Source organism: Lynx rufus, unplaced genomic scaffold (assembly GCF_022079265.1).
Source record: "Lynx rufus isolate CCGP_SWC_20201006 ecotype Redwood Valley unplaced genomic scaffold, mLynRuf1.p SCAF_7, whole genome shotgun sequence".
NCBI lineage: Eukaryota > Metazoa > Chordata > Mammalia > Carnivora > Felidae > Lynx > Lynx rufus.
This window is the reverse complement of record NW_025814889.1, coordinates 131,270,661-131,338,348: the sequence shown is the minus strand read 5'-3', so window position 1 is coordinate 131,338,348 and position 67,688 is coordinate 131,270,661. Positions and strand designations below refer to the sequence as shown.

At 57.8% G+C, this 67,688-nt stretch overlaps 2 protein-coding genes across 8 annotated transcripts in view; both read left to right on the top strand.

The window, feature by feature from the left end:
* Nucleotides 1-17,447, top strand: part of CARD10 (caspase recruitment domain family member 10) — a 24,917-nt gene extending 7,470 nt beyond the window's left edge. Inside the window, exons 4-20 of the mRNA XM_047066498.1 lie at nucleotides 1-54; nucleotides 966-1,121; nucleotides 1,992-2,117; nucleotides 3,185-3,376; nucleotides 4,819-4,953; nucleotides 5,297-5,412; nucleotides 5,982-6,010; nucleotides 6,475-6,598; nucleotides 11,227-11,386; nucleotides 11,826-11,937; nucleotides 12,373-12,616; nucleotides 12,814-12,883; nucleotides 13,901-14,003; nucleotides 15,405-15,563; nucleotides 15,659-15,774; nucleotides 16,242-16,354; nucleotides 16,472-17,447. The exon at nucleotides 1-54 is cut by the window's left edge and continues 144 nt beyond it. Coding sequence (XP_046922454.1) covers nucleotides 1-54; nucleotides 966-1,121; nucleotides 1,992-2,117; nucleotides 3,185-3,376; nucleotides 4,819-4,953; nucleotides 5,297-5,412; nucleotides 5,982-6,010; nucleotides 6,475-6,598; nucleotides 11,227-11,386; nucleotides 11,826-11,937; nucleotides 12,373-12,616; nucleotides 12,814-12,883; nucleotides 13,901-14,003; nucleotides 15,405-15,563; nucleotides 15,659-15,774; nucleotides 16,242-16,354; nucleotides 16,472-16,706 — 2,244 coding nt within the window. The 3' untranslated portion in view covers nucleotides 16,707-17,447. The remainder of the gene's footprint in view (nucleotides 55-965; nucleotides 1,122-1,991; nucleotides 2,118-3,184; nucleotides 3,377-4,818; nucleotides 4,954-5,296; nucleotides 5,413-5,981; nucleotides 6,011-6,474; nucleotides 6,599-11,226; nucleotides 11,387-11,825; nucleotides 11,938-12,372; nucleotides 12,617-12,813; nucleotides 12,884-13,900; nucleotides 14,004-15,404; nucleotides 15,564-15,658; nucleotides 15,775-16,241; nucleotides 16,355-16,471) is intronic.
* Nucleotides 17,448-21,267: 3,820 nt separating this feature from the next.
* MFNG (MFNG O-fucosylpeptide 3-beta-N-acetylglucosaminyltransferase) lies at nucleotides 21,268-57,261 on the top strand. Of its 7 annotated transcripts, none has more exons than XM_047067214.1 (9): nucleotides 21,268-21,733; nucleotides 26,788-26,836; nucleotides 27,156-27,258; nucleotides 27,685-27,838; nucleotides 30,027-30,112; nucleotides 31,812-31,977; nucleotides 32,385-32,486; nucleotides 33,553-33,638; nucleotides 47,358-47,628. In XM_047067214.1, exons 1-9 carry the CDS (start codon nucleotides 21,479-21,481, stop codon nucleotides 47,515-47,517), a joined length of 1,161 nt encoding a protein of 386 aa, XP_046923170.1. In that variant the 5' UTR covers nucleotides 21,268-21,478; the 3' UTR covers nucleotides 47,518-47,628. The 7 variants fall into 7 exon arrangements, with proteins under 7 accessions (XP_046923170.1, XP_046923173.1, XP_046923172.1 ...); XM_047067217.1 differs by lacking the exon at nucleotides 47,358-47,628 and adding an exon at nucleotides 37,743-38,594 and having other exon boundaries at nucleotides 21,270-21,733; XM_047067215.1 differs by lacking the exon at nucleotides 47,358-47,628 and adding an exon at nucleotides 35,265-35,430 and having other exon boundaries at nucleotides 21,272-21,733.
* Nucleotides 57,262-67,688: the final 10,427 nt, after the last annotated feature.

Sequence of the window (67,688 nt, the reverse complement as noted above, 5' to 3'; positions counted from 1 at the left end):
GAGAACCAGCGACTGACGGCGTCGCTCCAGGAGCTCCAGGAGGGTCTGCCGCAGGTGTGAGGGGTGGCGAGGGGGAGTGGAGGGGGGGGGGGTCAGACCGCCTGCCGCTCACCCATCCTCCTGAGACCTGGAGAACGAGGATTCTAGAACCAGAGGCGGAACCCCGGCTAGCCTCTTGTCTCCAGCTCTGAGCGGAGGGCTCTCAGCGCTGGGCCCTCCCCGGGTGTTTGGTCTGGGGCCCGTGGGTGACCCCAGGAGGTCTCCGAACTCCCCGAAACGGTGCACCTGATTTTGCGTGTGAACGTTTTTCTGGGGAGAGGCCCCCAGCTTTCCTCAGACTTGTAGAGGAGCCTGTGACCCTGGAAAGATTCAGACCCCTGAGGTCTGGATGGCCCTGGGGCTGGCTTGGGTGGCCCCTGGCCAGTCAGCGGGCCTATTGCCTGGCCGGTGCTCCACACCGGAAGTGGGGGATGGGAGCCAGGACTCCCACAGGGTCGGGGTGCCCAGCTGGGGTGTGGCTCTGTGGGCTGGATCTCGGGCCCGTGGGCCACCTGCCTGGGCCAGGCTCAGCCCCCGTGAGGAACCAGTGTCAGAGGGGTGGGGCTAGGCTTTGGAAAAGGCACCCATCTGCTGCCCTGGGCGGTCTGGCCGGGGGCCGGAGCGAGAGCGAGCGGGCCTGGTTCTTGTTTAGGAATAAGATCCGGGCCAGCTTGTGCAGGCACGTCCTCATTCACTTCATTTCCACCCCAGATGTTCCCTCGAGGGTGCGGGGCTGTGGGCCACACCTCCTCCACAGACTGGGAAAGGGAGGTCCAGAGAGGTCAAGGCCCGTGGCCACGGTGGCAGAGCTAGTGAGGCGGGCCTGAGGGGGCGGGGGCGAGGGCTGTGTGTCCCCCTCCCTCCTGCCACAGTCAAGGTGGGCCCTGGGCCGGAGCTTGAGGCGGCCTCTGAACTATGACCCTCAGGAGGCCAGCAGGCTGGGGGCCCCGGGCTCAGAGCGCATCCTCCTAGACATCCTGGAGCATGACTGGCGGGAGGCACAGGACAGCAGGCAGGAGCTGTGTCAGAAGCTGCACGCCGTACAGGGGGAGCTGCAGTGGGCCGAGGAGCTGCGGGACAAGGTAGCGTCTACCTCACGCCCTACCCTACCCCTGCCCGGTCCCTGCCCGGTTCCCGCTTCCTCCTTGCTCACAGACCGGCTCCTGGGGAGAGCAGGGGGGAGGGTGGGCATCACCTTCTCTGACATCTACTGTGCGCCAGGTGCCTACCGGGCTAAGAAAGGAGCACTCGTCTGTTCTCAAATATTGAGGTCATTAGCGAACAGAACAAAGGCTTCTGCTCCCGCGGAGGCTAAATCCTAGCAGGGGAGACCAACAGCAGTCTGCTCACACGATCCCGGGTCCGTTACTTCACGTAGCGGAGGGTGATAAGTGCTGTGCAGGAAGGAGAGCAGCAGGGGGAGGGGGCAGATTGCAGTTTAAATGGGGAGGCCGAGGGGCGCCTCGGTGGCTCAGTCGGTTGAGCGTCCGACTTCGGCGCAGGTCACGATCTCACAGTTTGAGGGTTCGAGCCCCGCGTCAGGCTCTGTGCTGATGGCTCAGAGCCTGGAGCCTGCTTCGGATTCCCTCTCTCTCTCTCTCTCTCTCTCTCTCTCTCTCTGCTCCTCCCCGATTCACGCTCTATCTCAAAAATAAATAAACGTTAAAAAAAAAAAAGATAAATGGGGAGGCCGAGGTTGGCTGGGAAGGTACCATTGTTATGGTCGCCCCCGTTTTACATGTTGGGCAACTGAGGCCCGGGGTGGTGAAGTCGGTCGGTGGCCCAGGCCACTCAGCCAAGGGAGGTGGGGCGCTTGTTATTGAGGCTCAGGCCTCTCTCCCTGGACCCGCCGGGCACCTGCTGGTGAGCTTGCCCGGGGGGGGGGGGGGGGGGGGCCCAGGCCTGTGGTCTGAGCCGGGCACGCCCCGCCCTGCCCCCTCCCGGCCCCGCAGTACTTGCAGGAGATGGAGGACCTGAGGCTGAAGCACCGCGCGCTGCAGAAGGACTGTGATCTGTACAAGCACCGCATGGCCACTGTCCTGGCCCAGCTGGAGGAGGTGGAGAAGGAGCGCGACCAGGTGAGGGCGGCCACCGCTTCTCCCACCCGGGAGACAGGGGGAGTGGGCGGGGCCAGAACCGTAGCCGGAGACTTCCGCCCGGCCCGGAGCGCTGATTGGGTTTAGGCGGGGCGAGTGGGCCAAGGTACCGGAAGCACTCAGGCCAACCTTCCCCACCCCCCCCCACCTCGCACCCCCCAACACACCTGCCTCACCCCAGCTCCTGGTCGAGGAGAGGGGGTCCCGGCACCCATCGCCTCCGGAGCCCTTGTTCCCTTCACGTCGAGGGCAAGGCCTACACAGGGCGGTGCTTGCAAATATTTGCCGGTGAAGGAAATTCACCGAAGTTGTGGCTCGCGGGCCCTGGGTGCCATGGCCTTCGCCTCCTGAGGCCACAGGGTGAGCTATTTCCTCCAGGTCACCGGCCCTCCTTGTACGGGGCTCCCCGCGCGGGGGGGGAAGGGCGGGAGGTGCTGTCCTTGCACCAAGTTCGAATCCTACTAGAGGAGTGGAAGTCTACATGTTAGAATGGGCCTCGGGGCCCCCTGCTGGGTCGGGTGAAGGTGCAGGTGACCCAGGTGGTCCGGAGGGGGGGGGGGACCCCGGAATCTGCCCATCTCTGGCTCCCGCTCCTTTTGAGACATTGGGTGGCAGGTCCCGGCCACGGCCCAGCTCCCAGGGACCCTGGTCTTCCTGGTGGGGAAAAGCGCTTTGGGTGGAGTGGGCTGGGTTTGAACCCTGGTTCCCCCGGAGGCTGGCATGCTGTGAGTAAAGGCCGAGGCACACAGGACGTTTCCCAGAAGAGGCTTCCGTTGCTCTTGGGAGACAGTAAGAGCCTGGACCTGACTCTGGATCCCAGCTCTGTGCCCGCTGGCCGGGCTGTCTGTCAAATGAGGACAAAGAGAACCTCCACGGTGGAAAGCTGGTGCCAAGATTGAGTGGGCGGCCTGACATTCAGCACAGGGCCCGGCGCCCAGGAAGCGCTTGATAAACGTTAGCGGCTGGTCTTGTGCCGCCCCTGTCCGAGAGGGCAGGACGGTTGGGTCAGGGCGGCCCCTGCACCCTCCCTCTCTGGCCGCTTTCCCCAGGCCATCCAGAGCCGTGACCGGATCCAGCTGCAGTACTCACAGAGCCTCATCGAGAAGGACCAGTACCGCAAGCAGGTGCGGGGCCTGGAGGCCGAGCGCGACGAGCTGCTGACCGCGCTCACCAGCCTGGAGGGTGCCAAGGCCCTGCTGGAGGCGCAGCTGCAGCGGGTCCAGGGGGGCTCCTGCCTCAAGGTGAGCAGGGGGCAGGAGCACGAGAGTGCCGGTGGGAATGCTGGGATCCTGGCAGGAGCTCTTGGCCGGGGCTGGGAACAAGCAGGACCTGGTGGGAGACCTCAGTCTGGGGGGTGGGACCCCCTGGGATCCCTCAGCTGGGCTTGGGAAGATGCAGGTTCCAGGAGGCAATGTGTGCGTCCTGGCTGGAGCCCTCGCCCTGGGTCAAGAGCATGCTGGTCTTGGAGGGAGCTCCCGGGGCAGGACGGAGAATATGCAGGCCTGGTGGAACTTTCACCTGGGGTGGGTGTGGGTCGGTGCGTCAGGGGACAGGAAAGGGTCTCCGAGTTTCTGGGGTTGCTCCTGGGGCACTAGGAATAGTTTGAAGTTAAAAAAAGAAAAGGGGCGCCTGGGTGGCGCAGTCGGTTAAGCGTCCGACTTCAGCCAGGTCACGATCTCGCGGTCCGTTAGTTCCAGCCCCGCATCAGGCTCTGGGCTGATGGCTCAGAGCCTGGAGCCTGCTTATGATTCTGTGTCTCCCTCTCTCTCTGACCCTCCCCCGTTCATGCTCTGTCTCTCTCTATCTCAAAAATAAAAAAAAAAAAAAAAACGTTAAAAAAAAAAAAAGATTTATAAAAAAAGAAAAGAAAAAAGAATGGTTTCAAGTTTGCTTTTGGACATTCTTGGAGAAGCCCGGCTGCATGAGGCCTGAAGGCCGCTCAGAGACCAGCTAGTTCAGTTCCCTCACTGTATAGTCAGAGAGGGTCAGGGGCTTGCCCAAGTTCATACAGCCAGCCAGCACCCCTTGTCAACCAGATAGGAGTCCTTGGACCTCTGTTAGGAGCTCTGCCTTTTCCTCTCTTGGGTTTGCTTGAAGATGATCCCTAGGCCAAGCATTTGATGCGTGGAGCCTGGAGGAATAGAACAAAGGAAGCATGAATCTGTCATTTGTCACTTTTTAAGATCCTCAGTGGCTTTTTTGCTGTTAGGTAAAGACCAGACCCCTTATCAGGCCCTGGAGGCCTGAAGGCTGGGCCCCTTCCTACCTCTAGCCTTGTTCTCTGGGTCACAGTCTTTTAATTCCTGGACTGTGTCACAGTCCTGCCTCGGGGCCTTTGCACATACCATTCCAGCTGCCTAGACCATCCTCCCCAACTTTATCTGCTTAACACCTACTTATCGTTGAGTCCTCAGCTCAAACCACACTTTCTCCGGAGAGCGCTCTGATGCCCCCAGGCTGGGAGGGCCCTTGGGAGTGCCTCCCCCGCACTAGGCACCTTCCTTCCCTGGTCTCTTGGCAGTTTGGGGTTGTTTCCTTAATCCGCCTGTGTGTTTGTGGTCGGTCTCTGCTGGGCTGTGAGCTCCATGAGAGCAGGCATCCAGCCGTCTCATTCTCTACCGGGTCCCCGGTGCTGGCCCTCGCCCTGCACCGCTCACCTCCTCCCTCCCCCTTCTGTTGCCAGGCTTGCACCTCTTCCCACTCCCTGTGCTCCAACCTGAGCAGTACCTGGAGCCTCAGCGAGTTCCCCCCGCTGCTGGGAGGCCCGGAAGCAGCTGGGGAAGCAGCCGTCATGGGGGGATCTGAGCCCCACACCTCGGTAAGACACCTGCCCTCCCTGAGCGTGTCGGGGGTGGGGTGCGGATGCTGACAGCATCCGTGTAATGTCATTACCGACCTGTGGGTGCTTTCCAGTTCGCCGACAGGCCCACTTCTCGGGACACCGAGGCCCATGAAGGCCAAGTCCCCTACTTAAGCTCGCCCAGAGCCAGCTCCGCGCTAGGCCTGGGTGCCAGGAGCCATGGGATCCCCACTGTACTCGTGCAGAGCCCACGCCTCCACCCCGGGCCCTACTTGTCATCTGGGGAATGGGCACAAAGTAGGTGCGGTGAGGTGGGGGAGGCGGATCGGAGGTGACCCAGGCTCTGTCGTGGCGTTGGCAGGAGGAGGCCACAGATAGCGAGAAGGAGATCAATCGGCTCTCCATCCTGCCCTTCCCCCCGAGTGCCGGTTCCATCCTCCGCCGGCAGCGTGAGGAGGACCCCGCACCCCCTAAGAGGTAAGCAGGATGGGGAGACAGCAATAGAGGCTCAGGGAGATGCTGTTGCCGTTTCTGAAAGCAGCCAAATCCCAGAATCCCTAGCGCCAGCACCGGCATCGGAGCTAGGTGGGCACCTCCCCTTACCGCCTTTAAATGGCCGGGGCTCCGGGGACCCGGGTCCGCAGAGTCATGGCCATGACCCAGGTCGGGGGCGGGGGGGGGGGTGATGAAGTCACAGTCTGGTATGGGAGCAGACGTGGGAGCCACGAATGACAGAGGCAGAAAGCAGGGGTGAGATGAGGGGTGAGAAGTCCAGGGAGGCTTCCAGGAGGGGGGTGGCGTTCAGGGCCAGGGCACTCTAGGGGGAGGGGCGTGGGGCAGAGGTCGGACCGTTAGCTTCTCGCCCTGTGAGTTTAGGGGAGCTGGTTGGCCCAAGTGCCCGGTGCCTGGGACCCCTGCCTTGGCTGTAGCCTACCTGTGCTTGGGGGCGGCAGGACCTCTTGGTGGCCAGGCGGCAGGGGAGGAGGGACGGGGGCAGAATGCCCCCTGTGCCTCAGCTCCTGCCTCCCCTGCCCTCCTCCCCCCAGGTCCTTCAGCAGTATGTCGGACATCACAGGTAATGGCCCTCAGGGACTCCGTGGGGAGGGCTCATTGCCGGGGTGGCTTTTTAGCCCACCTGAGGTCTGTGCTGCCTGCTCTGCCCTTGCCTGCACCCCCCTTCCTGAGGCCCCCCACCCCGTGCCCTGACCGGGCAGGGCGGCTGTGCCCCGGAGGCCCCTGGGGAGTTGGGCCACACCGCTCACCCGTTGCCCCGGCCTGCTCCTCTCTCCTGGGCCTGGCTTCACTGTACCGGCTCCTCAGTCCCGGCCCTCCCTCCAACCCCTCCCAGGGAACCGAAGGGTCACCTTGGCCCCGGCCCAGCCCCGAGCCCAGTGGGTGCAGTGTGTTCCTGGGGTGTCAAACCTGCCAAGGTCCTGGGAAGGCCCTGGGCTCGAGCACCTCGCCCCCTTCTCACGGGCCCCGGCTTGGCCTGGTTGCTTGGTCTGGAGCCCCGGAACCTCCTTCTTTCTCCCCACCCAGGGAGTGTGACGCTTAAGCCCTGGTCTCCTGGTCTCTCCTCGTCCTCGTCCTCTGATAGCGTGTGGCCTTTTGGGAAGTCGGATGGCCTCCTGGCCAGAGGCTGCGGTCTGGATCTCCTCAACAGGTACTGCGGCTGCCTGGGGTGGTAGAGCTGGGCCAGGCGGGGCTGGGTGGGGGTGGTGTCAGACCCCTGGAGCAGGGCGAGGGGGTGGGAGGGAGCAGTAGCTCAGCTTTAGCCTCAGGCAACCGTAGAATGTTCGGGCTTTTAGACACCTGGCATTCAAATCCCGTCACTGCTGCTTATCGTCTGGGTGACGGGCTGGTCACTTCCCCTCTCGGCGCCTCCGTATTTCCTCATCTGCTGAAGGTGGTCAGTGATCTCTTCTGCGTGGGGGTGTTTGGGGGTTCAGGACTCGTGTCAGTAAAGCACTCTGCTTTGCCAGCTGTTAAGTAGGTGCTCAGTAAATGGTAGTTGTTACTCGTACCCCCCCCCTGCTTGTTGTCCTCCCGGCGCTGAGCCCCCAGCAGGACCGAGCCTCCCTGCAAGGCTTCGCGCTGTGGGTGGGGTGGGAGCCCCGCCGCCAGGCTGGCCACAAGCCCGTGACAGGAGTCGTGAAGCAGACGGGCCCAGCATGCGTTGAGGTTCTGTCAGTGTTCGGTGACGAGCGACCTCCCCGGTCAGGCTCGCGGGTGGGTCCCAGGAGGGCGGGCGATAGATGAGTTGAGAATGTGCACTTCGAACTCCAGATAGGGAGGGCAGCTGGGTGAGTGGGGAAGAGCAGAGGGCAGAGGCTGTCCAGGGATGGCCCGGAGCTTGGCGGTGACTGGAGCCGGAGGGGGAGGGGGCCAGGGCGGGCTTCATGAGTCAGGCTGGCCGTGTGAGTCAGGCGGGAGAGTGTGGACTTCGGCTTGTGCCCGCTGGGAAACATAGCAAGATGTGGCTATGGCTAAACGCGAGGCCGGCTGCTGGCTGCCTCACGGCGTTCTCTCCGTCCTGGGAGGTGGGTGTTATGATTATATTCCTGTTTTATAGAGGAGAAAGCTGAGGCTCAGAGAGGTTGAGCGACTTGCCTGAGGTCACACAGCTGGAAAGTGCCAGGCCTAAGACCCACAGTGACCTCAGCAGGTTTGCGTTTCGGGAAGGGGCCTGGGGAGCACTGAATGTCGACAGCCGCAACGCGGGGGTGCTGGATACAGAGGGCAGGTCACCCGAGAAATAGGGGCAGAGCAGGACCAGGGGCCTGAAGCAGCTTGACCAGGCCCAGGTCCAGGCCCCTGCCCCCACTCTAGCCCTCCGGCAGCGGGGCCAGCACGACATTGTTTCTCCCTGTGCAGGACGTGCTTCTAGGGGAAGGGGTGGAGGCGCCTCCCTTCCTGCCTGCCTCGGCCCTTCCTCCAGCTCGGTTCAGCCTGCAGCAGGGGTCCTGGCTGCTGTCCAGGGGGCACCGGAGCAGGAGGTTCTGGCCCAGTCTCTGCCCCCCCCTCCGTGTGATCATGGGGCCACCTCTGCTGTTCCTGGGCAGGAGGGAGCTGGAGGGAGGACACACACTGGGGCGGGGGCAGGGACGGGGGACTGAGACAGCAAGATGTGGACAGATGCGGGGGTGGGGGGGTAGGGAGAGCCTGGCTGGTGCGTGGGGTGGTGCCTGCGTGCGTCCTGGGGCGGTGTCCCCGCACAGAGCACAGTGGGAAAGAACATGACACCGGAGCCCTGTCACTTGCTACAGAGGGGCTTGGGGCAGGTCACTAAATTCCCCAGGGCCTCGGTTTCCTGCTCTGTAAAATGGGGTTGTCACGGGCTTCGGGTGTTCCCCTTAGGGTGTTTTGAACAGTGCCCGGCTCAGAGTGAGTGGCAGTGTTAGCCCTTTGCTGTTTTTATCGCTGCTGTTGCTTAGGTTCCCCGAGTAGCCCGGCAAGGCTGGTGTTTTTAGCCTCATGATGCAGATGACCAGAAGGAGGCCCAGGGAGAGTCGGGAATTTGTCCCAAGGCCACTGGGCGGTGGAGTTGGGGATTCCGATGGACCTTCCTTCTGGCTAAGCTGCTTTCAGCTCCCGCTCGTGGTGCGACCTCACCGTGCGCTGGGCCTTTGCAGCGGTCTGGCCTCCCCTGCCCTTCTGGGCTCCTAGGGCCTTGGGGCAGGGCAGGGGTTGCTGGGGCGGGCTGAGGGCTGGACGGACAGACGGACAGGTGGGAGAGATAGTGAGGAAGGGCCAGAGAATGCAAGTGGGGCGCTGAGGGGCGAGTGCTGGGTGAGGGTCACTAGGGGAGGGTCAGTGTGAGTCTCCCTGGCAGGGCCTGCCCCCCGGTCACTCAGACTGTGTTGCTAGAGACCCAGGAGTCCAGAGATTGGACTGCCCCCTCCCCCCCCCCGGCCTTGTGTTCCTCTCTTTTCCCTCATCCACTTGTCTGCTGAGGCCTGGTGCTGAGAGGGACCCAACTGGACCTGGCCCCAACTGGACCTGGGAGCTGCCAGGCAGGCTCTCCCCCCTTCCCCAGGGGGACTCTGGAGGCCCAGAGAAGCCACTGGGTTCCTCAGGAAGGTGGGCAAGGGTGTCCTGAAGGAGGCGGTGCCTGAGCCAGGTTGGCAGGGAGAGCCTGAAAACTTGGGGTGAATGGCGGGGCTGGGGGTGGGGCTGGTGTGCCAGGGCAGGGGGTAGGGGGCAGGGGGCCGATCAGCTGGTACCAGGAAGGGCTGAGTGCAGGCTGCCTGGTGGGCTGCCTCCTGGGGGAGCCCTGATGCTCGGTTGTCTGTGGCTTCGAAACAGGTGGGGGAACTGCCGGCCACGGAGAGGTGACTTTTCTGAGTCACCCCTGGTAACAGTAGCTGTGTAACCTCTCTTGGGCACCTAGTTAACGTGGCACGGTTCTAAGAGCGTCCCACGCTTAATTCCCTGAGTCGTACGTACGATGAGGGAGGCGGAGGCCGATGGGGCTCTTGAGGACCACAGGCTACGCAGCCAGGCCGTCTGGCCCCGGAGTCCCTGCAAGTGCCACTTTTCTCAGAGACCCCTGACCGTACCCCACCTGACAGAAACTCAGGACACGCGCCCGGAACAAAAGGATCACGAGACGATAGTTGGGTTTACTTGAGGGGAGGCTGGTGTGCGTTTTCTATTCTGTTCCGATAAAACACTGCGCTGGCCGTGACCTTGTGAATTTCACAACCCTCTTAGGGGCCAGGCCTGCAGTTGGAGGTTTCCTGGAGGCCTCTGGTCTCCACCTCCACCTGCATCATCTTTACGTTGGTCCGACCCTCACACCCACGGTGGGAGACAGTGTCCTCATTGTCCTGGCTTTATGGATGTGGTGACAGAATCAAGCGGCCAGCTCGCTCGTCCACATCTAGGGCACAGTTAAGGCTGGGGTCTGGAGTGGGACTGTGTTTCTCCAGCCAGGGGGCAGCATGGCCAGGCCCAGCTTCGGGCCTCCCATCTCTGCCCTGGCCCATCAACGCAACCTGGACCTTCCCCGGGCCGGGGGAGCCTACGAAGGTAGGCTGGCACCTGTGTCCTGTCACAGCCCCGTGGGCGTGGCTGTTTGTTTTGACTGAGAGGGTGGAAGCCGAGAGAGGCTCCTGGGGCCAAAGATTCCCCCCCTCCACATGCGCGCAGACGGTGTTGAAGTCCTTATAGCCTTGCCCACCCTGGGCGGACAGCAGGGGGCAGTGTGGCTGCGTGGGCAGCAGTTGCCAGGGTGGGTGGGGAGGCGGGCGATGGTGGGGGACGCTTGGGCTTCTCCCCTGCGGACTCTGGCCTCCTCTCTTCCCTAATCCTCCGGCCAGGGGGGCTCACAGAAGGGAATTTCAGGCGGCTGTGTCTGCGCCGGCCGCAGGGCCTCACAGGTTCTCATCCAGGGACAGGAAGAACCCCGCCACGATGGGGATCTGGGTGACTCTTTGTCTTAACTGTCAGTGGTTTCCACTGCCCACAAGAGGAAGGCCAGACGCCTTCCTTGTGTGCCCTCCACAGGCTGGCTCCAGCTTGCCTTTTCTGGGAGCTGTTTCCCATGATGTTCAATTAGCTAATTAGGGCAAAGCGCTTAGCATGGTTTCTGGCACACGGGGAGCACTCGGTAAGCATTTGCTGCCGCTGTTATTACTGTTGTTATTAAATCCTTCCGCACATCCTGTATTCTGTCCTCCACACCTCTGCCCCTGCCAGCCCTTCAGCCTGGAGCACCACCTTCCTCTCTGTCTATTCCTGAAGCGCCTCTATTCGTCACCGCCGGGTAGCCCCGCTGCCTCTTCCTCTGGGAAGCCGCACCCCTCGGTGCTCCCACGGCCGCCTGTAGCCATCTCTGGTCTGTGTTGTGTCCTAACGGTGACCTCCCCCGCTAAACTGTGAGCATAACGAGCTTTTATTTGTCATCTGCCATGTGCCGGACGCTGTGTTTGGGGCTGGGGACCCAGAGCTGAGCACGACGGTGGGCTGGTCCTGAGGGTGTTCTTTCTGGGCAAGCGCAGAGGGTGCGATCCTGCAGGAAGCTTCGCCTCAACCTCGTGCAGGGGTCGGGGAGGGAGAGGTTGCTTTGGAACTGAGCTTTGAAGGATGAGCAGAATCTGCCAGGCAGAAGAGAGGGGGAAGGGCATTCCAGGCAGCAGGCACAGCGGGTGCAATGGCCCTGGGGTGAGTTGGGGGGGGTTGGTGAGAGTCATGGCTCGGTTGGGGAATTGCTGTCGTTCTCCTGGGAATGTCGCACTGAGTCGAAATACTGATTGAACTCTAATTCCTGGTTCCCTTCTCTCTTCCCAGGTCTCTGGCCATCCGAGTGTCTTGCCGGAGCCCCCCGGGGGGGCCTGAGCCCCAGGACAAGGGCCCAGATGGCCTGTCATTCCTTGGGGACAGCTGGTCTGGGGCCGTGGTGCGGAGGGTGCTCTCTGGGCCAGGGTCTGCCAGGGGGGAGCCGAGAGAGGTGAGACCCCCCCCGACCCCCCCCCCCCCCCCCCCCGTCCCTCTGAGTTGGGGGTGGAGCCAATGTATTAGCTGGGGCTGGATGCCCTCTGATTGGCGGGTCTAGATCACTGGGCGGAGTTTCTGGGGGTTGACCCAAAGCAGAGGCAGGCTCAGAGATGTCACCCAGGCTGGCCTGCCTCAGCCAGCAGTAAATTAAATCTGACTGGGCAGGGGCTGGACGGATCCCCACCCTTAAGCATGGAAAAGAACAGATACCCTGGGTGAGGACGATGCCTGTTGATGGGGGAAGGATCTGATTGGCTAGGTGCCCTGTGAGGTGGGGTATCTGAATTACCGATATATGTCACCACCACCCCAGTCTCCCTTCAGCCCCAGGGCTGCGGTGGCCTGGGAAGCTCACTTCCTTCCTTCCCTGCCTGCCTGGGTTTCTTTCCCAGCCAAGGGCAGAGGCTGCTGGCCTGGAGGGGGCAGGCCTGGAAGGTGAGGCCCAGCAGAGAACCTTGCTCTGGAGCCAGGCGTCCACACTCCCCTTCCTGATGGACTTCAAGGGTAAGTCTGGCCGAGGGCCGAGGAACTGGGGACTCCCGGGTCCCAGAAGGTCAGAGCTGAGAGCCCACAAGAGCGCTTGTCCAGCCCGTGGTGCAGGTGGGGCAACCGAGGCCTGGCTGCGGCCTGGCTGTCAGCAGTGCCCTTCCCTCGCCCACTGTTCGCCCTTGCTGGCTGTCCTTTGTTTCCTCCGTAAGGAGCTTACCATGACAGGAGTCCAGAGACCCGGGTTCAAGGCCTGGTTCTGTTCCTAGTGGGCTTGGTAGCCTCGGGCAGGTCCCTGTCCTCTCTGGGCCTCAGACTCTCACTTTAAGAGGGGGGAGGTAGGGTTCTGGCAGCTCAGGCCTTGAAAGGGGCGTGATGGAGCCCGAGGCCGATCCCTGACTTACTTAATCCTCCTCTTGCCCTCCCTCCTGCCCCCGCCCTGCCCACGTCCAGCCTGTCAGTCCTTCCACGAGGCCCTAGATGCCTGGACAAAGGGGCTGAGCACTGAGCCCTTCTATATTCGAGCCAACCTCACCCTGCCCGAGCGTGCAGACCCTCATGCCCTGTGTGTGAAAGCCCAGGAGATCCTGCGGCTGGTGGACCCGGCATACAAGCGGCGGCAGGAGTGGTTCTGCACACGGGTCGACCCCCTTACGCTGCGGGACCTGGACCGGGGCACTGTGCCCAATTACCAGAGGTGACGCGGAACCGGGAGTCTGGGGGCGGGTCCCGCAGGGAGCCAGGACCAGGATAGGAGGCTTTTCCCCTCCCCCTGCAGTCCCTCACTATCCTCCGGGACAGGATAAGGGGGCTGGAGGAGAGGAGGTGAGGGGCTCCCTTTCTCCCTACAAATGCACCATGTGATCCCACCCCACCCCCATCCCTACCCCGCAGAGCCCAGCAGCTCCTAGAAGTTCAGGAGAAAGGGCTGCTCTCCAGCCGGCACCGAGGGCCCCGAAGTAATGTAAGCAATGCTGGGCGGGCTGGCAAGGGTCCGGGGAGAGGGCCTGCCAAGGGTGGGGTCCAAAGGGGGAGAGGCCAGGTTCCGTTGTCTGACAGCCCTGGGGGAGGAGAGGAGGGAGGCTCCCACCCCGCTCCTTCACCCGGACACGGTTGATCATCTCCTACGTGCCCAGCAGACAGGACAACGGCAGGGCTCACTGTCCAGGGTAGTTGAGAGGGTTAAACGAGGCAGCTCAGGAGCAGGCCTGGCCACGGCCAGCACTTGACAGAATGGCAGTCACACCCCCTCTTCCGATCCCTGGGTAGGGGCTGGGCCGGGTGAGCCTCCCCCGGCCGCCCTACACACGGGCAAAGTGAGGCTCAGAGAAGTGAAATCACTCAGAAGGCCAGAGGGGCTGAGAACTTGGGCTCTGAATCCCAGCTCTGCCACGAGCCAGCCCGCCTGCCGCGCCACCTTGGACAAGCACCTGACCCTCCCTTGAGGCTCTGTTTCCTCATCTGTAAAACTGGGGAAGTTACGTTGCCTGCCTCGTGGGTAGAAGGCTTCAGTGAGTTCGTGACATCTGGGGCTCAGTGTCTGTCACGTTCCCTGCTGGCCGCTGGTGTCATCGGTGCTGTCATTTGTCGGTGCTGGTTTTTTTTTTTTTTCGTACCCAGGGTCACGTTGCTAATTCATTGGAAGAGGTTCCAAAGGTTACCTCTCAGGCGACATTAGGTCGCTCTGGTCTCTGGGCCTCAGGTTCCCCATCTGTAGACCTAAGGCCCCTCTAGCTCTAACTGGCTCCCACAGGCTTGCTTCCCTGGGCCCATAGGGATGGTTACCCTCAGCTGCCTGGGCTGGGCCGGGTGGGGGCAGGAGAAAGCCTGGCGGGGAGGGGGCCTCTCGGGCCGACCCAGGGGGCAGCCGGGCCCCCTCTGCCGGGGTGGGGGGGTCCCATTCATCTCCTCCCCGCTGAGGGTGGGATGCAGGCTGGGCCCTCAGGTGCTCCTCTCTCCGTGCCCCCCTCTCCCCCCCCAGCTGAAGAAGCGAGCCCTGGACCAACTCCGGCTGGTGAAGCCCAAGCACGTGGGAGGTTCTGCCGGAGATTGTCCGGAGCAGCTGCTGATGGAACCCTGCTCAGGTGAGCACACAGCTGCAGAGGCACGTCCCGTGCTGGTGTCTGGGAGGGTGCACGTCTGGGTGTCCTTTGGCCCTGGCGGTCCACTCTGCCTGCAAGAGCCCGTTGAGGGGCTTCCGGTGGGGAGCAGGGCATCCGGGGCCTGAGACACGGGCTCCCCCTGGTGGGAGATGGGCCACCGGGGTTGAGGGAGCCAGTTGGGGGGAGGCACCGGTGTGCGAGTGTGACCGTGGGGGTGTAGGACCCCGGGGCTCACGCGGGCCCGGGTCTGTTCTTGTCTGGCGGAGCAGTTGTAGTGGTGTTTCTCACGTGTGTGTGCCGGCCGGTGCCAGCGAGATCCCCGAGCGGGTGTCTGGAAGGCAGTAGGGGGGAGGCCTTGGGTCAGATCGGGGAGGAGGGGTTGGCGGAGCCCGGAGGAGGGAGTCGCAGGTCCGAGGGGCAAGAAGACGGTGGTGAGGGAAGACTTCCCGGAAGGGAAGTTGCCTGAGGTGGGGTTTTCGGGGATGAAGAGGAGTTCGTTCCCGGCACAAGGCACAGCTGTGCAAAGGCACAGAGGTATGGCTGTGTGTGACGCGCGTGCAGAACACCGAGTACAGCAAGTGTGAGCCAGACGCCAGGTCTGTCACAGAGTGTGCTTGGTCCAGGGGACACAGTGGTACCTCCCCTTGGAGCATATGGCCCCGGGGGGGGGTGTCAGGGGGAGGCAGCTGCCCGCCAGTCAGATCATCGTACCCGTAAACATAATTTTGAAGCGTGACACGTGTAATAGAGGAGAGCTGGGTGCCTTGGAGCGCACGCCAGAGGCCCTGCACGTCTGGGGACCAGGGAAGGTGTAACCTGGGCTCTGAGGGGAGCGTGGGGTCTAACTGGGCCATAGCTGCCGGGGTGGGGCTCTGGCCTCCCCGAGTCACGCAGAGGCCCTGTGGTTGGAGGCAGTCGGTCCGTGTGCTGGGGCACGTGACTCGCTGCCCCTCTAGGCTCTGGCAGGGCTGGGTCACCCACGTGGGGGATGCACCCTCTTTCCTGAGGGTCGTGGGAGGTCACTGGCATGTTGAAAGCAGGGGACTTCCGGGATCTGACTGTAGGTTTAAAGCCTCTGTCTGGCTGTTGAGAGGAGAAGGACCTGGAGTTGGGGTTGGGCAAAGGTGAGGCGGGCGGGGGATTGGGGCCAAGGCTCCTGCAGGGGGCTGCTGTGTGTGTGTGTGTGTGTGTGTGTGTGTGTGTGTGTGTGTGTACATGCGTGCATGTGCACAAAGGAACAGCAGCAGGTCTTAGGGGGAAAAAAAGGGGGGGACTTGAGAAGAGCGGATGGGGTTTTGAGGCTCGAGGGGCTGGCCACCCTAGGACGGAGGAGCTGGGGCCCTGCCTGCACCCTCACCTCCTCTGCCCCCCGCCCTGCCGTAGAGCCAGAGCGGAGCCTCAAACCCTACAGCCTGGTGCGGCCGCTGCTGGTGTCCGCCCTGCGGCCTGTGGTGCTCTTGCCTGAGTGCCTGGCGCCCCGGCTCATCCGCAACCTGCTAGACCTGCCCAGCTCCCGGCTGGACTTCCAAGTGTGCCCGGCGGGTGAGCCTGGGTGCCCGGGGAGGGGAGGGCCGGGCGGCACCCACGGGCGGCCGGGCCCACGGGGCCCTTCACCCCTGCCTCTCGCCGCTCTGCAGAAAGCCTCTCTGGGGAGGAACAGTGCTCGTCCTCAGCACCGGGAGCCCCCAAGGCCCAGCCTGCCGCCCCGGGGCTGGGCAGCAGGATCCGCACCATCCAGGAGTCTGTCGGGAAGGTAGGTGCTTCTTCTGGGGGAGAGAGCTGGTCTGAGTGTGGGCCTGAGCCGCTCTCTCGCAGAGCCGCTGGGCGAGTCCCGTCCCTTCCACGGGCCTGTCTCCTCCCCTGTGGATGGGGGGCTGGGGCGGTGGAACGCGGGTCCCCTTTGAGGTGTTGGGCTGGTACACCTCACCTGTCCGTCCCGCCCCAGACTCGCTGCTACCTTGGGGGCCGGCTGGGGGCTGTCAGACACGGGAGCGCCGGTGGGGTCCGCTCCGTCCCGTCGATGGCGAGGCTGAGGTCCAGAGCGGGCACGTGACTTGTGTCCCCAGGTCTCCCACCTTCCCCTGGGGTACCTTCCTCGTTGCCAGGGCCCTTCTGGTGGGGGACACGGGAGCCCGTAGGGGGCTGTGCTGGAGGGCCTAGTGGGGGCAGGGAGGTCAGCGTCTCTGGGCTGAGAGTGAAACGTCGCCTCCGTGTCCTGAGAAGCACTGCCTGTTGGAGCTGGGCGCACGGGGCGTGCGGGAGCTGGTCCAGAACGAGATCTACCCCATTGTCATCCACGTGGAGGTGACGGAGAAGAACGTCCGGGACGTCAGGTGAGGGAGGGTGGGGCCAGCGTTTCCTCCTCCTTGAGGAGGTCCCTGTCTCTCCGCCTCCGTCCGCCTCGGTGTCTGTCCCCTCCTCTGACCGCCGCCTGTCCCCTCTGCCGGCAGGGGTCTGCTGGGCCGGCCGGGCACCCGGGACTCGGAGCTGCTTCGGCAGTGCCGCAGCTCGGAGCAGGCGCTCTGGGAGCTGCCCTGCTCCTGGGTGCGGGTGCCGGCCCACGCGTGGGGCCACTCGGAGGAGCTAGCCAAGGTCGTGCGCGGCCGCATCCTGCAGGAGCAGGCCCGCCTCGTGTGGGTGGAGCAGGGCAGCGGCAGCAGCATCGGCGGGAGCAGCGAGGCCTGAGGGGCCCCTCCGGATGCCCGCTGCCTCCTGGCCCGCTTCAGAAGCCGTCGGCGGCGGGGACCCCGGTGTCCGCGGTGGAGCTGGGGCCCCGGCCCATCCCGAGCCCTCCTAGACCCTCGGACCCTCGCACGCGGGCTCTCACCCGAGTGGATCTGTGGGAGCCCTCAAGGCGGAGCCCCCCCCCCCCGCCCCCGTACTCGCTGCTCTGGGCCTCCCGAGTGCCCCCGTGTCCCCGCGATTCCGCCCGCGTCCGCGTCCTCAGCCTCTCCCTCACCCGGAGCTTCTGAGCTCTCACTCCGCACAGGTTTACACGCCCAGGTTCTCAACGGCAGGCACCTGAGGACTCCTGGGTTCTCAGCCAGTTCTGCTCAAGGAGCCCCGAGCTCGTCCCGCGTGCCCCTGCCCGCCGCCAGCCCCCCCCCCCTCCGCCCCTCTCGCGTTTCTGCTGTGTACTTCCACGTGTGGGCGCCGCGGCGTCCCCGGCCCTCCGTGCCCCTCGCGTCTTCCCGTCACACGTGTGTCTGTGGTTCTCTCCCGTGTAAATGCCCCACCCCACCCCGTGACACTTGGGCACTGACACTCCTGTGCTCCTGGGGAGCACACCGAGGACCGTGTTCTCACAGCGCCAGCTCCCTGCGGTGACTCACCTCTCAGAGGCACACGGGTCGGGAGAAGGGCCGCTGCTCTGTCACCAGAATGTATGGCCCGTTGAGTTCTGAACGGGCCTTTTTCACTCAGAAGCTGCACATGACGTAACATTAAACGGTTTGTCATAGAAGCTGGTGGCCTTTTGCTTGCTTGCCTCCCTGGCCCTGGGGCCCCCTCTCCACGCTCCCGACTTGTCCCCACCCCCCGATCAGGCTGATAACCACCTCTCAGGCCCCTGCTTGCCCACGGGGAGGGTCAGATTTCGTTCCTGACTCATCCCAGAGCCGCCCGCCATCTGTGCTGGCATCACCTTACCTGCCCCCGAATGACCGGAGAAGGGCCCCACAGACGGGCCATCTCCATGCTCAGCCCTGCCCGTGTCTGATCATCAAAGGAGGGTCCCCTGGAGAGGGGACACCAAGCCTAGCAGGGTCCGGTCTTGGCTTAAGGGGCCCAGCTGCTGAGTGCAGGGGGCCAAGTGCAAACCCCCCCCCCACCCACCGTGCACAGTCAGGTCCCTGAGACAGTTGGACCAGAGAGGATGGTCTAAGCAGGATGGCCACGGGGGCTGCCGCTTACGCCTAGGGTCTGGGATTCCTTTCTTCAAGAAGTATTTACTGGACCTGTGTGCCAAAGTGCTGTCCTTGGTCATCCTATGACCGTCCTCTGTCACAGTGATGAACTTGGGTCGGCCCCTGGCGATTTCAGGGGGAATGTTTACTAGGTGGAAGGAGCCTTCAGAGCAGAGTCTTAGAGGCCGAAAATGCATTGAGTGTGGCCCCCTGGGGAGTGGTAGGAAACGAGGCTGGGAAGTCCAAGTTCAGAGGTAGGGGCTGCCTAAATCGTAGTGTCCTTTGAGGCCTGGCTCAGACACCGTCTCCATGAAGGCTGCTTGATCCTCCCAGGCATTGGGACTTCTCTGTCATGCCGTGTTCTCTGCCTTGTGGCAGGACGGTGGGTGCCTGTGGCTCCCTGGGTGTGGAGACTGGGTAATGATGCTCATTTGGGTCAAGGAACCTCCCCACTTCCTTGCTGTGTGTCTGGCCCAGTGCTTGGTCTATGGACGTAGGAATCTGGGTGACGTTGCAGGACCTCAGTAAGGCAGCTGCCTTTGCCTGGTCTCACGTTAGGTGTCCTTCCACTGGGGCGGAGAAGCCCACTAACCCCTTAATCCTCACCGGGTCTTATTTTTGTCCCCACTTTATAAATGATGAAATTAAAGTTCAGAGAGGTGAAGCAACTTGACCGAAGTCACATGGCTAGTAAATAGCCCCGTCAGGATTTGAACCTTGGTCTGTGTGGCCCAAAGCCTGGGATCATCCCCCGGAGATGCTGTCCTCGGAAGATGGGCCACGAAAGGGGCTTGGCATGGGGCCAGCCCACAGGAGGGTGATTCCAAAGGGTTGATTTTCTTTTCCTCTCCCTCAACAGCCACAGTGCAGGTGTGGGTCACAGCAGGCCCAGGCTAATTCACCAACCATCTGGTACTTTCTTGTGTTTAATGAATATTTCTTGAGCTCCTACTATGTGCCAGGCACTATTCTAGGCAGTGAGGATTCAGTGAAGAAAAAAGAACTCCCTGTATATACTCATGAGAAAGACAATAGAGAAGTAGTATGCACAGGGTGTTGGGAGATGAAAAGTGCTGTGGAGAGAACATAGCAAAACAGGATAGGTCTGGGGGGCTATAAACGAGGGGAGAGAAAATATTGCAATTAAAAAAATTTTTTTTAACATTCATTTTTTTTTTTTTGAGAGAGAGCGTGAGCAGGGGGAGGGGCAGAGAGAGAGGCAGACACAGATTCCGAAGCAGGCTCCAGGCTCTGAGCTGTCAGCACAGAGCCAGACACAGGGCTTGAACCCATGAACTGTGAAACCATGACCTAAGCCGAAGGCGGACACTTAACTGACTGAGCCACCCAGGTGCCCCAAACATTGCAATATTTTTTTTTAGTTTTTTTTTTTTTAAACGTTTATTTATTTTTGAGACAGAGAGAGACAGAGCATGAACGGGGGAAGGTCAGAGAGAGAGGGAGACACAGAATCGGAAGCAGGCTCCAGGCTCTGAGCCATCAGCCCAGAGCCCGACGCGGGGCTCAAACTCACGGACCGGGAGATCGTGACCTGAGCTGAAGTCAGACGCTTAACCGACTGAGACACCCAGGCACCCCATTGCAATATTTTTTAATGTTTATTTATTTTTGAGAGAAAAAGAGCATGACTAGGAGGGGGGCAGAGAGAAAGGGAGACACAAAATCCGAAGCAGGCTCCAGGCTCCGAGCTGTCAGCCCAGAGCCTGATGTGGGGCTTGAACTCACAAGCCGTGAGATCATGACCCAAGCTGAAGTTGGACGCTTAACCAACTGAGCCACCCAGATGCCCCCTCAAACATTGCAATTTTTAAAAAAATGTTTATTATTTTGAGAGAGAAAACACATATGTGTGCAAACAGAGGAGGGGCAGAGACAGAAAGAGGGAGAGAGAATCCCAAGCAGGCTCCACACTCTCAGCACAGAGCCCGACGCAGGGCTTGAACTCACGAACCGTGAGATCATGAGGTCATGATCTGAAATCAAGGGACGCTTAAGTGACTGAGACACTCAGGTGCCCTGACATCGCAGTTTTTAAAAAGTGGCCTGGGAATGCCTCATAGAGAACATGACATTTGTGTCAAGAAATGAAGGAGGTGTGGGGCGCCTGGGTGGCGCAGTCGGTTAAGCGTCCGACTTCAGCCAGGTCACGATCTCGCGGTCCGTGAGTTCGAGCCCCGCGTCAGGCTCTGGGCTGATGGCTCAGAGCCTGGAGCCTGCTTCCGATTCTGTGTCTCCCTCTCTCTCTGCCCCTCCCCCGTTCATGCTCTGTCTCTCTCTGTCCCAAAAAATAAATAAACGTTGAAAAAAAATTTTTTAAAAAAGAAATGAAGGAGGTGAGGGAGCGAGACATGCAGACCTCTAGGGAAAGGTCCAGGCAGGAACAGCACGTGCAAAGGTCCTGAGGTAGGTGTGCACCTGGACTGGCCAGAAGCCCAGTGGGTCTGGAGCGGAGGGAACAAGGGGAGAGTAGTAGGAGGTGGGGTTGGGGCCTGCAGGCTGCTGTATGTATGATCTTTGGCTTGTGTTTTGAGGGACATGGGGACTCCGTCAGAGGAAGGATGAGACGTGAGTGGCCTTGTGTCCAGCATGATGGAAGCGTTGGCTGGAGAAGGCCCTCTGTCCACAGCTGGCCGGGAGAAGGGCGGCAATACAGACCGCTGAGTGAGATGGGGTGCGGTGGGCTACAGCAGGAGAGATACGCTTCGAGGCCTCCTGTGGCCCAGACGAGGCCCAGAGACCTGGGTTCCACTGGCTCTGTGGCTGAGCCGCTAGATCCTTCCATGCCTTTTGTGCTCAGCGATCAACTGGGAATAACTATCCTAGCGCCGGCGTGAGGAGCAAAGGAACTGAGCCACCCACCGTAGGTGCCCCGGAGACCGGGAGGGGGGCAGCAGGGAAGGCTTTGTGGCGGAGGGGACCCTTCCTCGAGCCGAGCCTTAACGTCCAAAGGGCATGAAGCTTGGCCAGAGGAACCTGGGTGACGACGGGGAGGATGGGGGAGAGCACGCAGGAGGAGGTGCATACAGCGAGAGGACACGCCGGGAGGCTGGCGAGCGGGAGCCCCGAAAATAACGGGTGTTGAAGGGGCTCAGCCGACAGTCTCCGGGGAGTGGGGAGGCTGGGACGGCCCCTCCCTTCCACGGGGCGTGGAGGGTTTGTTGTCGCCCCCACCCCCGCTAGAGCAGCTGGCCGGGCCGGGGGCTGTCCCTTCCGCGGTGCCTGTGTCGTTTCCAGCCGCCTCGGGGGCTCCCCAGGGCCGGCCCCGCCCCTCGGGCTGCGCTGGAGGCAGGGGCGGGGCCTGGCCCGAGCGCCGGGGCGGGAGCGCGGCGGGAGCAGGTGGAGCGGCCGCGGCGGCGGCGGCGCTGCCATGGCTCCGCGTCCCGGCCCAGAGCACCAGCCCCCACCTCGGCCCTCCTCGCCTGCCCCTGGGGCCCACCAGACTTTGGCCTTTGCCGGCGCCCCAGCCTAACCAGCCTCCCCTCGCTGTCCGGTTGGGATTTGGGGGCTGAGCCGTCTGGGGTCCCGGGGCCAATGCAGTGCCGCCTCCTCCGGGGCCTGGCGGGAGCCTTCCTCACCCTTCTGTGCACGGGGCTCCTCTCCCTGCGGTACCACTCGAGCCTGTCCCCCGACGGCGCGCGGGAGGCCCCCGCGCTGGGCCCGCCAAGCCCTCTGTCCCCTGAGCTGCAGTTGCGCGATGTCTTCATCACGGTCAAGACGACCCGAGCCTTCCACCACTCGCGCCTGGAGCTGCTGCTGGACACGTGGGTCTCCAGGACCAGGGAACAGGTGACAAGTGGGCAACTGTAGGCCCCCAGAGTGGCCCCTGACCTGAGGGACTCGTGGAAGCCTTTCCATTGGGCTGGGGTCCCCGGCAGCCTCCAGGGAGAAGCTGCCTGCCCACCTGCCCTGTCTGGACTCCACTCCCGGCTCCTCCTTCCTCCCAGGGTCAAGGGCTCCTGCGGCCCCTGCCTGTGCCCCTCACTGGCTCCGGAACCAGGTGGTCCTCATGCCCACTCCTCAGTCCCTCCTGGGGCGGGGGGGGGGTGTCCCTCTGTTCCCTGGCTGTTCTCGCACAGGCTTTCCTCCTTGGCCCAGACCCGCGACGGGGACAATGCGGGGGCGGGGTGGGGGTGGGGTGTTGGGCAGCTGGGGTAGAGGCCTCTGAGAGTCCTGACTTCTGACATGTGCCCAGGCCAGGCTGCACCCAGTCCAGGCCCCGGGTGCTGTCCTACCGCCCTGGCTGGGAGAGTGGAGGACAGGGGCTGAGCTGCCGAGGACACGGGAAGGTCTAGGTGGGGCCTGTTTGGGAGGGAGAGGGGCGGGGGGCATCCTTTCAGAATTGCCGACGACCCCTGTCCCCTTGCCTCTGCTGCCCAGGGTGTGTCCAGGGCAGCGGGCCCTCATCTCCTGTGCTCCTTTCCTGTGGGGCAGTTTCGGAGGGAGGGAGGGAGGGAGGGAGGCATGCTGTGGGGGAGAGGTCAGAGTGGGGGCCAGCTGTGGGATCGTGTGTGTGTGTGTGTGTGTGTGTGTGACGGGGGCATGTGGCTTATGTCTTTCCGGGCACAAGCTGAGTCCCTTCTGGCTCTTGCCCTCCCCAGACCCGGTGCCCTCCCCAAGCAAGGTCAGTGATTTGGGGTTGTTGGGGAACCATCTCTGGGAGAGGTGGAGGGGCACGTTTACACACACACACACACACACACACACACACACACACACACACTGTCCCTACGGCAGGCGGCTGGCTCAGTGGGAGGAAGTGACTGAGCCTTGGGAGGGGGTTGGGGGCTCCCGGGACACTGAAGAGCCGGGAAGGTGATGTCTGCTAGAGCCCAGGGCCTTCTGGGGAGAGGGCACCCCCACGCCTGACTTCCTGGCCGTGATGTCCTGGCACCCTATTTAAGCCTTTCTCCGCTGGGACCCCAGCACCCAGGTTCTTCCCTGGGGCGCCCCCCCACACAGCTTCTCCTCTTGGGGAGAGTCTGGTTCCTCCTGCGGAAGCCGCTGAGCCTGGCCCTCCCCGCAGACCTTCCTGTTTATGGTGCTGTGTCTGTGTGTACCCGGGAGCGTGCCTCACGTGGTCTGAGGCCCTTTCCTGCCTTGTCTTGATCGCCATGGTGGTGCCCTTGCCCCGGATGAGGAAACTGAGGCCAGAGGGAGGAAGTGCTTGTCCGCAGCACCCTGAAGGCCTGGGGGCGCAGAGCCCTGGTCCCACCTCCCGGTTGGGACCCTTCCTTCTCTGTTGAGACCCGGGATCTCAGAGCTGCCTGGTCACTGGGCCCCAGGAGAGGGTCCTTGGGTGCCCAGCCTGGGTGGCTGGCCCTGGCAGGACCAGGTCTGCAAAGAGAGGAAGCAGCTGCCCACTCCCTGCCTCGAGCTCAATCCCAGATGCCAACTAGGCAGCCAGAGGGAGTACCTGCCGGGTAGCTCGGCAGCCAAGGGGCCGCACATGCTTCACTCCGTTTAACCCTCACAACAGCCCCCGAGGGGCAGACACTGAGGGTCCTGTTTTATAGGCCAGGAAGCTGAGCACAGTTAAACAGAGGTAGGAGATGAGTTCACTCAGTTGCACACTCCCACCTTCCGCCCCCAGCACGAGGGGCAGAGGCTAGAAACCTCGCCCTTTGAGGCAGAGTTGAGAAAAGGCAGGATGCTCAAATTGAGGAAGAGGAAGGGAGACCGGGGGACACCCTGCCATCCCACTGCCTCTGGGTCCTCTTTGTCTCCCCCCGTTGAGCCCTTTGGCTTACCCGTCTCTGTGATCTTGGCCAAGGCTCTCTCCCTCTCAGGCCTCAGTTTCCCCGTCTGCACAGGACAGGAGGGTCTCGGAGCCTCTCTCAGCTCTGCCAGCAGGAGCAGGCCTGAGCTGGTTAACTCTCCAGGGCTGGGCGCCCGCCCCAGCTGGTTAAGGGCGGCCGGGTGGCAGGGGCCTTTGTGGTTAAGGGCCTTTGTGGCAGCTCGCGTGCGGCCTTTGTCCCGGGGAGAGGGGGTGGGCTGGGGGAGGCCCTTTTTTGTGATCCATGGGGAGCCTTTCCCTTCCCCACAGTCCCCTCGAGGGCGGTGGGTGGGGGTGGGGGGAGCGCTGTGGGCCCCACATCTCCCCTCCCCTGCAGCAGATGGCCCCCAGCCGCCCCCTCCCCTGACCCCAGCAGGCTGACTGTCCTTTTGTTTTCCTGTGAGGTTTTAACCATTGTCAGAGTCTCCTCCTTAAACAAATTAAATGCAACCCTTGGCCCAGAGGAAACTCTGCCCACTGCTCTGTGCCAATCTCCGGGTTCCCAGGGACGGGAACACGGGCCTCATGCGCCCCGCCCAGCCCCCCGGCCCTGCTGCGGGACCCTCTCCTTCCCTCCCCCCCCCCCCACACCGATTCCGGCTTATTCATCCATCGGCAAACATCCCTGACCCATTTGGCCCATGCTCCCAACTCGAGAGAGTTCCACTATCTGGTGGAAAGTTTGCCAAGGAGCAGGGCAAGAAAAGCCTGATTTATTTTACTGGCTCTCTGGGGGCTGTGTGGAAAACAGGCTCCCGGTGGGGGCAGGACCGAGCCGTGGAGGCTGGTGAGGAGAGGTCGCATCCTGGGTAATTTGTAGGTTGGGTGAGCAGAATTTGCTGACACGACTGGATGTGGGGTGTGAAGGAAAGAGAGGAGGCATGGTGACCCCAAGGTGCTGGGTCCCAGCCAGATGGGGAGGGCCCAGAGGAACACAGGTGGGCGGGGGGGGGCCTCCGGCACTGAGTGTGAGGCACCTGCTAGCCCCCCCCACCCCCCGGAGAGGTCTTGGATGAGGTGGGATTTCATGGTTTCTTGATGGCGTTTAAAGCCAAGAGGCTCGATAGCATCCCCGAGGCAGCGGATGGGATAGAGAAGGGGACCAGCACCGACACTTTCTGCGAGGATATCCAGGGACCTACAGTGTCAGCTAAATCTGAAAAGGTGGGGGACAGACCCGAGGGAGAGGGGCTCAGAAGGTGGATGCCACCCAGGCCTCCCGGAGGTGAGCCAGTGCCGGGACAGGGGGGCGTAAATCAGACCAGGCCCGTGCCCTTCAGCGTGTCACTGTCTGGAGGGAGAGACCAAAGGGTAGATTTCCATAACCGAGGGGCTGCTGTTACCATAAGGAGGGACAGGAGGCTGAGGGGCACATGGGAGGGGTGTCGGGCAAGAAGAGGGCACAGTATATGCAAAGGCTCAGAAGGGTGTGCGTGTATGTGGCACATTTGGGGAACTGAAAGGCCTTTGAATTTAAGAGAAGAGGTGGGGCAGGAAGTGATGAGATAGGCTGCATGAGGCACAGGGACTGGGTGGCCCCTCATGGCCGCACTTAGGACGCTGGCCTTTGTCCCAGGGGCAGTAGGGAGCCACAGAAGATACTAGGTAGGGTGGTGGGTAGGGGGTATTATCTGGTTTTGGTCCTGACAGGAAAAGAGATCTGAAGGTCTTGCAATAATCCATTGAAAGATAATAGTGGCTCAGAACAAGGGCCATGGGTCTTGGGGAGATAGGACTCGTTCCCTCCTGCCCCTTCCTGTGCCCAACCCCTGGCTTCTGGCCTCCTGTGCCTCAGTTCCCCCCTGAGATAAGAAGCTGAGACTGACTTCACTGCCAACTCTTTCTCGTTCTTTCTCACGCTATTTCACTTTGCCCTCACAGCTACCACTACTCCCCATTTTCCGGCTGGGTAAACTGAGGCTCAAAGCAGGCGCTGATCTGATCTGAAGGGCTGGTTCCTGGAAAGCAGGGAGGTGTTTGTGGCTGAGCGGGGAGGGGCGTTGCGGTCAGAGGCCCTAAGTCTGGAGGGAGGGCAGGGCTCGCGTGGCCAGAGTGACAGATGGGGGAGTCGAGGCCCTTTAAACGGGTGAGATGCTTTCTCCTTGGTCCTCACTTGGAAAGAGTTCAAAGTTGTCGGGACCCTGGGCAGGGCCACCTAAGCGTCAGAGGAGGCCCTCGCTGTGCTGGGCGGGTGAGGGGACCTGCTGGAGCAGGGAGAGGCGCTCGTGCTCTGCTCGGTGTGGAATGGGGGTCAGACCAGTCCCCGGCCGCCGGTCTCTGTCTTGCCATCAGCTGCCCGTGGAGGGTTTGTCTCTGCAGCTCATTCGGTTTGTGTTCAGTTTCTTTGGGGGTTGAGCGGCTTCTACCTGCCTGGGAGGTGGGGAGGAGAGGTCCAAGGCCTGTGGGCTCGAATCCCAGCTCAGCAGTCGCCGACTGTCCGACCTTAGTCTGTCACTTAGCCTCAGTTTCGCCATCTGCGAGGGAGACAGATCACGACACCTGTCTTGAGGTTAAGTGAGGTCCTCAGGGACCAGGAGCGTGCAAGCTGCTGGTGGGGCGCCTCTCCAGTCTGGGAGAGAGCTGGACTGGATCACGATGTAAGATTTCCGAGCTGCGCAAGGGCCCTGTGCCCGCCCAGAGAGCTTCCGTGGCTCTGAAAGCCGTGACTGTCTCCCCAAGCAGTGCGGTGTCCCCGTGCGTGGGTCTGTCTCCTGTCAAAGCGTCTAGGGTTGTGTAAGTGTGGTTAGGGAGGGGCCACGTGGGACTGCAGTGTGTGCATGTGTGTGAGATAGAAGACGGTGTGACTCCGGTAGGGTCCCCGTGGGTGCTGGTGTGCACCATGAAGTCGTGTGGCTTTGACAGCTGGGTTGTGTGTGTTGAGGGGGGGGGGCGTAGCCGAGAAAGTCATGTTGTCTTAAAGGCGCGTGTGACGGTGGGAGGGGGTGTGTCTGTCACTGATGGAGGACAGAAGTGTGGACAGGTGTTTTAGCAGGGGCTTGGCTGTGAGCGACCCCCGGGGCCTGCCCTTGGCTGACTCTAGTCCTGACTCCCCCTTTCTCCTTCTTAGACCTTTGTCTTCACCGACAGCCCAGATGAAGGCCTCCAGGAGAGACTGGGTAATTCTGGGTGGGGTGGGGGCCCCTCAGCTGTTACCAGGGAAAGGTGGGGTGGCTGTCCCCTGGCCCGGGGCCCTCAGGAGACAGGGCTGCCCACCCTTAGCATGTGGGGATCCCCCTTTGCCCAGGATGAGGGGCAGGCTTCTTTGCTGGAGACGGGTATGGGTTTGGGGAGGGTCAGCTCTCCCGGGCCTCAGTTTCCCCGTGTGTAGAATGAGAATGCTCCAGGCTGTCTGAGGTCTTGCTCTGTATTCTCACAGTGTGCGGGGCTGTGGGAAGGACCTGGGCAGGGTCCTCTGACTCGTCCCCACTTCTCCAGGGTCCCACCTCGTGGTCACCAACTGCTCCGCTGAGCACAGCCACCCCGCCCTGTCCTGCAAGATGGCTGCTGAGTTCGACACCTTCTTGGCCAGCGGGCTGAGGTGAGTGTGCCTGGGTCTCTGGGGACAGGTGTGGCCTGTGCCTCAGGCTGGTTCCTGAATAGGGTTTTGTGTCAAGAAAGTGAAGTTTGGCTGGGTCTTGTGAATTTCATCACATAAGGGCCTCCTGGGGTCTGTCTCTGGGCAGACTGTCTGGGTTCAAGTCGTGCCATTTACCGGCTGTGGGATCTTGAGCAAGTGTCTTAACCTTGCTGAGTCTTGGTCCCCGCGCGTTAAGTGGGCACACTTTTCTCGGGAGCTCACACGAGATGCTGTCTGGCTCAGACCGTGTGCCTTAAATGTCAGCTACTCTCCCTGATTTTGTTGACTTATTATGGGCGGGGGGGGGGGCTCAAGGGGAGCCTGGTTGGCCAGCAGCCCTTGGGAACCCTCCTCCAAGCTTAGCATCCCCCCCTTGGATCCCCACAGGTGGTTCTGCCACGTGGATGACGACAACTATGTGAACCCAAGGGCACTGCTGAAGCTGCTAAAAACCTTCCCACAGACCCGCGACGTCTACCTAGGCCGGCCCAGCCTGAACCGGCCTATCCGCGCTTCGGAGCCCAGGCCGCACAACCGCACGGTGGGTCCCTCCCTTCCTCCTTGTGCAGCGGAGGCCACGGGTGTGGGCTGTGGCCAGGCCGGGGGGCGGGGGGATGGGGCAGGCAGGGGCAGGGCTCGGAGCCCCTGGTATCGTCATGTAGTTGTATATCAGCCGTTCAAGTGCCCAGCGCTGCTGGGCCAGCTGGCCGATCGAGCTGCCTGCAGCCCCTGAGGCCCTCCCCAGCGCACCCCTCCTGTCTACAGACTAAAGAGGTGACACCTGGCCCAACGGGGTCCCCAGCTTCAGCTCCAGACCTAGATGGGCACTAACGAGGACTGTCAGATTTAGGGAAAAAAACCAAGCCCCGAACCAGGATGAAAGTTGCATTTGACTTTCAGATAAATAGGGACGCGTTTTTTTAGTAGAAGTGCGTGGCATGGTTCTCTCCGGGTCCCCAGGCCCCGCCAGGCCCCTAGGGGGCTCCCTTGGCCCCAGGGAAAAGGCTAGTGAGGGGGTCCCCCTCCCTGGAGGCAGCGGGCTCTCTGCCTCCCCGGCTCACCATCTGCTTCATCAGGGAAACCAAGAGCAGGAAACACAAAACCTTAATTATCAGCGGCTAATGGGGCCTCTGAGCCCTAATTAAATCCTCCCGGGCCCTGGGGGTGTGTGTGTGTGTGAGAGTCGGCTCCAGGTGAGCCGAGGGGTGCCCCAGGAGGCCCCCGCACCACCACACGCTTGGATGGAGGGGTTGAGAACTCTGCTCTGGAGCCCGACTCCCTGGGTTCACGGGCCACCTGTGCCGCCTCCTGGTTTCGTGACCTTCGCTGAAGTCATCCCGCCTTTCTGTGCCTCAGTTTCCTCACCGGTGAAATGGGCGATCAGCGTCCCCACCTGACAGGGCGGTTGTGAGCAGGATAAGAAACAATTTAGCGAGGTCACCTATCCAAGTGCTTGGGATGGGACCCGACATGTGATGACACTAGTAAGTGTTAGCGATCGGTACCCAAGCCAGCTCGGCCTTCCTCTCTGAGCCTCATGCTTCCTGAGCAGGTTCAGTACTGCTCGGCCCGCCCAGGCCCCGACTCCAGGACGTGCACGAATATTCTTCTTGCACAGACTCCTAGGCGGGATTCCCTAGACTCCGCCCCAAAGTGTCCCAGCCTGTTCGGATTCTGGGGTACCCTCCGGGTTGTGGGGGGGGAGGGCAGCAGAATCGGGCAAGAGCTCCGGCTTGGGCTCAGTCCCAGCTCTGGGACCTCGGTTCTCTGCACCTCACTCCTCTGTACCTCGTCAGCTCATCTGCAGCACAGGACCCCATATATCCGTGCGCAGGGTTAAGGCACGTATACTTTACTTTAATTGTTGTTGTTACTTTAATTATCTGGGAGCAGAAGCCCTGAGCCCACAGTTCACTAAACAAGCATCAATTGGACACCTACTGTGTGCCAGGTCCTTAAGAACCTGTTTACCCTGCTTTATCTAAGAGGGCGGCATTTCCAGAAGTAGCTCATTGAGGTGGTCAGGAGGAGGACACAGGGCCAGGAGAACCCTTGGGTTTCGCAACCGGTGCAGATGCGCTCACAGGTGACAAATCTGCGATCCAGAGGGCAGCAGTGACCTTCTCAAGGTTACACGGCTGTGGCTGTGCGGTGGAGGAGGCCGAGGCCCCAGACGCAGGCTTCCCGACTTCCTGCCCAGGGTTCTCACTGCTGCATCAGGAGGGATAACCCCCACCCAATGCCGCATGCATCAATTAAGCACCAACTGTGTACTCGGGAGAGGGTAACCTCAGGGAACTTGTTAGTCACGAGCGGGTGTAGCCGAGAGGGTATGGTGTTTGCCGAAAGCCTTAGAGAAGCTCAGGAGTTCCGGATTCACAAATCCCCACGGAGGAGGGGGGGCAGAGAGTGGTTTACACCCCAAAGGTACACTCATGATTCCTGAGATGGCGATGTCAAGGGGTTTGCTGGCCTCCGGGGCTCGCGGGCCCGTCTGTCCTTCTCTCTTTCCTCCACGGGAGGCCCCCTTCTCTCCTCGTGCAGAAAAGCTTTCTCCCTCCCAGGAGCTGTAAGTGGCGAGGCCAGTGCCCCTGGCCGGTGATCTTGGTGTCGGGACTATCGCTCCCAAGCCTGGAGCCATGCTGGTTGGGGGTGAGGGGTGGTCTGGCCGTTGCCCCCACCCCCCAGGCTCACCCTGAACCTTGGCCCTCCCCTACCTCTCCCCCCAGAGGCTGGTACAGTTCTGGTTTGCCACTGGGGGCGCTGGCTTTTGCATCAACCGCAAACTGGCTTTGAAGATGGCCCCGTGGGCCAGGTAAGCAAAGCCCCAAGGTGGGGTGGGGGGTGAGGGGGCAGGGGGAGGGGAGGGCCTGGTGCGGGCGGCCTTCGCAGCAGGAAGGGCTCGGGAGTGAGCCCCTGAGGAACTGTCTGGCATTTGTGCTGTGTCACAGAGTTACACAGTTAGTGGTGAGCAAGCCACCTGCCTTCCTGCCCTCAGGGATACACTGCCTAGGGCACTGTGCCACTCACAGGCGAGTTGTGTCATCTCTGGGAGCCTCCGTGCCCCCCTCTGTTAAAACCTAATAATACAATAGCTAAGGGCTATTGTGGGGGCTAAATGGGGAAATGTTTGGGTCGGCACCTGGTCTGAGCCAGGCAAGTATTAAGTCCCACGTGCAGCCCTCTTCTTCCGGGTAAACGTCACAGGGGAGGTGAAGGCCAAGTTTAGGGGCATTCAGAGGAAGGAAGATGTAGGGCCTTCTGCCTGGAGACGGGAGGAGGGCTTCCTGGAAGAGGTGGTGTTTGGACTGGGATAGCCCTAGAGGCCCCCAGAGTGGGGTGGGAGTACTGGTTTCCTGGAGAGCAAGAGGCAAAGGCCTGGGCTCTCGAGGTCTGCTTGGAGAGGCTGCTGAGAGAGGCTCTGAGCCAGGCCTGTGCTTCCCCAAGAGTAATCACAGCCCCTGGGAGGAAGGTGTGTTGGCCTCCTTTCCACAGCTGAGGAGACTGAGGCTGTGAGAGGCCGAATAAGTGACTAGTCCAAGGTCACTCAGCTGCTGGCTCTGGCTCCAAGGTCTGCACAACCCTGGCCTGCTCTGATCTGGATGGGCGGGGTCAGAGCGGTCCTCCAAGTGCGGGGGGGTGGGGGGAACTCAGGTCCCGGTTAGAGGTGGTAATGCTGTCCTCGGGCATGCCGACGGCAGATATGTACTCGTGACCAGGGGTCATCCCTGTGCCTGGTGCCCCCATCTGGTCTTCTGCCCACCTTTACGGGGTATTTGTGTGAATTGGGAAAGGTACCCCCTCCGGGCAGGTGCAACCCTCGGGCACGGGCTGGGATGGGGAGGGAAGGCTGGCCTTCTGCACCCACTGGGCCCCCTGTGCAGTGGGGCAGGCTGGCCCCCGGGGGAGCTCGTGGGGTATGCAGTCAGGTGGTGCCCTTAACCTGGGACACTGCTCCTCCCCTCCTCGACATCTGGCTTGCGACTCCGTTTAAAGACTGCCACTGTCAGAGTGAGATAAACTGCCACCTCCTCTGGGAAGCCCACCTTACCCTCCCGGTGTCTCCCAGGCCTCATGCTTCCCTCTTAGTGCCAGTCTTAGTCTGAAACGACCTGTCCCCCCGTCTCCCTTCAGAAGAGGGCAGCAAGCATTTCTTTCTCATCTCTGTATCCGCAGCCCTAGCATGGCACCTGGCACCAGCTAGATCCTTAAGCTCAACAAAGAATGAATGAATGAGTGAATGCATATAAAGAAAAGACGGGATACATTTAGAAGGGGCTGCTTCTTACCACTCTTCCTCTTAATCTACACAATGGCCCAGTGAGGGCAGGGCCGTTATCACGCCCATTTCACAGAAGAGGACACTGAGGCTCCCCAGGTTGGTGGCTTGCCCAAGGTCACCCAGTGCACAGGAGGCAGATGGTCCTGGTGGAGGGAGGGCCTTCTGGGAGGCAGGGAGAGCTCTGGGTGCCGATGGCCTGGGCCGGTGGCCACAGCACGGCTCTGTCTCTCAGTGGCTCCCGCTTCGTGGAAACAGCCGCGCTCATCCGGTTGCCCGACGACTGCACCGTGGGCTACATTGTCGAGTGCAAGCTGGGTGGCCGCCTGCAGCCCAGCCCCCTCTTCCACTCCCACCTGGAGACCCTGCAGCTGCTGGGGGCCGCCCAGCTCCCAGAGCAGGTGAGCCGGCCTCGGGGCAGTGGGGGAAGGGTGCGGGTGGGGCTGTCCCCTGCTGATGGGGAAACCGAGGCCCACGGTGGCAAAGGACCCTCAGAAGGGCACACAGCGACTCAGCCCTGCCCACCTCCAACCCTCAAGGGTTAACGTTTGTGATGCTCCAAGTTCTTTGATCTGGTCCTTGAATGCCAGCTGGAAGGACCTGCACGGAGCAGAAGCAGCTTGCCTTCAGCCTCAGACCGCTCCCCTCGCTGCCCGCTCCCCCTTGTCCCTCTGCCCCTTCTTCAAACTTCCATCCTCCCGCGTCCCTCCGAAGGGGCCAGGCCTGCCCTCTGCAACGTTGCCTGTTGGTCGTCCCCCCTTCATCAGAGGTTGCCTGCCCGCAGCCCCCTGCTTTCTTTCTCACCCAGACGTGGCCGGGAAAGCCCCTGGGGTCCTCCGCCCAACAGCTCGAGTCAGAGTCCTTCGGTGGCAGAGGACAGAAACGCAACCCAGGCTGGTCAAACAAACAAGTACGCTTATGGGCTCGCGTCCCCGAGAAGCCGCGGGCTGGCTTGCCAGGCGGGGCTGAGTCTGCCTGCTCACGCTGTGCCCGCTGTCACCTGTCTTCCCGACACCGGGCTCACCCTCAGGCAGGCTCGCCCCTCATGCTGGCGGGGTGGCAGCCCCAGGGTTCCACCGCACCCGCCAGAGGAGAGCTCCCCCTTCCGCCCAGTCCCGGGGCCGGTGCTCATCGGTTGGAAGGCCTGCTTGGGTCACACCTGTCTCCTACCAGGGCCAAGACTTAGTGTTGATTCTGCCGGCAGGGTTGGTCCCAATGGGACTGCAGGGCCTGAAGCCGGGAAGAGGGGGACAGATTTGGGACAACCGAAACCAGGTACCCTAACGGTTGGGATTTCCAGAATCCTCACTGTGCCAGGCACCAGGCCGGTGGCTTTATCTGCTGTAACTCTCTGGTTCCTTACAACGTTCACATGAGGCCGGTACTGACATTCCCATTCTGTAGGTAGGGAAACTGAGGCCAGAGAGCTGAACTAACCATGGCACGGGGCATGAAGGGGATTTGAGCCCTGCCTGGATGGCCCCTAAGCCTACAGTCTTTAACCGCTGCGCTCTGCTGTCCCTCGACAAGGGGCACCATCTCATGTCCTCACTGCGAGTAGAGTGACCTGAAGCTCCTGGAGGAGAGGGAGGGCCATGGCCCCGCCGTGAGTCTCAGGAAACCTCTGTCCAGGCATGGAATTTGCTGGAACTCACTTCCCTTTTCGCGACTCAGTTTCCTAGTCTGTAGGCAAGGGACTCATTCCAGCCTCACAGGTAGGGTGGACTGTTGGGCACCCAAATGGAGTCCGGGCATGGCCGTGCCCTACGAGCTTGAAGAGCCTTGTGGAGTGGGGTGGGCTCCTCAGTGAAGCTCTCAGGGCTAAGGGTGGGATTTCAGGTACAGAGGCAGGCTCTGCGTGCCCCTCATGATGTCTTATGTGCCTTCCCTGCTTCTGCGCAAACACTGCCCCCTTGTGGGGTCCCCTGAGGGACACCCGGCCAACCTGCACTTCTGCTCCGCTTTTCTCTGCCCAGGTCACCCTCAGCTATGGCGTCTTTGAGGGGAAGCTCAATGTCATTAAGCTAGAAGGCCCCTTCTCCCCTGAGGAGGACCCTTCCAGGTGAGTCCGGGGGCCCAAAGTGTAGGATTGGAAGACAGGGAGCTGAATCCAGACGTCCAAAGATGGGAGAGCCCGAAGGGAAGGAGGGCCCTGGCGGCTGAGAGCAGAGAACCGGGAGCCGAGGGAATGCATTTCAGTCCCTGCTGTACCCCAGGATTGCTGTGTGACCTTGGGCAAATACCTTGCTGTCTCTGGGCCTCGGTCTCCCCATTTGTAACACAGGGAGGCAGCGTGTTGTGGATCTGAAGGGCTCTCCCCGTCCTGATCCTCTGGGATGCTTCAGGAGCCCCTGGAAGACTGAAATGTCTTCGCTGAGCAGAGGAGATGCTCTAATGGCAGAACTTCAGGGCTTTTGTAGGCTCTTTGTTCCCTTGATACTCTTCCGTGGTTCTCTTCAGTGGGTAGATGGTTGGAAAGAGGGCTAACATGCCACCGAGGCACCTTCCGGTTCTGCTCTCAAACAGGCCACAGGAACATTAGGCCTGTTAGAGCACAGCCTGTGGCTCGATGTGCTGGGAGGGCGGGCCTGCCCAAGGAAGCCGGTGTGGCTGACACGCAGAAGAAAGGGGAGAGAGTTGCCCAATGTGGTTGGTTGGAGATGGGGCAGAGGACTCCCCAAGGCCTTGTAGGCTCGGTCTGGACTTTGGATTGACCTGAAATGGAACCCCTGGGGGAACCAGGCTGCCTGGCTCTGAACTTGTGCAGAGTGGTCTGTGTGGAGCAGAGGGCTCACAACCGTTCAAGGGCCCTGGGGCCAGGGCTGCATCGAACAAGTTGGCCATTACAAAGAGGCAGAGTTTGGCTCAACATAGGGAAAAAATTCAGATTTCTAAGATGAAGGGAGCAGCTGCCTTCTAATGGGGGGGGGGCTCCTCATCAGTGAGGGTGTACGTGCTGTGGCTATGCTATCAAGAGGTTTGAGAATGGATGTTCAGTTCTCTCTAAGCCTGAAGATTCTGGAATCCAAAGGTTCCTGCCTAAAAGAGCGGGAGCTGACTGCGGGCTCAGGTACATGTGATCGGATAGTCTAACCTCGGCTGGGGTCTCCTCATGGCATCTCTGGCCCTTGAAGTCTCTCTAAACGGTTGGTTTTCAGTAGGGGCCGCCCCCCGGGGACATCTGGCAATGTCTGGAGACATTACAAAAAACATTTTTTTAATGTTTATTACTTTTGAGAGAGAGAGAGAGAGCAAGCATGAGCAGGGGAGGGGCAGAGAGAGAGAGGGAGACACGGAATCCGAAGTAGGTTCCAGGCTCTGAGCTGTCAACGCAGAGCCTGATGTGGGGCTCAAACCCACAGACCGCGAGATCATGACCTGAGCCGAAGTCGGACGCTCAACCGACCGAGACACCCAGGCGCCCCTCCAAGGAGACAGTTTTGATTGTTATGAGTCAGGGGGATTCTACTGGCTTCTAGCGGGTAGAGCCCAGGGGTGCTGCAAAACATCCTACCATGCATAGACCGCCCCACAACAAAGAATTATCTGGCCCTAAATTTTAATAGTGCTGTGGTGGAGAAGTTTCTCTCCAAACCATCTCTGAGACGTGTACCCCCGCCGCCAGGAGCCCGTGGACTGAGCGTGGGGGTCAGGGTGACCATCTTGCCCATTTCTGGTCTCTCCACAGGTTTCGTTCCCTCCACTGTCTCCTCTACCCAGATACTCCTTGGTGCCCACAGCTGGTGGCCAGATGAACCCTGAACTGCTGGGCAAAGATTGGGCTGAGGCCTCTGGTTATCCTTCGCCTCCCCAGGCAGCCCTGGGGACCTGTGGCAAGTGCCCTTTGGTGGACAGTCCCTGGCATGGCCTCTGAGCGGTGGGCCAGCCCAGGGTTGGACGGTGGCTGGCAGTGAAGGCATGCTAGGCCCCCGGGAAGTGGATTGGACAGCCCGGGGAACAGGTGCACCAGGTGAGGGCCAGAGAGGCCCCAGGGACTGGGCTTCTGTGGGTCTTGAGTGGCTGGATTGAATAAGCATGGGGGGGTGGGCCCTTGAGCTGGGCTGGGGCTCAGGGGTCCTAACCCTCTAGAGAATTACCTGGGCCCCTGGTGGGGTCTGGCCTTCCACCCCCAGCTCTGGTCTCTGTCGTTCCCCCTGGGGCCAAGCACTGGGCCGGCCTACTCCCGGCTCCCTCGGCTGGATTCCCAGCCACGGAGGGGACCCAGGTGGAATAGTGGCAGAATCCAGGGTCTGTGGCAGATACGGGTGTTGCCAACCAGTCTCCAGCTCCTTGCTCCCACCCCTGGCTAACAGATCCCATTTTGTCTGGAGAATCGGCCTGCCCAGACTCAGATCCTCGTTCATGATGGACCCCCGCCGGTCGTGATGATCCTTTTGGTCATTTTCCCAGCCTCCCTTGCTCAGTCTATTAGTATGAACTAAACGAAGCCAACAGGGAGGCTTCTGGAGAGGCTTCTGGGGAAGACCAGGCCCGTATCCCCTCTTCCTGCTGTGAATGTGGGTGCGATGTCTAGATCCGGAGTGGCTGCCTCGTTATCACGAAGGAAAGGCCATGACAATCATGCACGCTTGTCCCTTTTGACATCTGGTTCTGTAAGAAAATTAAACCCTTATTTGTTTAAACCTCTCTTGGTCTAGTTTCCTGTTAGATCTGCAGCCACTGTGTTCCTGGCTGGGGCGGGGTCTTTGCTCTGCCTGTCACAGTGGGGATGGTGGTGTTGGTTTGGGCCCTGAGCTACATGTCTCTGCTCTGCCCTTGCCGGCTGCGTGACCTTGAGGAGCCCACTTGGTCTCTCTGGCCTGCTTGCCCGTTTTATAGATAAGAAAAGGAATACCTTCTTCGTGGATTGATACCTGCGTGAAATGCACAGAGCCGGGTGCGGGGAAGAAAGGGCTCAGTGAACAGTGAACGGTGACCGTTACTAGTGTGCGCTTGGGTCACGGTCAGCCGGGGCGTGTGAGGGTGTGCATGGGCGTGCGAGGGTGTGTGTGCGGCACGTCCCCTCTCTACACAGGTCTGCGCAGAAGGACACGTGTGTGCCATGAGGTGCTGGTGTGCCGGGGGCTGCTCCTTCTCTCTGCCCTCAGACCCTGGGCTGGGGGTAGCCAGAGAATTGGGAGAGGCAGAGAGGAGACTCAGCTGAGGGAGTCAGCCTCTGGTGTCAGATAAAGGGACAGTTTGACAGCCACGGTAGGAGATAAATCAATGCGAGCACCCTTAGGATTGCAGGTCCCAAAGAGGTTGCATGAATGAACGAAAGTGATCACAGTGAAATTTCAGGAATGCCAGCGCAAAGGTTGGGGAGGCTTAAGGATGCGAGGCCTCTTCTCCCCACGCATCATTCCCGGTGATATCGGGCCACCATGGGGCTCTGGGCTGGGGGCAGGCGGGAAGACAGAGGAGAGATCCTGAGGCGTGGAGGGGCCTTGAGCCAGACAGCCAGGGCTGGGGGCTCCTTGGAGCACACCCTCCAGCCCTTGAAGAACCTTGTCCTTGATGCAACTCCGTCTGGGGTCTTGGGAACCACTGCACGCCAGTTCAGTGCCTCAGCCCTCGTTTCCACGGAGGAGCTTGAGGCCCAGAGAGGGACTGCCATGTGCTTGTGGTCACACAGCAGGTCAAGGGCAGAGTCGGGCTGCTTGGGCTCTTCCAAGGCCTCCTTTCTTTCTGGGCTAACCCAATGCTGGGTTTGTGGGACGTGAACCGAGTAGGGGTGGCCCTGGCCCTGCAGCCCTGGTGGGGGATGGAGGGATGTGCTCCGCAGCTGTTGTCCTCTCCACCCTGTATGTGGAAGGCTGCCGGCCGGCCTGCTTTTAGAAGCAGCAGCAGATTTGCGGGTTGTTCCCAGATCCTGGGGGTCGGTGGAGGGAACAGGGCTCGGGCCATCTGCTGCCTCCATTGTCCCAGAATAGCTGTGCTAGGGAGGGGGAGCAGAGTCAGCAAGGATCAGAATTGGGATGGAGGAAGGGGGTGGGTGTCTGGATTTAACCCTTTGTATGTTTGTGTGGGAGAGTATAAAGCTGCCTGCACTCCGGACTGAGGTGGCCCGCGTGGGCCCCACGGGCAGGATGGGCAGGATGGGGGAGAGGGGCAAGGTTGGACCACCCTGTACTGGTCTTGGGCAAGTATCATTCCCATTTTGTAGATTAGGAAACTGAGGCCCAGAGAGGAAGAAGGCCGTGGGTCCAGGTCCCAGGGCTTAGAGGTGCCAGAAGCAAGGTTTGGAGCAAAGTGCGGGACAACTCTGGAGACTCCTCTCCTCTCCGTCTCTGGTTCTGTGCCTTGGGCAGGTGACTTCACTATTCACTGGCCCCACCGGTGGGATAGACACAGTGACTTTCACACTGAGCGCGGAGCGGTTTCGAGAGGCTGCAGAGAAAGCTCCTCGCTCAAGTAATGCCTGCTCGAGAAACAACAGCTCCCCGCCCTGAGTTCGGTTGTCCTCGGCTGTGAAAGGGGACGGCAGGGGTGCTGGACCGGCCATCACCTCCACTCCGCCATCCGGGTCTGGGCCACTGTCAGTCTCGCCTGTGTTACCGCGGTGGCCTCCTCGTTTCCCCTGGTGGATGCCCAGGTGGTTTCACCCAGGTGGGTGATCAGCCTGGTGACGCTCATCATTTTTAGTATCACCCCAAGGAGGAAAATCTGCCCTTCAGTGCTCCTGATAATGATGCCATAGGAAAGGAACAACACCACCCAGGGAGTCGGCTGGCCCAAATAGTTGACCCTACACCAGCCAACCTTCTGGATCTAAATACCAGTTTGCAGGAAATGGGGGGACAGTGGAACGTGTTAAATGACACCACGAGGGTTCAGCCCACCACAAAGGGGATTCTTCTCCAGGATGGACTTTGTTTCTTCAAGTAAAGATAGCATCAAAGGCAGAAGGAAGGACTGTTACGGATGATAAGAGATTGAAAAGGCATAGGAACCAAATGCAACGCATAGACTTTGTTAAGATCGTGGTTCAAATAAATGGACACTAAAAGGGTGTTTTTAAAAAAAATTTTTTTTTAACGTTTATGTTTGAGAGAGAGGCAGACAGACAGTGAGCCGGGGAGGGGCAGAGAAAGAGGGAGATACAGAATCCGAAGCAGGCTCCGGGCTCTGAGCTGTCAGCACAGAGCCTGAGGCGGGGCTCGAACTCACGGACTGTGTGTGAGATCATGACCTGAGCCGAAGTCGGCTGTTTAACTGACTGAGCCACCCAGGTGCCCCTAAAAAGGTGTTTTTGCGAAAAGTGAGGAAACTTGGACATGGGCTTTGTCGTAGATGGTATTAAGAAATTGTTAGTTTTATTAGGTATGATCATGATATTGAGGTTCTTTTTTTTTAAGTTTATTTAAGTGATCTCTGCACCCAACGTGGGGCTTGAACTCATGACCCCAAGATCAAGAGTTGCATGCTCTTCCAACTGAGCCAGGCAGGTGCCCTGAGGTTCTTTTTTATTTTTTTAAATAAGAAATGTTCTAATATGTAAGAGATACATTCTGAAATATTTTTGTGTGAAATGATACAATGTTGGGAATTTTCTTTAAATTTTTTTTTAACATTTATTTATTTTTGAGACAGAGAGAGACAGAGCATGAACGGGGGAGGGGCAGAGAGAGAGGGAGACACAGAATCGGAAGCAGGCTCCAGGCTCTGAACCATCAGCCCAGAGCCTGATGCGGGGCTCGAACTCACGGACCGTGAGATGGTGACCTGAGCTGAAGTCAGACGCTCAACCGACTGAGCCACCCAGGCGCCCCGGGAATTTTCTTTAAAAAAGAGCTTGAGGGGAGGAATGGAATAAGAATGGCTAAAAAGGGGTGGTCTTTGAAGTTGTGTGATGGGAACGTGGGGGTTCGTTATGTTATTCTTTTGACGTTGGGGTGTGTTTGAAACTTTCCATAATAGAAAGTAAAATAAAGTGGGTCTGTGGATGTTCCATTTGTTGGCTCTGGATCTCCCCCTTCTCTTTCCCCCTTCCTTTCCCCCTCCCCCATGTCCCACATTCAGGGCCAGATAACATCTGTTCTCATCAGACACAGCCGTCCTGGTTCCACTTCCTGTTCTCCCCAAACACCCAGAGAAAGGAGAGGCAGACCTTGACCGGAAGCTGGCCCTGCCTGAATGGCATTTGGCCCATTGCCTGGTTTCCCCAAGGCCGACCCTGATTTCTTTTGGTTCTGAGCACTTGTTCCAGCTGCTTTGTAACCCAGTGGCTTTCTCCCTGAGCACAGCCACTGGGCACATTCCCCCACCCACTTACCCCTCCTCCTAGCCACCCATCCAATAAGAATTTACTGCTCACCTCCTCTAGGTGAGTAGGGGAAGGCATCCCTGTGTTAGAGGTTACACAGGGGAATCAGGTGCAAGCCCAACCCTTGAGAGGGAGCTCAGATCCTAGTTGGGACGTATTGAAACCATGGCACATCATGTAACGATGAGGAAACAAGACCGCGGAGCACAAGGAGGAAGGACTCGGATTTGGGGGGCCTACAGGGCAACAGGGGTCAAGAAGACTTGATGTGCGAGGTGATGGTGGATCTGGGTCTCGAGCCATAAGGAGATCAGAAGGAGGAGAATGTATCACACACCACCTTTGCAGATAGGGCTAGGGAGACCCCAAGGAAGGACACAAATGTTGGTTATGGTTATGGGTACTACTGTTTTCAGGTGACTCCTTATCACACCTTGCAGGCTAAAGGTGAGGTATGGACCTACCACAGTGTCCACATAAAACAGAGGGAGTACTTTCCATCCTTGCCTCCATCATCTCCTCCGGAATGCTTTGTAAGTTTCTCCCAGAGCAGAGACTCTGCTGGGTGTATTTCTGTGCCTCACAGTATCTAGTGCAGCGCTGGGCACATAGCAGGTACTTCATCAGGACCAACGACCATTTCAGCGAGTCAACTTTAGCCGGTATCGGAATGGCTGCATTAGAATCATGGGTACTTGGTACAATGGGATTCCAGGGCCCCATCTAAGATCCTCAGAATCCCAGTCTCCAAAGAAGGGGCTCGGGAATCTGTACGTTCACCTGGTTCCCCAGGAGGCTGTAAGTTGCCGCTGGGCTAAAGAACGAGACGGGACCCGAGGTGAGTTCAGCACCATGGACAGAAACCTCGCTGTCCCCTCCGTCTATTCTTCCTGGGACTAGCTGGGGCAGAGCATTCTACGTGTGTATGTGTGGGGGCTCATGGTCTAACCCAGATGCGGAAGAGGCGACACCTGTGGCCTTGGCCTCGGCCCCCTTGTCACGCAACCCTCATATGTGCTTCCGCAGTGAGTTTCAGGGCAAGCGCTGGTCCTGCTGTCAGAGACAGCTCTGACTGCGCAGAGAGGGGTCATAGAATACATACCCCCTCCATTTCTTGTATAAGATGTAAATGACCCCCATACTGTGCAAACAGCAAAGCATGGAGCCTGAACCTGTGGTTTGAGTGCCTACTGTGTTCAAGGGCTGTGCTGGTAGCCAAGGGGCACGTAGGGATGAGCACGATGTAGCTACCACCCCGAGGAACCCACAGCTTGTCAAACATCGTTCATTGATTGTTAGAAAGGAGAGTGGCCTTGAAGATAACCTTGAAGATAACCCCCTGATAGCAAGTCAGCAAGTGTGTGTACTGGAGAGGCAGCCAGGGGAGTGGACAGGGCAGACATCTAGTGGCAGAGGCTTTCTGGGTCTAAGACCCGCCCCTGGCACAGACCAGCTGCGTGGTCTTGTGCATGCTGCTTAGCTACCAGAGCCTCAGTTTCCCAATCTGAGAAACGGGAGTGATGACACCTCCCCCTCCCCCATGCCAGGGCATTTACAAGGAAAGTGCTCACTCAGTCCAAGGCCCATGACACAGCTCAAGCACCACTGATTTGCTGACAGACTCCAAGTTTATGCCAGGCATGATGTCACATACCATGAGCTGGGTGGATGCGAGCTGGCATCCAAGGATCTTATACTGGGGGTGTAGGGCAGAGGGGGTACTTCTTATCTTTCTGGCCCCAAGATGGACTCCATTTCCAGCCTCCCTTGCAGTGAGAGCAGCCATGTGACTGACTTGGGCTGATGGATGTCCTCTACTTGTAACACCCTCCCACACAAGAGGTCTCTGTTCTCACTGCTGGCTGGCTAGGGAGGACCATGGGTTAGGGGAGGGCAGAACATGGAGATGGGAGGAACCCAGGTCCCAGGATCTCCCCATGGAGGCCTGTCCACCAAAGGGCTGCACTGAATTGTCAGAAGAACCAGAAATGAACTTGTGTTGAGTTGAGCTCTTGGGTTTGGGATGCTTATTACAGTGCTTAGCGGACCCTGACTAATACAGGGAGATAAAATAAACAGGTCAGCAAACAAGCAAGAGTTCCAGAACACGATGGTGTGATGAGGGACATACACAGGGATGGAAGAGTGGGGCACACACTATCCCTTTATTTTTAACTTCTTCTAAGTTTACCTAATAAACCTTTTGCCCTTCAATGGTCCTGATCAGAAATTCTCTTGCTTTGGCCGTATAATTTCCATCTCAAGCTTCTCGAAACCCCACCTTGTGTGATACGTACATCACTCATATAACTTCTCCACCTTCTGTATTTTATTTCAAGGACCTGCTGGCCAGGTTTGTCTTTGTTTAATGTTTTATTTTATGAGAGAGAGAGAGAGAGAGCAAGTTGGGGAAAGGGGCAGAGGGAGAGAGAATCTTAAGCAGGCTCCACACTCAGCACGGAGCCCGACGCGGGCTCAATCTTGTGACCCTGGGATCACGACCTGAGCTGAAATCAAGAGTCGGACGCTCAACCAACTGAGCCATCCAGGTGCCCTGACCAAGTTTATTTTGAGTTTGGCCCTACTGAGTTGGAAACATATCCCTTCATACTACGTAGTTCCAGCAAACTTTGTCTTTCCCACCCATATCCTCGCCTTCTGGGGTAAAGATCCCAGCCCGAGTGTGTTCCTAGTCGGCTATGTCTCTGCAGCCCATTGACTTCCCCGACTTCGTTCAGTATTCAGGTGAAAGTATCCTTGCACCTTTAACGGCTTTATAGATGCGGCATACAGACCACGAGAGAGAAAATACCCAATTTACTGGCTGGTTGGCATGAGACATCTTATGCAGTCTAAATCTGTCGTATCTGTATCTGATTATTTTTAAATTAAATCGAAATAAACTCTAATACATAAGGAATATGTTTACTGTTCCATTTACTCAGCGCTGCATAACAAAGTACCCCCAGCACTTAGTGGCTTAAAACAGCGACAGCACTTACTTCGCTCACGGATCTGCAGTTTGAACAGGATTCGCGGGACAGCTTGTCTCCGCTCCACTTGGTGCCAAGCGGGGCGGCTCGGGGCTGAGGCTAGGGTCATCTGAAGGCTCTCTCACGTGGCTGACACCTGCTGGCCTTGTCCTCTAGCTCTGTCGAGGTCTCTCTGGCCTGACCTCACTGCGTAGCTGGGCTTCGTACAGGTTGGCTCAGGGCTCCCAGACAGGACCGCTAGGTAGATGCTGCTTTGCCTCTTACGACCCGGCCTGGGAAGTCGGGCAACATCACTTCATTAGAAGCCAGTACCCAAGGCTGACCTCTAATCAAAGAGGAGGAGTTAGGTCCCTGCACCCCTTTACAAAAATACCATCATTAACTGAAAACATTGTGTTAAAACCTACGTGACATAAAATTTGGCCTTTTAACCGTTTTATTTTCTTATTTTTTTTACATTTTGTTTTAGAGAGAGGGTGGGGGAGAGGGGCAGAGGGAAAGAGAGAGAGCAGAGCCCACGACGGCGGGATCGTGGACCCGAGTGGAAATCGAGAGTCGGGGGCTCAGCTGACGAAGTCCCCCAGGTGCCCGTTAACCAGTTCAAATGTACGATTTAGTGACGTTCATCACATTCACAATGTTGTGCGACCGTCACCAAAATTTTTTCATAATGTTTAAGTATAATGTGTTCAAGGCTCATCCGTGCCTCAGCGTGTATCAGACCGCCTTCCCTTTTACGGCTCCAGACTATTCTACGGTCGGTGTGTGTCATTTTGTTTATTCATCCGTCCACCGACGCTTGGGACTCTTTTCATCTTTTGGCTGCTGTGAATACAGGTGATGTTTGAACACAGGTGTCCAAATATCTGTTTGCATCCCTGCCTTTAATTCTTTTGGGAATATGCTCGGCGTGGAATGGCTGGATCGTATGGTAATTCTACATTTAATCTTCTGGAGGAACTGCCATACTGTTTCCACGGTAGCTGTGGAATTTTCCATTCCCACTTGCAATTCACAAGTGTTTCATTCTCTCCACACCCTCGTCAACACTTGTTATTTTCTTCCTTCCTTCCTTCCTTCCTTCCTTCCTTCCTCCTTCCTTCTTCCTTCCTTCCTTTCTTCCTTCCTTCCTTCCTTCCTTCCTTCCTTCCTTTCTTCTTCCTTCCTTCCTTCCTTCCTTCCTTCCTTCCTTCCTCCTTCCTTCCTTCTTCCTTCCTTCCTTCCTTCCTTCCTTCCTTCCTCCTTCCTTCCTTCTTCCTTCCTTCCTTCTTCCTCCTTCCTTCCTTCTTCCTCCTTCCTTCCTTCCTTCCTTCCTCCTTCCTTCCTTCCTTCCTCCCTCTCCCTTCCTCTTTCTTTCTTTCTTTCTCTCTCTTTTCTTTCTTTCTTTTTCTTTCTTTCTCTCTCTTTTCTTTCTTCCTCTCCTTTCTTTCTCTCTTTTCTTTCTTTCTTTGTCTTTCTTTCTCTCTCTTCTTTCTTTCTCTCTTTCTCTCTCTCTCTTTTCTTCCTTTCTTCCTTTCTCTCTCTTTTCTTTCTTTCTTTCTTTCTTTCTTTCTTTCTTTCTTTCTTTCTTTCTTTCTTTTTTCTTTCTTTCTTTCACTAATAGTCCTCCAAATGGGTGAGAGGTGGTAGCTCATTGTGGTTTTGATCTACATTTCCCTAACAGTTAGTGATGCTGAGCATCTTTTCATGTGTTTATTGGCCATTTGTACGTCTTCTTTGGAGAAATGTCTTCTCAAGTCCTTTGCCCCATTTTTAATTGGGTTATTTTTTGTTGCTGACGAGTCTTCATTCTTTTTTACAGCCACGTAGTGTTTCAAAGCACAGCTATCCAGGTTTTTATTAACTGGCCCTCTGTTGATGGATATTCGGGTTGTCCCCAGTCACGTGCTCTGCAAATGACTGCTACAGTGAATTATCTTGTACACATGTTATTATGTTCAGGTGTTGAGGATTTTGGAGGATAATTTCCTAGCAGCAGGACTGGTGAATTAGAGAGAAGGTGCATTTATCATTTAGATAGATACTCTCCAATTGTCCTTGAGAGAGGATGTACCGATTTATATTCCCTGTAGCCATGTAAGAGAGCAAGGCACAGCTTTAAAACTAACACGTATGTTTTCAGCCTTGTGCCAAAGATTTCTTCTTCCTTGGGGATGCTAATCTGACATTTCCTAATACCGATTAAAACATTGGCCCAACACCGCACTCTGTTAAGGGATTTGCAACTTAATTGCATTTGTTCATAAAACGGAATTAATATCGAATAACTTGCCATCAACAGGACTAATTTTTGACCCCGTGCTATGACAAATCTATTCACATTTTATGTCTTACAAATCCGTTCAAAGTTCAAAAAAAGGATAGGGGGTATCTGAATACCATTAAACTGATATAAAAAATTAGACTCAAATCTCAATGTGTATGTCAATCTTAGCAAATAATACAGAATTTATTTCTATCAATTCTTTCCCAGAGGAATAGCCATGAAAATTCACGACTGGAAACTCTTTTTTCTTATTAATAGTATCTAACAAGATAACAACTCACACATCAAATATGAACTCAACCTGCGCTTTCTAGACTATGTGTAGCTTTGGAAGCAAACAGCACCTCTTTACAAAGCCCACCCCAAACCACTCGCTCCTTCAACTTCTACTCAACAAAGTAACTGAAAATTGTTATGAGGAAACCAGGATCCAGTTAAAACAGATAAACAGATTACAACTACATTAACTACCTTACGTTGATAATTAACTAGTCAGTTTTCAATAAGGGGGGTTTTCTGTTTAAGGGGAGAAACTTCCAATAAATGAAAATTTCAATAAGTGAAGAGCTAACGTGTCAATAAACTTAGGACAGAAAATTCTCTGTGTTCTGAACAGCAATTAATGTAATACTGACAGGTAGTAAAGACACATGCTAAATAAAATATGATATGCAGGGTGAATAAATGAGAAATAATTAGCCATTATGTGACAGTCATAGTAAATGCACAATAACTTTTCACATTGTGTTAATTCGAAGTACTTTACATAAATATAAGCTCACTTCTCTTCCCTTGAGTGACAGCGTCAAGTTCGTTGGGGCCGACCGTTCACCCAGCGAGTGGCTCCCAGGTCGCCAAATGTGGCTTGCTTCCTCTGATGGTGGCAGTTTCACCCTCTCCAATGGCAGTGAAGTTAGGCTGCTCCTTAATACGGTGACCCAACTGAGTGCCCAAGCACACGGGCTCCCTCCCTCAGCCACCTGATCGTCAGAGACACATACCTGCCCAGAGATGCTTTTTAAAGCAGGTGATTCCAACATACAGCCGAGTTTGGGACCCATGTACTGCTCTATAAGACCATCCACAGTCTGCCTGGCCATGTCTCCATTCATCAATTTATTACACTAGCATTAATCAAACACCTCTTTGCTGGGTCCTGAGGACACCCACATGTTTTTTACCTAAAGTTCTTTTTTTTTTTTTTTTTTGCATTGGCCCCTTTTGTGCCTAAAGACATCTGTTTTGTATTTGTTTGTTTGTTTATGGTTTTTTAGAGAGAGAGCACGGCTGGGGAGAGGGGTAGAGGGAGAGAGACAGAGAGAGAGAGAGAGAGGGAGAGAGTCTTAAGCAGGCTCCGTGCTGCATGGAGCCCAGTGCGGGGTTTGATCTCGCGACCCTAGGATCGTGACCTGAACTGAAATCAGAGGTTGGACGCTCAACCCACTGACCACCCAGGCGCTCCGAAAATACACTTGATACAATTAATCGGATGGGCCAGATATATTATAAGTAACACACGTAAAAAGAAGTACATTGCTTTTAAATGAGTTAATCAATATTATCTAAACATCAGCTTGCTTACTGATAGTGATATTCACACCACCTTTTAGGAAACAACGAATTCATTTATTCCCTTATCCGCTTATTCTTTTTTTCATCCATCCCACATCTCCCGAGTGCCTCTGATGGGCCACGCTGGTGCTGAACCTCTTTCCTGCCCTCTTTCTTGACTGTGCCTGGTGTCCACCTGCCACCCAGGGGCCTTCGTGCTGCCAGCTGCTGGAACAGGGATGGAGCCATCCGCAACTTCCTCAGGCCTCGGGTCTTTGTGCTTCTTCCACAGATTCCCGGTCTTCCCTCCGCCGGGACAGGCGGGCAGTCGGGGAGGTGTGTGTGGGGAGTGAGGCTAGCTAGACCCCTGGCTGGAGTCCCAGTGGGCGGAACAGGCTATCACCACCAGGGGGCACTCCTGCATCACTTGCTGGCTTCTTGCCCAGGCCAGGCTCAGGGCAAGGTGGGCCAGGCAGGAAGGTTAAGACGCTTGGGTGGGGGGAGCTGCCATGGGGGGACCAGGCCAGGCTTGGGAAAGGCCTAATAAGGGGGCATGAAAATGGACCACCCGCGCTCAGATGCTGAGAAAACCTGCACCGCTCCCTGCCAGGGAGGAAAAGCACACGGCACATGGACCGGGCTCGGCAAACCGTGACCAGCTGGGGACCGCAGCCATCGATGAAATAATTCTGTCGTTTGCTGCAGGGCAAGGTCACCCCCGTGCAGATGCCAAGCCCACCGCGAGCCCCAGACAGCATGCCCGTGTACCTCAACCCTTTGCCGATTATTTTCAGGGAGAGGAGAAGAGCAGAGAACGGGACGGAAAGCCATCGGGGACCTCTCCCGGGGACTGGGGCCACCCTGATCCCTGCCTTCAGCCGGGAAGATCCGGCCTGTGGACTGGACGCGCTCTGAAACTGTTCTTCCCCATCCCCTGGGCCTCAGTTGCTTCTTCTATAAAATGGGACTGAAATCACCTCCGCCCCGTCTGCCTCTCTTGGGCGCACTGATGTGAAAGCTGCCGCAAACAGCAGTGAGCAGGTTGAAACGGAAACAAGAGAGTCTCAAATGGAACTTGGCTCCCCCTCTCCTGCCCCTCCCTTGCTTTGGAATTTGTGCAAATCTGTCATCTGTGTGAGTGAGTTTGTGCTTCACCCGTGTCTTGCCGGCCCTGGTAATTGGGTGTCGTGGTGGCTCCTGCCTTGCCCTCTGATGACTTTTCTCTAATTGCTCTAATCTCTGTTGTCACACGCTCGCTGGAAAACGAGAGGAGCCGCCGGCGGCTCCCCAAGGGGGGGAGATGAGGGGGTGAGCCCTAGGCAGGGGGAGGGGAAGGTTGGGGCCCTGCACCTCCGTGCGTAGCCCTGTGGCGCAGGCGGGGGAGACGAGGGCAGACGTCGTTCTTATGCCTGGGTTCTTACAGTCCTAGGGCTAGGAGGGGGCGTTAATGGGGGAAGTGGGGGGGGGGTGTGAAAAGATTTCTGGGGGGCCTTGAGTGCTGGGAAAGGGGATGAGTGGGAAGGAGGACCCTGACTGGGCTTGGTTCCCGGGGAGAGGATATGGGGCTCCTGTGGAGGAGGGGAGCTGAGAACTTCTGGGGGTGCAATGCCTGACTAGGAGCAGGGATGGGGGGGCACCAGAGGTGGGGGGCGGGGAAAGATCTGGGTGGGAGCGGTCCTGTCTGTGCAGCTGCCTTGTTTCTGGGAGCACACAGACCAGAGCCTCCTCCCGGACGGGACGGTTGTGTGTGGCCTGTCCCCCTTTGTCACACCTTTGGGAGGACAGTTCGGTGCGCCCGTGTCTCGCGTGTTGCCTCCGACTGTGCGTCTGGGCATGACTGCGTGTGCGTGAGAGACAGAGACAGAGAGAGGCTGTGTGTTACTGGCAGCTGACTGGCTCTGTTGAAACCCCATCAGCCGCCAGCCCTGAAGACGTCCCTTGCTGAGCCTCTGGGAACCGAGCGCCTCGGGACAGAGGTGACTGGTGCAGCTGGGGGGGGCGGTGCTAGCCTACATAGCCGCTTAAGCCCCTACTGCTGGGGTAAAGCGATTATCAGTGTGTGTGTGTGTGTGTGTGTGCGCGCGCGCGCCATGTGTAGGTGGGTGAGACTGAGCTCACAGCCTCTAGAGGCTTCTCGCACTGCCCCGAGAAGATCCAAAAATTCGCCTGCGGCGTTGCCCTCCCTTTCCCTGCCGAGACTGCCTCCCCGACGCTGACCTGAGTACGTGCATTTACTCCAAGATGCTGTGCTTCTAAATGGCTTCTCCTCCTAGGGGTCCTCTGGCTCTAGTGTGGAATTTCAGTCAGTGTCGGAGGGGAGATCGTTTGGGACGGAGGGAGCTTCCTGACGCTGCCTCAGTGGCACGGACGCGTTGAAGTTTCTGCCCTGGCGCTTGGCAAGCGAATCGCCTACAATCACGCTTGGGTTTTGCTCGCGTAAACCCAAGCAAGAGGAAAAGGTCTGGGGTCCACCTCCTGGGCCAGGAGGCTCTTCCCGGGGTTGATTCCAATAAGGGCAGTGAGTATGAAGCGGGGGGGATGAAATGTTCCAAAACTGGAGAGTAAGTTCGGTTTCGTGTTACAAGCAGACGCAAAGAAAGAGAGTTCTAGGGGCGGCTGGGTGGGCGTCCGACTTCGGCTCAGGTCACGATCTTGCGGTCCGTGGGTTCAAGCCCCGCGTCGGGCTCTGCGCTGACAGCTCGGAGCCTGGAGCCCGCTTCGGATTCTGGGTCTCCCTCTCTCTCTGCCCCTCCCCGACTTGTGTTCTGTTTCTGTCTCTCAAAAACAAATACATGTAAAAAAGAAAATAAAAGAAAGAAAGAAAGAAAGAAAGTTCTAAGCACGAACGTGACAACCGTGGCTGACAGTCTCGAGCCCCTCCTGTGCACCAGGCACCGCTCCAAGCTCTTCCCAGGTCGGGCTCTGTATTCCTCACCCTAGGGCGCCCGTTTTACAGGCGAAGAAACCGAGGCACAAAGAGGGCCGCAGTTCGTGGAGCAGGGATCTGAACTCAGGCTGTCTGCTGCCCTTGCTGAGTTCCCAGCCCCCGGGGCCTGCATCGTAGGACGGTCATGTAGGGTGGTCACAGCGTGGCTGAACAGTGCCCCTTCTTGCGGGAGAACCGCAAGCCTCGGTTTCACCGGGGAGCTTCTTGCCAACTACTCCGTTTCACGTGGCAAAGCCAGAGGAAGACCATTTAAAGGAGGATCTTGCCCCATCCGGCGAGCGTGTCGTTTGTTGGTTTGTTTGCTCTTTGTGATGTGCAAACGTTCCTGCGCTCCAGGCCAGGAATTGCAACCTTGTAGGGCTTTTGTGTATCAGTTCAGGGTTGCTTCCTGTTGCGGATAACAGAGAGTGGAAGTCATGGTGGCTTGAACCAGACTGAGGCTTACTTCTGTTTCACACAGAGGACGTCGGGAGGTAGGAGAGTCCAGAGGTGGTGGGGGACCCAGCAGTGTCGTCAGGGGCCCAGGCTCCTTCTTTCTCTTAGTTTCACCAACTTTGGCACGCGGCTTCCGCCCTCAACGTGGCCTCATGCTACAAAGTGGCTGCTGGACCTCCATCGTCACATCTGCTCTCTGGGGTGGTGGGTATAGACTGGCTGAGCGTTTCCCTCGGTCCCGCCTGACAACACATGTTTCCCTCACTGGCCTCGCCTCACCGCAGGGGAGGCTGGGAAGTGGAACCTTTCGGCCGGGCACATTGCCACGTGAGTTCATTACTAACGTAAATGGGAGACAGGACACGAGAAGGGCACTTTGCCACCTCGGCCCCAGAGCACAGTAGTGTCCTATACACCCCAAAGTGAAGCCTGTGGCTTTTTTCAGGTGCTGTGACTGTTTCAGGCAAGACAGCTGGACAGGGTGAGGGGAAGGAGCCCTGCCTGCGAATGCCGGGACCCAGGCCCTTCGGGGCCTTGCTAGTTTGGGGGTTTTATCTCCCCCTCAGTGTCCTGTGGTAGTTCCAGCTTTGGGGGAGGGGTTCTGCCAGGCAATGATGGCAGGGCAAGGGGGAGAGAGGAGAAGGCCGTCAAGCAGGGGCTCTGTGCCTTGCAGGTATGTTCTGGAAGGAACCATGATGACAGCAGTGATGGTATCGTTTAGCACTGGGCTGGAGGTCTGGTTGGTCTACCTGGGAGGGCAGGATAGGAGTAGCCTGGAGTCTTGAGGATGTGGGTGGCCAGCAAATTGTAGCCTGTCTGGGAAGACCTCTTCACACTCCTCCAGGCCCATCCCCAGGGACCAACGTCATGCACCCTACCCCACCAATTTCTGCCAGGCCCTGAGAGGGGGTCACAAGGGTTGTGACAATCCGAGAGAACATTTCGCCTCTGTTTTCACACGGATCCTTCCCACAGACTGGGGAGGTTATTGGAGATTCTTTCCTTTTTACGGATGGGGAAACTGAGGCTGAGTCAAAGCCACGCTGTGGCAGAGTTGGGCTGGGTCCTGGGTCCTTTGAGCACCAAAGGGGAGGGGGATGGTCTGAGTACATGTTTCAAATATAGTGTCTTTTCATTTCTTTTTTACTGTTGCTGAAAAAATATTGAGGTATAATTTGCATCTAGGAAAGGAAAGTGCGGATTTTACGTGTACAGTTCAGTGAATTTTTACCTTTACCTATGTTTGTGGAACATTCCCGGCACCCCAGAAGGCTTCTTACGCCCTTCCTAGTCACTAACCTTTCCTCTCTCAAAGGGCAACCACGATCCTGACCTCTATCCCCAGAGACTGGCTTTGCCTGTACTTATATTTCATCTAAACAGAGTCATGCAGATGTTCTCTTGCTTTTGACTTCTTGGACTTAGTGTGATACTTGTGAGATTCGTCCAGATTGTGGTATGCATATCTATAGTTGATTTTTTAAAAAATTTTTGACGTTTATTTATTTTTGAGAGAGAGAGACAGGAAGAGCACGAGTGGAGGAGGTGCAGAGAGAGAGGGAGACACAGAATCCGAAGCAGGCTCCAGGTCCTGAGCTGTCAGCACAGAGCCCGAAGCGGGGCTTGAACTCACGGACCATGAGATCATGACCTGAGCTGAAGTCGGATGCTTAACCAACTGAGCCACCCAGGAGCCCTGATTTTTTTTTTTTAGTGCTAAGTAATATTCCACTGTGGGCTATGCCATCATTTGTCTATTCATTTATTCTGTTGATGGACAGTTGGGTGGTTTCCTGTCTGGAGCTATGAGTAAAGCTGCAGAAAGTATTCGTGTTCAAGTCTTTGTGTAGACATATACATTCACTTCTTTTGGGCAGATACCCAGTTGTGGAATGGCTGGGTCATAGAATAGATATATGCACAACTTCGTAAGAAACTGTCAGGTTGAACCATTGCTACTCCCACTAGTCGCATATGAGAGTTGATCCTCGTCTCTCCTATATTTGATATTTTCAGTTTTCAATTGTGGTTGTTCCTGTGGGTGTGAATGATAGCTTGTGGTGGTTTTAGTCTGCATATCTCTCATGGTTGATAACATTGAGTGTCTTTTCATGTGGGTATGGGTGATTCTGAGATTTTCGTTTGTGAAATCCCACTTCATATCTTTTGCCTATTTAAAAAAATGTTTTTTCTTATTAATTTGTAGGAGTTCTTTATATATGCTGCGTACTAGTCCTTTGTCAGATATATGTATTGAAATAGCTTTTCTGCATCTGTGAGTTGGCTTTTCTTTCTCTTAGTGGTGTCTTTTGATGACTACTACTCTTAATGGCAATGAACCACAACGTATCATTTCTCTTTTATGTTGTTTTGCAATGAAAGCTTGGCTTCTCCAAGTGGAGTCTTTTTAACACGTGATTCCAACCTAGCCTTACCCCATCCGTTTGCTCTCTCTGCCTCCTCATCTCCTATGAGGAGTGCCTCTCAGGAGCCAGGGGTGAGGAAGGCAGAGATGGGATAAAAGATCCGTGATGAAATGCAGGGTTAAAAGCCTGGATTACTCTCCTCGCCAGGACAGGAGATTTGTGTCCCTCCCTCCCCCTTCCTTCCCCCCCCCCCCCCCCCGCCCGTGCGGATTTGGGTTTATGCTGGGCTGCAAGATTAAAGCCAAAGAGATTAAAAGATTACCTCTGGCAGGGAAGGCAAATTCTGCCTCTTTGCTCCTGGAGTCAGTGGGGAAGGTTGGGGAGGAGGTCGCACACACTCCCCTCCCCGGGCCTTAGTTCCCAAGCGGTAAAGGGGGTGGGGCAGCTGAGCTGGGTAGTGAGCACTGACATGGGCTTCAGTTGTTCTCACCAGACTAGCAGTCCCAGCCTTGGCTGGTGATGTGTTAGACATGCAAACCCCTGGCCCCTCCCAGACCTACCGAGGAAGAAACCAGAAACCCTAGGGAGTGGGGATGAGAGGGCAGCAGTGTGGGTTTTAAAAGCCCTCCAGGGCATTCTGATGCGCTCTCGGGTCTGTGTACCAGCATCTTTAATTACGGTAACAGTTGCTAAGGTTTAGAGCATTTGACTGTGGTCCTCGATGACTCTTCTTTTAAAAAAAATTTTTTTTAATTTATTTATTTTGAGAGAGAGAGAGGTGGGGAGGGGCAGAGAGAGAGGGGGAGAGAGAGAGAGAATCCCAAGCAGGCTCTGCACTGTCGGCGCGGAGCCCGGTGTGGGGCTCGAACTCACGAACCGTGAGATCGTGACCCGAGCTGAAACCCAGAGTCTGACTGACTAAGCCACCCAGGTGCCCTCACCGGTGACTCTTCTAAAGGGTACGTGCCCACTCACCTATGATGGAGGTACTATTCCTCACTCCACTTTACCTAGAAGGAAACTGAGGCACAGAGAGGTGAAGCAGCTTGCCCAGGATCACACAGCTACTCGGAGAGGCTGGCCCCAGAGGCTGAGCGGCTAATCACTGTTCGTGTGGTTTCGAATTCCCAGCGCTGTGCGTCCTGGACCTTTTCCGAAGTCCAGTGTCTTTATCAGCTGTTCCGAGGAGTGATAGCTCCAAAGGCCTGACCACCCCGGGGGGCCCCTGGCTCTCAAGGTTCTTTCCCGGGCTGCCCCCAGGGCCCGCTGAGTCTGCTTCGACCACGCAGGGGCACCTTCCCACTTCCTCTTCCTGCGTCCTGGGGAGGTGGTGGCAGCTGGGAAGCCCCTGGGCTGAGACCGAGGGAAGTGGGTGCTGTGAGCTGACCCCGGGTGCGCTGTCCGCCGGACCCAGAGACAGAGGGCCCACGGCGCGCTCGGTGAAACTCATTCATGTCTCGGGTCATTTCCTCATTTGGTATTTAGTGATCCCAACCGGAGAGAAGCAGAGGCCAGCGGAAAGCCAGGCGCAGAGAGAAAGGGGAAGACGGGAGGAGGAAGCCCGTCCATTAATTTTACGAGTCCTCCTGTGAGTCCCCTCCTGCACGGGGGATGGTTGAAAATAACAACGCCGGAGCTGGCTGGCGAGGGATCAAGGAACAGCCAAGGCCCAGATGGGGAGGCTGATTTATGGGGGCAGCACTGGGGGGGGTGAGCACGCCGGGCGGAGAGAGCAATCTATCACTGCTCCCTAGGAGAGCGGAAAGGCCCCCCCACCGGCCTGGCCCTTACCGGGGTGCGGGGCGAGGGGTGCTGCAGGCCCGCCCTGCTCTCTGCCGGGTCATCAAGGCCCCTGCTCTGAGGGGGAGGCTTGGGGGCCCTCCTGCTCCCTCTCCCACTCCCCCCCCCAACTTTCTTGGGTCTAGAGCCCTTCAAACCTTTGCGTGGGTGGGGGCAAGGGTGGCTGCGAGGAGGAGGAAAGACGGCCGGATGTAACCTCGGACAAGTCCCTTCTGTGAGACTCAGCTTGTCTGTAAAACGGGGGCCTCGGCCCAGCCGGGCCAGCCTCGCAGGGCTGCTGTGGGGGTCAAGCGGTGTGGGCCGTGAGCTGCAAAGCTCCGTCCCACCCGAGACGAGTGTGAGGTTGGAATGAGGACCTTGCCTCCTAACCGCTGTGCTCCCGGGCGCGCGCGCTGGGCTCTGCGGGGGGAGATACGTGCGGGGCACGCGCACACAGGGGCCGCGACAGCCCAGAGTCTGTGTGTGCAGGTGCATCCACCTGTGCGCATCTATGAGGCTTCCAAAGCTATAGCTATATGCGTGGTGCCTGTGCGTGTGTGTGTGTGTGTGTGTGTGCGTGTGCTACACTGATGGCCTGAGCTGCCCGTAATCCCTTTACTCCTGCCAGCTTGGGAGGACCCCTCGGGGGTAGTGGTGGGGGTGTGGCCGGGTGCTTCTGCCCAGGCCCCATCCAGCTGGTTATTTATTGATTAATTCTGCTGCCAGCTGATGGATGCCAAGCCTGTGCCGGGCGCAGGCCCTGGGCTGATTTACATAATTAAAAACCATCAGTAACGGAGCCAGGCCTCACCCGCCAACTGCTTCCTCTAGCGTGACAACAGGCTGAGTCTCCCTCCTCCCACCCCCACCCCGTCCTCTGCACCCCCAGGCTTCCTCGCCTCCCTGACCCACCCCCCCCCACCCCGCTCTCCTGGCCTGCCCTGTGTCAGCCCGCCAGCCTGGGCCGCTCCGCGACAGCAGCCACTGCCCGGTCTGTGATGGAGGGATGGTGGCGTGCCGGGATTCTCGAGTCACTGACTCCGAGGTTCTCTTAGTCGATGGTCGTCAGGCGCTTTGATGGAGAGTCTCAGATTATAAGATTCAGCTGTGATCCTCCAAGTATGTGATTTTTCAAGAGTCTATTACTCTATGTGACAAAGGGGAAAAAAATGTTTGCTCTCGGCAGTCCTGCCTGCCCTCGAGGAGGTGGGGCCGCTCTGGGGAGAGCCGCCAGGCTTTCCGGGGAGGCCGCCGTGGGGGGTGGGGTGTGTCGGCCACTGCTTTCCAGAAGGAGCGGTTCATCACCGCCAAAGGCTCCGGGCAGGGGTGGGTGTTGAGGAGTCTGGGCAGAAGGACGGAGGACCCAGGGACACCTGGGGAAGGGTCGGGAAGCTATCCCCGGTAGACTCCGGCCCTCTGAGAGGGGCTTCGGAAAATACCGGATTCTGTGCCGTGTGTGACGTCAACCTCCTTGCCGGTGTTGCTTTCGGTGTCTTCGGGGAAGGCTCTCGGATTTAGAGAGGCCGTTTGGGGCGACCGGCGTGGGCTCCTCCAGCTCTCAGCTGTGTGACGTTGGGCAGTGACACAGCCTCTCTGAGCTACAGTTACCTTCTCACCTGTAAAACGGGGGTTGTCGTCAGGATTGGGTGTGAATCCGTCTGACGTGCTTAGTTAGGCCCGTGCTGAACTCTTCATGGACGGTGGCTGTTACTGCGTGGAGGTGCGTGTTTTGGGGGAGACCTTCAGCAGGCTGGTCGCACTTGGCGAGAGCAGAGACTCGTGGCAGGGCTGGGGACTCAACACAGGAGGGCTGGCTCTGCCTGTGTCTGCAGGCCGGCTCGCCGTGAGGCGGGTGTTCAGAGGACGTTTGTTGAATGAATGCATGATTTTCTCTTCTCTCGGCCCGTCCCAGGCACGGCGCCGGCCGTCTGTCAGTTTAGGCAGCGTACGCGGGATGCGTGGCTTCTCACAGGTGGGTCCCCGGGCCTTGCTCTCTCCTGTTCCACCTGTCCTCATGCTGTTCCACCTGCCCCCACACTGTTCCACCAATCTCCGCCTCTTCTCCACGCCCACGGCCCGGCCCCAGCCACTTCGCCTCCGGCTGCCCTTCCTCCGGAGCAGTTTGGGGGAGACACAGCAGACTGACCCCACGCCCAACACCGTGGCCTGGACGTGCGCCCACAGACCCTCTCACACAGCGCCACACATCTTAGTCTGAGCACGACAGGACCTTGGAAGCTCAGGTTTCTTTTTCTCTCTTTTCTTTCTTCACATTTTTTAAATGTTTATTTATTTTTGAGACAGAGAGAGAGAGAGAGAGACAGGGCGTGACCTGGGGAGGGGCAGAGAGAGAGAGAAAGAGGGAGGGAGAGAATCCCATACGATGCAAAGCTCGAACCCACAAAGCGTGAGATCATGACCTGAGCTGTTCCCATCCAGGCAGCTGTTGTCTCGACTTCACCATCGCTCGGCCACGGGTTGCGGGGCGGACGGGCACAAGCGCCTGGTGGCGGTCAGGTGGTCGCGGACCTGTGAGGATTGGACACAGCCCCTGAGCGGATGAAGAAGCGATGTCACAGGGCAGCCTCTTCCCGGCGCCGTCAGAAGAGAAGGCGCCGCGTTCAGCGCACTCGAGGGCTGGGATGTTGTCGGGCCAGCCGCCTGGCCCCCGCTTTGGTTGCATTTCACACCGGAAAGCATTCCTTCTTGTGCGGTGACAGCTCTCGGATGGGGCTTTTAATATGCTCGTTGCCGTGTCATCGATTTCTCCCCATGAGCAGTGGAGAAAATCGCCCAGTGCTGGGAGAGACTCAGGCCGTGGGGGAATCAAGAAATTTGTCCCACAGTCGGTCTTTCAAAACCCTGGTATCTTTTTATCAGATGTGAAAATGGGAATTTAGCCCCAAGGCGACAGAATCCGATTATCCCAGGCGCTGACTTGTATGGCCAACTCATGTTTCTTAAAATCAAAGGGATGGGTTACATTGGTTTTGTCGTGTCCACGGAGGAAGACTTTGAATCTTGTCCCCCATTGTAGTTTATTATCATTATTAAAAATACTAGTTATAAGATTATAAAAATATTGTACGATACAGAATTATAAAATTTTTTTCACGTTTATTTATTTTTGAGAGACGGGGACGGAGCACGAGTGGGGGAGGGGCAGAGAGAGAAGGAGACCGAACTCGAAACAGGCTCCAGGCTCTGAGCTGTCAGCACGGAGCCCGACGCGGGGCTCGAACCCACGAACTGCGAGATCATGACCTGAGCCAAAGTCGGACGCTTAACCGACTGAGCCCCCCAGGTTCCCCCTCTTGTCCCTCATTTAAAAAAAACTTGACTTGCACCTTCATTCGACAGTGAGAGTTGCTCAGGTTGGAAAGGCAGACTTTTGTTCGGCCCATCTCTGCTGACAGCTGGCTCAAAAGACGTCCACTCGGTGGCCTTGGCTTGATCGCACTTGTAATTTTCTCGATTTCTCTCGGCACCAAATGAAGAGCAGGGAGCACGTTGTCGCCTGCCAGCCGCTCGGTGAGAATACGCTGTGAGCGCTAGCATTCCCCAGCAGGTGCCTCCATCCACGTAGCTCGCACCCTTCCTTGCAGCCTACGTGGTGGCCGAGAGTCAGTCCTGATCTCAGCGGCCCCTTCCAGTCTGCGCCGTGGCTCGCGAAGTTATCGACGTAACCAAAAAACGCCCTCCTCTGCGGCACCCGTGTTGAGTAATTTATTTGGGGCCCAAAGACATTATGGAGGACATTTCCCTCACATAGGGGCAGATCAGGCTGCGGGTGTTGGAAAGACTCGAGCCACAGATGCTTTCGTAAATTAAAGATGCGTTCCTGAGGACACAGGTGTGCTATAACAAGAGCCTGAATAACCGTGACTGAGATAAGATAGTAAGGTACTTTTCTCCGAGACAACAGTCTGAGCCCGATGGGACCCACGCTGATGGGTTGCAGGTTTTTATTGTATTACCTGCCTTCCTCAACCTGCAGGTGGCTCGCCTACCTGGTTTAAGATGGCTGCTCCAGCTCCTGCCATTGCAACCGCATTCCAGCCCCAGGGAAAAGGGCAGGAAAACAAAAGGAGAGGCACGCAGGAATAGGAAATGGCACCGCTTGTCTCTGCTCTCATTTCCTTGGCTAGAATCCCGTCACGTGGCCACGCCCGTCTGCACGGTCAACTGGGGGTCAACCGGGAAATAAAATGTAGCCTTTATCTGGGCATGTATCCAGGAAAGTTTCTATCTCTGCAGAAGAAAAAGAGAGAAGGGGGAATAACTACCAGCACGTATGTGCGAGAACTACCCATCTTCTCCATCGTTGGCCACTAACTGTCCCGACCACGCCCGCACTCCCTAGAGTGTCACTGGATGAAAGATAACGTCATTGAACCTGTTCTCTCTGACTTGTCATTCACCGTGTGGCTGGGTCTGTAAATTTCCCGACAACAGAACAGCTTCTACCTGGCTTTTCCACAAGGCGAGCGTCTTTAAATAACGCCTCTGTGCTCTTGGTCCCTTCTCTGCCTTTAGTGACGGAAGTCATCAATTTCGTGCCGGAAAGCTTTATTTTGTACTTGCTCCGGAAACACTCCCGTGGGTTCCCAGAGCGACGCCTTGATTGCTTTGTGGGGAGAAAGATGTGCAAACTTCAGAGGCTCGCCCCCGGGCACCTGGCCGGACAACGTGACATAAGAGACCCCACACTGGCCCAGGGTATGACGCAATCCCACGTGCAGGCATTTAAGGGCTGTATTTCCTGTTTTTACTTTTCCTCTTTCCTTGTGCGAAATCCTACGCCTCCACACCAGCACATTCCACAGGCGTAATCAAATTCCTGTTCACAATCGATGGTTACGCCTTATTCTGAAGTGGAGAATTTTTGTTAATACCTTCACCCCTACTTCAGTGTTTCAGCAGACCATTTTGTATGACCGGCCCATTTTCGTCATGTGGGGCTATGATCCAACAGCAAACGCGTTTAAGTTCTTCCTGGGTGCCCAGCGCTGTTCCAAGTGCTTTGTGTGTATTGTGACAGGGTTTTTTTTTTTTTAATTTTTTTTTTTTAACGTTTATTTATTTTTGAGACAGAGAGAGACAGAGCATGAACGGGGGAGGGGCAGAGAGAGAGGGAGACACAGAATCAGAAGCAGGCTCCAGGCTCTGAGCCATCAGCCCAGAGCCCGACGCGGGGCTCGAACTCACGCGCCGCGAGATCGTGACCTGAGCCGAAGCGGGACGCTTCACCGAGCGAGCCACCCAGGTGCCCCGTATCGTGACGGTTTTGAAACCCGCTCCCAAGTTTCTGGACACTTTTATTTAAGGAGCAGCATCTGTGTCTTTTCCCCTTCAATCTGGGCCAGAGTGAAGTGACGCCCTTATCACCAACGGAAAGCCGTGGAAGCGATGGGCTGTGATTTCTAAGGCCAGATACGAAAAGGCCGCAGAGCTGCTGGCTTCTGGGACACTCGTTCTGGAAAAAGCCCAGCTGCCGTGATGGCGATAAAGCGCTTCGGTCACCGGCTCTAGCACGGCCGCCAAACTACGGCAGGCACCAGAGGCCAGCCGTGTGAGCCAGCCGCCCCGGACAGGCCACACAGCCCCGCTGTGACGGCGACGGCCGCCCCAGATGGCATCTGACTGCACCCACATCAAAACCCCAAGCGAGAGTTGCCCGGCTGAGCCCTTCCGGGCTTCCTGCCCCACAAAACTGGGTGCAGAGTCAGACAGTGGTGGGTTTTTTTTCCCCACCGCTAGAAGTTTTAAGCCAGAGTAGTAACCAAAGACACGGGGCTAATTCAGTCTCGAATGTTCGGATGAGGAAACTGAGCCCCAGAGAGATGCCGTGAACTCCACGTGTTTTCCTGGCAGAGGTAAGAGATGCGTGCAGGCCGGCTGACGACTCTAATGTCCTGCCTCTTGACCACAAAGGGGTTGGGGAAGCAAAGTTAACAAGTGAGCAGGAATGGGGGCGCCCGGGGGGCTGAGTCAGTTGGGCGTCCGACTTCGGCTCGGGTCAGGATCTCGTGGTCCGTGAGTTCGAGCCCCGTGTCGGGTTCTATCCTGAGCGCTCAGGTGCCTGGGGCCCGCTTCGGATTCTGGGTCTCCCTCTCTCTCTCTGCCCCTGCCCCGCTCACGCTGTCTCTCTCGCTCTCAAAAATAAACATTAAAAAAAATAATAATAATAAAATAAATAAAATGACACCAAAGGAGGAGTAAGGCGCGAAATGTAAAACTGGGCCAGCCAGGCTGACGAGCACCCGGTTGAGGGAAGGTTGGGACCCTTCGGACCCACCGTCACAGACCGACGGGCTTTGGGAGACACGTGGCACTTTTGAAGAACCCAGCGACTTCCACAAAGATCCACAGTTAATTTCACATTTCATATTTGCAAAACCACAAGTGACCGAAATCCTTGCCACAGTTACTTTCTCCTCTAACGCCTGCGCCCTGCCTGGGGACGGCAGGGATTTCGACACCACACGAGGGAAGCCCTGACCCCACGACTCTTGGCATCTTAGACACGGGAGCTCGGAAGCTTCCCGACAGGAGATATTAAAGCCATAAAATTAAAGGACATCAGATCGAACGGTCGGGAGCACCTTGGAGTTCACGTCACCCAGCCTTCCGCCCAGGGCGAGACAAGGACAAATCACGTAAGGGCAGAACAGCCACGATGGCCCCAGCGGTGCCAGGGATTAATGGCCAAAAGACCGTAGAGAAAATACGGCCATCAGATCGCCGGGTCAGGGTGGTCACGGAGGGCTGGGAACCGGCTCAGCTCCCTGGGCATGTGACCTGTGCCGTCACCCCCCACCTTGAGGGACCCCGCGCGTGGTGTCGGGTCCTGCCTCACCGTCCTGAAAGTCTTGATCGTTTTTGAACACGGGAAGGGGTTCCAGATTTTCGCTTGTCGCTGGGCCCTGCGAAGAATGTGGCTGGTCCGGCATGGGGTGGTCCGACGGCAGGTGTGGCAGTGAGCATTTGGGGGGAGCAGGGCAGGCAGAGCCCGGGAGACAGAGAGCCCCAAAGCAGCTTGGGAGGCGGCCACTTGCCCAAGACCCCTCTTCAGGCGGCCATATGCAAGAGACCGAACCCGGTCTTGTTGGAGGCTACCGCCCATGGTTTTATAAACACTTTGCTCTCCCGTCTCCCGCGACAGCCCTCGAACTTAAGCTGCCTTCACTGTTCTCAGCCTTCTCTTCCCGGGAGCCTTCCCGGATTGCTGTGGCCTGGTCATACTTAGCATTCCCTCCCCCCTTCATTTTTCCTACCTGGCTGAGCCCCTGTCTTTGTGCCCGCCTGTCTCCTTTCTCTGCCCCTGCTGGCTAGAGTCTCCGGGGGCCTCCTAGGCCCATCCCCACAGGGCCTCACACCTGCAAGAAGAATTTTTTGTTTTTGTTTTGAGTGAGAGAGAGAGTGCAAGCGGGGGAGAGGGGCAAAGGAGGGAGAGAGAGAGAGAGAGAGAGAGGGAGAGGGAGAGGGAGAGAGAGAATCTTAAGCAGGCTCCATGCTGAGCAGGGCTCGATCCCACGACCCTGAGATCGCAACCTGAGGCGAAATCAGGGGTCAGATGCTCAAGCGACTGAGCTACCCAGGTGCCCCGCAAGGAGAATTCTTGGTCTCTGTGTTCTTGCTGCAAGCCTCAAGAAGATTCCATGGTGAGCCCTTCTCACCTTCCCACGCCTAGAGCTGGGCTCCTGCCTCAGTTTCCCTGTCTAAAACTCCTGGGAACTGTGGGATAGTGGGAGCCAGGCAGGACTGGTTGACAGTCTGTCTCACCACTCGTTCTAAAGCAAGCGAGCCGCTTAGCCCTTCCAAGCCTCAGTTTCCCCCTCCGTAAAATGGAGGTAAGGCCCCACCTTACCCAAGTGATCAAGGTTGGCATCGCCAGTCATGTGGATGTCACGGACCCCCCAATAGACAGCGGGTGACAAGGGCGTCACAGCTCTGTGCTCTTCTCCCCGCCCCATGACCCACGGTGAGAGAAAACATCAGCTAAGCCCCAGTTGAGGGACCTGCGACAGAACACCTGATCGGCACCCTTCAAAACTGCCAAGGTCATGAAAAGCAAGGGAAGAACGGGAACCCGCCGGGAGAGCAGAGAAGACTCCGGGGACGTGAGGCCTGAATGCAATGTGGTCTTGGGGTCGGGATGCTGGAACAGAAGAAGGACGTCAGCGGACAGACGGGCGAATCTACGTGAAGTCCGGAGTTGGGGCCGCAGCAACCTACCAGGGCTAATTTCTTAATTTTGACAAACGTGCTGTGGTTACGTAAGACGTTAACGTCAGGAGAAGCGGGGGGGGGGGGGGGAGGTATACAGCAAAGCCCTCTGTGCTCCCTTTGCATTTTTCCCCCCTCCAACTCTAAAATTATTCCCCAATAAGATGTTTATTAAACACACACAAAACCGGCCCTGCTGCTCTCGCTCGTGTCCGCCCAGTGTCCCTCCCTCCTCCAATTCTTCTGCTGACGGGCCCTCCCCTGGTGACAAGGGTGCGGATGCCTGACCCAGGCTGGGCCATTAACTTGCCCTCCTCGTCCTGGCCACAGCGATTGGTCCAGGGGGTAAGCAGGTGACCCACGCTGGGCCAATCAGAGTCCTCCCCTAGGATTGCTCAGTTTGGAAGGGGAAGCGAGGCTCTCCCTGTCTCCCCGTGAATCTGGAAGGCTGTCAGCCCGGGGCTGGGGGGACTCCGTCCCGAAAGAACTAAACGAGAGAGAGAGAGAGAGAGAGAGAGAGAGAGAGGTGGAGAGAATGCTGATGGCATTCAAGATGGCCTCTCCCAGTCCTCCCCAGGCCCAGCCTCCCCAGCGTGCCCTGTTATGGGAGCCCATGTATCTCTCCTTTCCAGTTTAAGCCAGTGCAGCCTGGGCCCGGGGTTGGGTTTCTGTCACTGGCAACCAACGAGTCCTGACTAATCCCTTCGCTTCATAGTCGCTTTATAGCAGCCGTGCTATAAATGGTGGGGGGGTGTTGGTACCCTCCCCAGGGATCCAGGGCCTGCCCGGAACGCAGCCTGCTTGGCTGTGGCCTTGACACGTGCCTTGTTCCCCTCCCGGCTCCCACACGGCCCCCTGACTTCACACATACCGTCCCACCCCCAGGCCCTGCGCAGGGGGGCCTCTTTCTCTCGGTGCTGGGGGCCGAAGTGTGGTGCTGGGGGCCGAAGCGTGCCGCTGTTAGGGCTCTGCCCCCATCACCCCCAAGGCACCCGGGAGGAGGAAACGGAACGGGGCCTCTGGCAGAAAATTCCCTCCGCTGAAATTCCCCACGCCGGCCTGGTCAGACCCAGGGAAACCCGGTGTATTTGGTGTCGGGGAGGCCAAGGCTTGTCTAGTGGTTGTGCTGGGGGTAAAATGAGGGTGCCGGGGGACCTGGTTCCACGGGTCCCAAGTGAGGAAGTGGTAGAGGGTTGGGGGGAAGCAAGAGATTGGGGGGAAGCTGGAGAGAAAGCACCGGCAGGGCAACCCGAAGGATTTTCGTGGGTGAGCAAGGGCAGAAGACGCTCTTTTATCTGAGGTCTGGGCTGCGGTCCAGGAAGGGAGAGACACCACCAGGGAAATCTGGGGCGCGCGCAGAGCTTATGCTGCCCGGGCGCCCGGACCTGGGCTGGGAAGGACCTTGCAGAGTCCCAGGAGGGACGAGACAGGGTCCTGGGTGGCCTTCCCGCGTCCCAGTTGTCCCCTGCCGTCCTGGCCATGTCACGCCTCTGTATCTTGTCCCTTCCAGGTGCCCTGCCTGCGTGCCCCTGTGCCCCTGTCAGGCTGGCAGGGAGCGGGGACAGCTCTTCCAGTGTGCCAGTTTCCCCTAGCCCAGTGCCCCGCCCCTGGGCCCCAGGGCAGAAGTGAATTCACTCACCTTCCTGCCCTCCCAGACAGCCGCTTTCCTCCTCTGATGACGCTTCCTTCCCACCCTCATTTGTGCCCTCAGCCATGAACTTGATCATTTTCTTTCCCAAACGTTTTGTGACGTGCTTCCCGCATGAGAGCTTCTGGGTGAACAGAGAGGAGAGACCCTCCTCTTGCCGTGTGGCAATGGCGGGGAGGGAAGGGGCTGGGTGTAGGATACACTTGGGAGGCAGAGCTGACAGGAGTTGTTGAAGGATCCGGTTTGCGGGGAGCCCAGGCACCATCAAGGTGGCATCTGGGTTTGGGTCTGAGAAACTTGGTACGTTCCGTTTCCCACAGAGCCTTGGGGCCACACAGCTACTCTCTCGCCCACAGGGACCTCGAGACACCCAGATTTTAGGCTGAGAGAACAATCAAATATAAAGGCTAAGAACGGGACTACCAGCCTAAAATCCGCCCCCCCCCAAATCCTGTGGCTGCAACACGGTTCCATCAGCAGGAAAACCTGGGTGAATTGTGGTGTTGCTTTTCCTTCTCCGTGAAATCTTGGTCAAACTGCTCAGCATCTCTGAGCCTCATCAGTAAAATGGGTGTAATAACAGTAAGCACCTCGTAGGATTGTTGTCGCTGCTCACTGAGACTTCAAACTTAAAAAAAAAAGTTTATTTATTTTGAGAGAGGGGGAGGGAGAGAGAGAGCGTGTGCACAAGTTGGGGAGGGGCAGAGAGAGAGAGAGAGAGAGAGAATCCCAAGCAGGGGCCACACTGTCGCTGCCGGCCTGATGCGGGGCTTGAACTCACGAACCGTGAGATCATGACCGGAGCCCAAGTCAGCCGCTTAACTGATTGAGCCCCCCCAGCTGCCCCCACGGAGACTTGAATTCATGGGGAACACTTGGCATCGAGCCTGAAAGACAGAGTAAATTTCCTCCCCCCCCCCTCCCCTCCCATTTTGAGCCACGATTCTGATTCTAAGTAGAATGCGGCCAGGTTGCGGAAAACTCCAGATGCCAGTGTAAGGAGTTGGCACTCTACCCCGTGGAATCAGAGCCGGGAAGTTGTCGAGCAGGGAAAGAACGCGAAGAAAGCGGCCAGTCGGCGCCTCTCCGGTCCCTGCCGCCTCCCGCGCCTCGGAGCCCGGCGGCAGGTCAGTAGTGAGAAGCCTGGCCGCGAGGCTGGTGGCCTCCAGCTCCCAGGGGCCTCCGGCTGCCCCAGTTCCGGACCCAGGCATTGCCAGTGAGTCTACCCCCACCCCCAGCATCCCTCTGGGCAGAGCCAGATGGATGGCTTAATAATGCAGGCTGCCTGGATGACCTGGTGGCCGCTGAGCCAGCTGAGACTCACATCCCTGCCCCCCCCCCCCACCCGGCTGCAGGGCCCTGGCCTGAGGCTCCAGAAGAGTCCCTGGACGGCAGAATTCTGAAGCCCCATATAAGGGTGCTGGGACCCAAATAGCCCACACCTTGACAGTGTGGGGCTCAGCAGCCTCTGGCTAATGGGCAGCAGAAATCAGAGGCACAGAGCCTGAACCTCCCCTCATCCCCTTCCGGCTCTTCCTGGGGGGGGGGGTGGCGGCGTCTCAGAAATGACTCCTGGCACAGACGGCTGGGGGGAGGTGATCTGTCACATGCAAGCAGACCCTACCTGGGGTGGAGCAGGATGAGGAGGGCCCTCCCAGAGCACTGTCCCTGTGCCTGGTGAGTGGCTGGGCACCCAGGGCACGGACCAGATGGGACACGGCTGAGCCAACCTCACTACCCAGGAATCTCAGCTCCAAGGCAGGCAGGCAGGGTGCCACCAGCACCCTTAGTGAACTTCCCTGAGAGACCTCCCATCATTGGATCGCTGGGTCAAAGGGTCTCCCCGTGAATGGTTCAAAATATCCCGTGGAGTGTGGCCTTGGCCCTGACAGGCCCCCTCTCAAGGGGCCCACGCATCCAGCCGGCCTCTAGTCTAGACCCATCGGGAACTGTGTGTACATTCTTCATGCCCCATTAGCTTTGAGCTGCCCTTGATTCGTGGAGATGAGGACTCCAGACTCTCAGAATCATAGAATCCTATGGAATGCGGTCCCCCAGCTCTGATATCCACCTGCCAAATTCTGTTTTCACCTTTGCTAGTCTGGGTGCAGAACTCTCTCCCTTTCCCCAAATATGGCTGATTGATCTCAACCCCACTGGCCGCCAAGATGGCTGCCGCCGGTACCTTCCTCCTGACATTCATACCCTGTGTGGTTCTCTCCCACAACGACCAGGGCAGACCTGTGTAACCGACAGGACATTGCAAACATTGAGAACGCGTAACTTCTGAGCTTAGGTCATACAAGACATTGCGGCTTCCTCTTTGTTCTCGCTCTGGGGGGAAGCAGCCGCCATGCTGGGAGGATGCTTGAGCAGTCCTGGCGAGAGGTCCATGGGACGCAAACTGAGGCCTCCCGCCAACTGCCAGCACCAACTCGTCAGCCAACGGGGATGACCCACCTTAGCCGCAGATCCCCCAGCCCCAGTCCAGCCTTCAGATGAGTGCAGCCCCAGCAATGATTCAATCTTGCGAGATTTCTCAAGCAAGAATCGCCCGGTCCCAAGTTCCTGACCACGGCCGCCGTGTGATAATAGCCGTTTCTTTTTTTCTTTTTTTTTGCTGATGTAAGCCACTGAGTTTTGAGCCACTGAGTTGCACAGTAACAGATGACTAATATGATAAGCATGTAGACTTTTTAAAAAAAGTTTTTATTTATTTGAGACAGAGAGACAGAGTGTGAGCGAGGGAGGGGGAGAGAGAGAGGGAGAGGGAATCCCACAGAGCTGGACGAGGGGCTCAAACCCACAAACCGTGAGATCATGACCTGAGCTGAGACCAAGAGTCAGTCGCTCAACTGACTGAGCCACCCAGGTGCCCCAAGCATGTAGACTTTTCTAAAGCAAGTATGGAAGGTGGTTGGGGAGGTTGAAGCGGGGAAAGGAGGATTATATTGCACACTCCACAGCGAAGTGACTCAAAAATCCCTTTGGGAAATGTGTGTGTTCTCCCAAATTCCTTCACAACCAAGGCTTCTCTGGGGGGGGCTCCCCTGTATCTCACCTCCTGACCTGCGATTCCCAACTCCCGCCCCCCCCCACCCCAGCTCCTGACCTGTCACAGCAAAACAAAACATCTCTATGTAAAGGACTCCCCCGGGGTGCCTGGGTGGCTCCCTCGGTTAAGCATCCGTCTTCGGCTCAGGTCATGATCTCACATTTCGTGAGTTCGAGTCCCACATCGGGCCCTGTGCTGACAGCTCAGAGCCTGGAGCCTGCTTCCGATTCTGTGTCTCCCTCTCTCTCTCTGCCCTTCCCCTGATCTCTCTCTCTTTCTCAAACATAAAGAAACATTGAAAAAAATTAAAAAAAAAAAAAAGAAAAGGACTCTCCTTCCTGAGAAGCTCGGTCTTCTTGTCTTCATAGCCATTGGGATGGCTCCATGGTGGGCAAGGGGCAGAGGTTTTAGCAGGGGGGAAGCTTCAGTTTTTCCCTCCTGGGCTCTGTCTCTCATCACTGGTTCTCGTCTCCGGTGATGGTAGCCTCCGTTCTCGCATCGGAGGCACAGCAGAAAAATCTGAATTTTGGTCTGGACCCAAACCAGGAAATGTGACACCCCATACACACTCTGGTGT

Coding starts and splice junctions, on each gene's coding strand:
- MFNG (XM_047067214.1), top strand. CDS start 21,479: ATGCAGTGCCGCCTCCTCCGGGGCCTGGCGGGAGCCTTCCTCACCCTT. Junction 21,734..26,787: donor TCTCCAGGACCAGGGAACAG/GTGACAAGTGGG, acceptor TCTCCTTCTTAG/ACCTTTGTCTTCACCGACAG. Junction 30,113..31,811: donor AAGATGGCCCCGTGGGCCAG/GTAAGCAAAGCC, acceptor TCTGTCTCTCAG/TGGCTCCCGCTTCGTGGAAA.